General features: G+C 39.8%; 6 protein-coding genes and 1 non-coding gene across 8 annotated transcripts in view; 5 read left to right on the forward strand and 2 right to left on the reverse strand.

Annotated features, from left to right (window-relative positions):
• LOC150018380 (olfactory receptor OR51C1) overlaps positions 1-3,405 on the forward strand; it is an 11,731-nt gene extending 8,326 nt beyond the window's left edge. Inside the window, exons 2-3 of one of the 2 annotated variants that reach the window (XR_016509200.1) lie at positions 459-757; positions 2,949-3,405. The gene's annotated coding sequence lies outside the window, so the exon portion shown is untranslated. Of the gene's footprint in view, positions 1-458; positions 1,175-2,948 lie in introns of those variants that run through there. The other variant, XR_016509201.1, reaches the window with a different exon arrangement.
• A 54-nt stretch (positions 3,406-3,459) lies between these two features.
• Positions 3,460-4,626, forward strand: LOC150018381 (olfactory receptor 51E2). Its single transcript, XM_090267749.1, has one exon. It carries the CDS (start codon positions 3,520-3,522, stop codon positions 4,471-4,473), a length of 954 nt encoding a protein of 317 aa, XP_090123875.1. The 5' UTR covers positions 3,460-3,519; the 3' UTR covers positions 4,474-4,626.
• Positions 4,627-14,228: 9,602 nt separating this feature from the next.
• Positions 14,229-15,191, forward strand: LOC150018382 (olfactory receptor 51I2-like). The gene has a single exon (XM_090267301.1). It carries the CDS (start codon positions 14,229-14,231, stop codon positions 15,189-15,191), a length of 963 nt encoding a protein of 320 aa, XP_090123427.1.
• A 406-nt stretch (positions 15,192-15,597) lies between these two features.
• LOC150018383 (small nucleolar RNA SNORA51) lies at positions 15,598-15,729 on the reverse strand. The gene has a single exon (XR_016509555.1). It is a non-coding gene; the product is annotated as a small nucleolar RNA SNORA51 (small nucleolar RNA).
• Positions 15,730-22,511: 6,782 nt separating this feature from the next.
• LOC150018384 (olfactory receptor 51I2-like) lies at positions 22,512-23,468 on the forward strand. Its single transcript, XM_090267751.1, has one exon. The coding sequence runs from the start codon at positions 22,512-22,514 to the stop codon at positions 23,466-23,468; it is 957 nt and encodes a 318-aa protein (XP_090123877.1).
• A 27,532-nt stretch (positions 23,469-51,000) lies between these two features.
• On the forward strand, positions 51,001-60,704 carry TRIM68 (tripartite motif containing 68). The gene is made up of 7 exons (XM_090264620.1): positions 51,001-51,067; positions 53,601-54,083; positions 55,769-55,864; positions 56,678-56,935; positions 57,252-57,274; positions 57,843-57,943; positions 58,147-60,704. The coding sequence occupies exons 2-7, from the start codon at positions 53,658-53,660 to the stop codon at positions 58,695-58,697; spliced, it is 1,455 nt and encodes a 484-aa protein (XP_090120746.1). The 5' UTR covers positions 51,001-51,067; positions 53,601-53,657; the 3' UTR covers positions 58,698-60,704.
• Positions 60,705-64,668: 3,964 nt separating this feature from the next.
• Positions 64,669-65,604, reverse strand: LOC150018386 (olfactory receptor 52I2-like). Its single transcript, XM_090267302.1, has one exon. It carries the CDS (start codon positions 65,602-65,604, stop codon positions 64,669-64,671), a length of 936 nt encoding a protein of 311 aa, XP_090123428.1.
• Positions 65,605-68,080: the final 2,476 nt, after the last annotated feature.

Consider the following 68,080-nt stretch of genomic DNA (forward strand, 5'->3'; position numbering starts at 1 on the left):
AAATGGCTTTTCTCAAATGTCTCCGTAAACTTATTTCTTACTCCCTTCATTCTTCTCCTCAAATGTCTCCCTTATATAAGGCCTTCCCTGGCAACTTCATTTAAAATTTCAGTTGCCCCCGTTGATAACTATCTGTTCCCATCTTCCCTTTATTTATTTTTTTATCCTTAAGACTACTAACATCCTATTTGGTTTTTCATATCAACTCCGTTTTTTGTCTGTCCCTGTCACTAGGATGTATACAACATGAAGATGGGAGGGTTTTGCTTTGTTTTGTTTTGAGGGGGTGGGCGACTGTTTATTTTTCTTTTTACACTGTAAGCCCTTGATAAGTAAGTGTTGGATGTGAATTAATAAACAGTCAGAAAAACTGGTTCTCCAATCAATATTATCACTAATTAACTGTGTAACCTAACACAAAGAGCTTTTATTTCATCTAATTTTTCTCTGTAACACAGATAGAATAAAGATTGACTTCTGTACATTGAGGTCTGTTTCTTCGACTGAAAGAAAAGATGGAAAAAGAAAATCTGAAGAAGTGCATGCCCTTATTTTGAATGACCAGACTTCATTTTTTGTGCCATCTTGGTTTTTAACGAAGATTTGAACTTCTAGAGTCCAAGGACAAAACTAATAAACATATCTTGGCTGCTGTGTTTGGCCAAGTGGCTAATGAGGAAAAGCACTGACCGTGCCTGACTGTGGGAGTTTGAATTACCTGCAAAAGTGGAGAGAGATTGTCGAGAGCCCTGTATCTGTAAGTGTGGGAGTGAGGGCAGAGGCAGTGGGCCCTTTGTGATTTCCCCTCCCCCTGAGACCGAAACAGTGTGAAGCCTGTGAGAGTGACACACAAAAGGACATAGAATATTGTACCCTGTCTGCCATTACCCTGGAGCCTCAGTCCTTTCTACCACAGCCTGTTCCCATGGGCCTCTTGGGTAACATTATAAATAAGCCTGTGCCAGAAGGGGCTAGCCAGCTCCAGCTCTTCTCTCTCAGTAAGACTGCATCCTCACCTGGGGTTAGGCAGCCCAAATCCTGCCATCCTAAGGGACCTTGAAGACCCCACAAACTGCCTCATGGCAGGGTAGGAGAAGTCCTTGTGTGCCATACTACACCTTCATGGGACAAGAAGGAATGTCTCAGAGCATTAGCTGACCATCCAGTAAGGCAAGTGAGTATGAATGCAACAGCCACATTTGGACCCAAAGAGAAGTGGAAATTGGGTCTAGTCAAGGGTCACCTTAGGCAGAAGGTCAGACAACGTGGGAGGGAGACATGAAGTTTTCTGGAATAGGTAACTGGAGAAACAAAGTGATGGCCCAAAGTCTTAGACTGCTACCAGAAAGACAGAAAATATGCCCTGTAGAGAGAGTGGTCAGGACAATACCTGACTCTGTGGCCAACAGAGAACCTTATATCTATGAGTGCTGCATGCAGTAGCACAGGCAGGAGGCCTCAAGAAAAGGGAAATATGTTACTATGCTCCCCTTGCTACCTTCCATGCCTACCTTTTTTTTTCACCTGGGTCCCATTTCTCCTGGACACAGAGGTTCAGTGATCTGGCCTCCCTCCAGAGAAGTTACCTTAGCATTACCACATACTCTTCAGCCTGATTTGTTTGGATTTCTGAATCTCCTTCCCCAAGCTACCTATGACAAATACATAGATGGCTGGTTGGATGGATACAAGCTATAAGCTACATTTTATCTCACTGAAGGATGCAGTCACCTGCTTCTGAAAAGGGTGTTTTGTTCTCTGACAGCAGTTAGGGTCCAAAGTTGGAATCTGTACATGTCAAGGAAAATAGCTATTATGTCTTTATATAAGTTCTGAAGATGGAGAAGAGCAAATAGCGGTCAGAAGTGTGGATTTTATAACCTTTAAACCCTGGATCTGTTCTTACTGGCTTATCCATGATAAGGATAATCCAAGTCAAATCTTTTAGTTTTCATATTATCATATTTATTTTAAGGCCACTGGTTTCCAAACTGTCTACTAAGGTCAAATGGAAGAGCATCTCCCAGTTGCAGTAAGGACCCAGCTTAGGAGTGAAGAAGAATCCTAGGGAGGTGAACAGGTTAACCTGAACACCACTAATGGAGGCTTCTGCAGACTTTATTCCCAAGATTCAGAGGTTCTTCTTGAAGCCAAGCCCTTGGCTCTGTAGAGAAAATTAGCTCTAAAAACCAGAGCACTATGGGGCCTAGTAGGGAAAACATTTAATGAAGTCAGAGCACATGTTTTTAGGATTAGGTAGGTGGTAGGGAAGAAAAACAGTGAATTTCCAAAAAGCAAATGTTGACCCTAACATGAATGACTTGTTGGCCGTGTTCCAGGAGAGACAATGCTCTAGGGGTGTCTGGACTCAACCCTAGTTCCTCTTGAGGCAATGAGAGTGGCCTCGGAGGCAGCTCTCAGATGTGTAGGAACCCATCAGCCAGGAGCAGAGAGAAGAATCTTCACAGGGACCATGCCAGACAGCTAGGATCTGCTGGAGACCACATGACCTACCAGCACCTCTGTCTTCAGTGAAGTCATAGGAGAGAGCTACTGCCTTGCATTTGACGACCCCAGATGAGTTTCCTTTTTATCTTAGTAGATTGATTTTTTTCTTTTTTTGCTTTGTGGTTTTCCTTTTAACTAAAAAAATGCTGTTGTTTCTTTCCCCCTCTCACTGACCTTATACCTGGGGACCTGGAATCCTGAAAATCTGAGGAGAAAAAAACCCTCTTCAGTCTCAGTGGCTTAATATACCTATAGCCTTTGTTCCCTTCTCTGTCTGTTTGAGTTCTATTCATGTTTTAAGACTGAACAGAGAAATCATCTTTTTCAGGAAGGTTCCTCTGATCATGCCTCTCCCCTGCCCATGTATTAAATGCATATCATATGCTAACACTTATACCAAAACTCTAATAATTTTGTTGTCTGTCTGTCTTCCACCCTAGGCATCTGAAGGGCAAAAGGTGTCTTTCACCTCTGTGTCAGCAACATCCAGCAAATAACCTTGTACATAGTAGGTCATATAAGTCAATGCTTATGGAATGAATGAATAATTTAAGAGAAGGAAAAGAAAGGACAGAGTGGAAAGGGGAGAGGAGAAGAAAGAAGAGTGGTCACAGCCCTATCTTGAAGGGATTCCCAATAGGATATATCTCTTAATACTTATCTGAGTAAAGGACACCCAGTATCCAGGCATTGAAGGTATGGGCCAGAAGAAGGAGTCTGAGGAGACCTAAGAAGGATACATTTTTGGATAAGCATTGTTCTTCCCAAGTTCCCTTTTAAGTATGTAAATGGACCTTGAGAATAGTGATCAATAAATGCATTTGAACTGTCACTTTCCCCTTTGGAAGAGGACTTTATGGCTTGGAAGAGGGAGGAGAGAATAAGGGAAGGAGAGCTGATGTACATTCAGTCCCCAGGTTCCCAGGGTTGGCCTCTCTGATTGTGCTCCATGTCCTACCAGGCTGCCAGTGTGATCTGACCCTCTCCAGTGACCCCTTCTCTGAGCCAGCTATGAGTTCCTGCAACTTCACACATGCCACCTTTGTGCTTATTGGCTTCCCAGGACTGGAAGAAACCCACTTCTGGATGGGCTTCCCCCTGCTTTCAATGTATGCTGTGGCAGTATTTGGAAATTGTATTGTGGTCTTTATTGTAAGAATGGAGCGCAGCCTTCACACTCCCATGTACCTCTTCCTCTGCATGCTGGCAGCCATTGACCTGGCCTTGTCCACATCCACCATGCCCAAGATCCTTGCCCTCTTCTGGTTTGATTCCCAGGAGATTACTTTTGATGCCTGCATTGCCCAGATGTTCTTTATTCACACTCTTTCAGCCATTGAGTCCACCATCCTGCTGGCCATGGCCTTTGACCGTTACATAGCCATCTGCCACCCATTGCGCCATGCTGCAGTGCTCAACAATACAGTAACAGTCCAGATTGGCATGGTAGCCGTGGTCCGTGGATCTCTCTTCTTTATCCCACTGCCTCTGCTCATCAAGCGGCTTGCCTTCTGCCACTCCAATGTGCTCTCACACTCCTATTGTCTACACCAAGATGTTATGAAGTTGGCCTACACAGACACGTTGCCTAATGTGGTCTATGGTCTTACTGCCATTTTGCTGATTATGGGCGTGGACGTCCTGTTCATCACCTTGTCCTATTTTTTGATTATAAGAACAGTTCTACAACTGCCCTCCAAGTCAGAGCGGGCCAAGGCCTTTGGAAACTGTGTGTCACACATCAGTGTGGTATTGGCCTTCTATGTGCCTCTCATTGGCCTCTCAGTGGTGCACCGTTTTGGAAACAGCCTTCCCCCCATTGTGCATGTTCTCATGGGTGATGTCTATCTACTTCTCCCTCCTGTGATCAATCCCATCATCTATGGTGCCAAAACCAAAGAGATCAGAACTCGGGTTCTGGCTATGTTCAAGATCAGCTGTAACAAGAATCTTCAGGTTGTGTGATGCAGGTGACCCTTACCACTCCATTTTCCCTTCTCCTTAATGGTTTGATATAATGACTTACTGATGTTAGCATAATTTCAATTGCCTATAAGTGTATCAATGCTTTTCTCTGGTTTGATCTCTAAATTCTGTCTCAGCTCAGAGTGATTTCGGGGTAAATGTCATAATTTTCTTCCATAGATCAAAATGTTAATGACAACTTTATTATATAAAAATTTTTTAATTAGAAAATCTACTTATGTCTCATTAAGTATTAAAAATGCATAAAAAGGAGTGACAAAAATGCAATTGGCTTTGAAACAAGGGAAAAACTACTCTATATGATGAGTAATCTAAAGCAGCATTTGAGCCTATCAAATTAGTAGTTTTTATTAATGAAAATTCACAATGGAAAAGAGATTGTATTAAAGTATATATCCTTGAACATCACAGCTGATGGTATAATTGGCAGCATGCAGCAAGAACTTTTTAAAAGTTATAGGCTTTAATGTTGAAATCTCACTTTTGAAAATGTATTCTAACAAAGTATTTCTGAGTGCAGGAAATAATTTTTTCAAAAAATATATTAGTTATGTTGCAAGATTTGAGATTGCATTTGCTGATCAAATATAGTTACTTAATTTCCATGTTATATTGCTTCCTGTTTAACATCTGCCATTTATTTCCTCCGCCTGTTCAATCCTCTGCTTTCTCTCTGCTGTGTGCTTTATGAGACGAATGACTGTGTTTTCAGACGTAGCACTGCCTTTGTTGTGTGCAACAAGTCCAGATTCCTCTTCATGTTTTACAACCACCTTTCATAGTCTACATTCTGCTTCTTTCCATATTAAGGAAAAATAATATTTTTGTAGATTTATCACTATACCTTCTCCATCATGTCTCCCTTTTTCAGTGTATTCTGTATCTGTCAAACATTTCAAATTCTGGGTTTTAACTTAACTCTGAGATATAATAAAATTTTATTTTAAATTTTTCTAAGTGTTATACCTATTGCTTTCATATTTATAGAATACTCTAAACTCAGATTTGAAGATATGAGGGGTTCCCTAGTCTTCTTTCCCACCAGCGGAGGAATCTAAAGAGGTATCATTTGTACTACTGTAAAGATGCTAATGTATCTTTTCTGAGGATCTGATGAAAAGCTGAAATCTGACTACAATCATTGGACCTATGTTTTCCCTCAGTAGCTTCACTGAACACACTTGGGTAGGGGACTTGGGTGGATAAACCATGGAGGAGACTCCAACCTGTGGCTCTTGTTTAAGAGGAAGGAACCTCAAAGCATCCAATATGACTATCTGCTCAGAGCAGTAAAGTGACCTCCAAAGTCATGCAGTTAACCCATGTAGATAGAACAGGGCTGAGAGAAAGAGAGAGAATGGTCCCTACAGAAACAAAGCGGTGCCCACACTTTATAAAAGTGGAGACTCGGGTATTTGGCCTCTCTCCAAATAATGAGGTCAAGAGCCTCATTTTATGTGTCTCTCCCAACCTACATCTGCTTCTTTCTTCCTGTGCATTACTGTATCTTAATGATACCCGCCTGCCTACTCTCATGTGCTTAAGAGCATGGCCAGATTGACAATTTAATAAAGTGTGTATCTCTTGCTCCCAAATTCCTCACTGTATTCCACCACAGTTCAATTTACTCACATTCTATATGTCTTCCCTATCCTTCCCTTTGACCTAAGATTTTTATTTTTAATAAGTCCTTCAAATACTTGTATGCCAATATTCATAGAAGCACTATTCACAATAGGAAAAAAGGTGGAAATAACCCAAGTGTTCATCAACATATGAATGAATAAACAGAATTTGGGTTATATGTACAATGGTATATTGTCCATCCATAAAAAGGAACAAAATTCTAATACATTCTACAACATAAATGAACCCTGAGAATATTATGCTAAGTGAAATAAGCTAGACACAAAAGGACAAATATTACATGACTCCACTTATGTAAAGTACCTAAAATCAGCAAATTCATAGAGATAGAAAGTAGACTAGGGGTTACCAGGGGCTGTGAGGAGGGGAGGATGAAGAGTTATTTTTTAATGAGTACAGGATCTCAGTTTGGAATGATGAAAAGATTCTAGAAATGGATAATAGTGATAGTTCACAACAATCTGAATATACTTAATCCCACTGAATTATACACATAACGAAATTTTAAATGATAAATTTAATGTAAATTATTTCCTTATCAATTTTATATATCAAGAATATGTTGAAATTATTGTATTTTTGATATATTGGATTAAAGAAAATATATTTTTAAGTTTTTTTTTAACTTTAACACAATGATATTTAATCCCCTGCTTTAAGAGGGGACAGAGCCCTGGGATGAGATTTGGAAGCTCTGAGCTATTGTTTCTGTTCTTCCACTAGTTGGGTAACATTGTCTAGGTAACATAATCTTTTTGAACTAACTCTATTAAAAAATGGCAATTAAGTCAGATAACTTCTAAATTCCATACGCATTCTAAATATAGTGTGCTCTGAGCATTAAGAGGCATGAACAATTCCAAAGGGCCTGAAAGTCTGAAATTCTCCAGGGATCCCTTTCCTGAAGCTACACCTGCTGTTTGCCCAAACACAGCACCAACGTGATCTCCTACCCCCTGAATCTTCCATTTAGGGCTCTTTGCAAAAACCAAAACTGTCCTCAAAGGTCAGGGATTGTCCACTCCAAGAGATATTCATGGCTCTCTAAAAGGAAGCCCATTCCAATAGGAAGATCAAACAATAGAGTGGCTTGTGAAGTCAATATACTCCCTGTGAGGCTTGTTATCTTCATCTGTTTATTAGGGGTGATAACAGTATCTAACTGTCAGCGTTTTTGTGAGAATTGTATGCAATCATTAATGTATGGTAGTTAAGAGAGTATCTAGTACATGGTATGAAGTCAGTAAGTATGCATTATTATTACTTCCATGGAGAAGGCAGATAATCTTTGCTTGGCAGGGATATTGAAGGGATAAAAATGTGTTTTTCTGCCTGTGACAAGCAAGCCACAAAGATTTTAAAAAAAAAAAATTCCTTGAGTCACGTTAGCCTGAGAGCTTGGAGCTTAAAAACAGGACTTCTTTTCTCCCCTGTCTCTCTCTTACACAAGTACCAGGACTAAGATTGGAGACGGGGGGAAAAGGGAGGGAGTGTGGTGGATGGGGGAGGTGGGATTTAAATGGGATTCAGATGGGATTGAAATGACTAATCTTATGCACTAAAGGAGGAAGACCAACAAAAAGATCACTGTTTTCAAAGCTTTTCCAGGAAAATGTGGTTGCATTCTAGAAGGTGAAAAACTAAAGGGAGGGTATGGCCATTGATTATCCCTCTCCCTAGGAACAAGGGTCCTGGTATCATGTTTGCCTTCTGGTTTCCATTGACCCAGAAGAGCTTCCAGGAGGATGCTGTCTGAGTAGTTGAGGATCTGGGTTAACTCACAGAGGTGGCCCCAGGCATTCGCTACTGTGAGAGACCTCTGGGTCTCAGGCAACTGCCAACTGCTGTGAGCATATCTTTCCCAGTGAAAAAGTGTCTCCAGGGACTGAAGACCATAAAAACTCTGTTCTGTTCCCAGCCATGTTTATGTTGGCCTGGACAGTAGAAGGCACCAGTTTTAGGTAGCCAATTCCCCTTGAGAGCCAGAGTCTGATATTTCCCCACAAGCAGAACAGTCCATCCACTAGTAATTTCATTTAGGCCCTGTCTCTGAGCACCACATTATTTATCCCAAACTGGATTGATAAAAAATAAGAACAGAACACAAATTTGTTTGTTTGTGGTAAGAGAGGTGTGCCCAGCCTTTTTTATAATCAGAAGGCAAGATTTAGTCTCAGTACATATTTATGACCAGAGATTACCAGCATCACATATTTGAGACTCTTTCCAACGATGATCACCATCAATTCTCCAGCTGGTCCAAAAGGCATGCCCAATGGTCATTTCTTTGATGTTATTCAATGTTAAGCATTTAAAATCATTTTAATGTACCACACCCTATAAAAGGCAAAGAGAATACAAAAATAAACAATAGTAGATATTATAGTGTGTGTCAGATACCATCCAAGAGACAAGAGATAACAAGGGTTGGTGAAGATGTGGAGAAAAGAGATCCCTCAACACTGTTGGTGAGAATGTAATTGGTACAGCCACTGTGGAAAACAGTATGGAGTGTCCTCAAAAAATTGAAAATACCTTATGACCCAGAAATCTCAGTTTTGACTGGTTATATGTCCAAAGAAAACAAAATCACTATCTCAAAGAAATATCTGTACTCCCATAGTCAGTGAAGCATTATTCACAATAGCCAAGATATGGAAACAACTTAAGAGTCTGATGAATAAATGGATAAAGAAAATATAATATAATATTATATATATATCAGCCTTAAAAAAGAAGGAAATCCTGCCATTTGTAACAAAATGAGTGACCCTGGAAGGCATTGTGCTAATTGAAATATACCGGACAAAGAAAGATAAATACTAGATGGTATCACTGACTTGTGGAATCAGGAAGCAAAAAAGTCAAACTCACAGAAACAGAGATGAGAATGTTGGTTGACAGAGATTGGGGAGGTAGGGGAATAGAGAAAGGTTGAAAGAAGATGCAAACTTTCACTTATAAGATGAATAAGTACAGAGGACCTAATGTATAATATGGTGACAATAGGTAATAATACAATATTGTATAATTGAAATTTGCTGAGAGTAAAACTTATGTGTTCTCAGAAAAAAATATGTAAGGTGATGGATGTGTTATTAACTCAATGGTGCTAATCCTTTCACAATGTATACATATATCAAATCATTACATTGTACACTTTAAATATAATTGTATTTGTTAATTGTACCTCAATACATACAAAAATTAATTCAAAATTGAATACTGACCTAAATTTTTAAAAAATTAATGTAAGTATAAATCTAAAACTTTGAGGCAAACATGGGAGAAAATTTTCAGGACCTAGGGCAAAGCTGTCTTAGCCTTGACATTAAAGGCACGATTTATTTAATAAAAATTCATAAATTAGGGTTCATTAAGATTAAAAATGGTTGTGTCAAAGACTTAATTAAGAAGATGAAAAGACAATCTACATAGTGGGAGAATATACATGTAAATTACATATCCAACAAAGGTCTGGTATCTAGAATATATAAAGAACTCTGAAAATTAAACTAGAAAAAAAAAACAATTTAATGATAAATAGGCAAAGACATGAAGAGACATTTCATTAGAAAAAAGATAGTCATATGGCAATTAAACACATGAAATGATGTTCAAAATTATTAGCTAGTAGGGAATAAAAATTAAAATCATAATGGGATATCACTACACATCTAACAGAATAGCTAAATATTTTTTAAAGGTAAAAAATCAAATGTTGGTAAGGACGTGAGGAAATTAGCTCACACATGTATTGCTGGCTGAAATGTAAAACGGTACAGCCAGTCACTCTGGAAAACTTTATTTGCAGTTTCTAAAAATACTAAACATGCAACTAACATATGACTGAGCATTTGCATTCCTGGGTATTTATCCTAGAAAAATAAAGAGTTATGTTCACCAAAAACTTACACATATATGTTTATATTAGCTTTAGTCATAATAGTCAAAAACTTGTAACAACACAGATTTTCTTCAATAAATAAATGGTTAAACAAACTGTGATATGGCCATGGCCTATAATATTACTCAGAATTATAAAGGCACAAACTATTAAATGAAATGAAATAAGCTTGATAAATCTCCAGAGACATATGCTGAGTTAAAAACAATCTCAAAAGATTACATACAATATGATTTCACTTATATAACATTTTTGAATTGACAAAATTATACCTATATAGGACACATTAGTGATTGTCCAAGATTATAAAGGAAATGGGGAAAGGAGGAGATTGGAATTGGCTTTAAAAGGACACCATGAAAGAGACTTGTGGTGACGGACATGTTCTGCATCCTGACTGTGACAATGTCGGTATTTCTTATGTTGATCTTGTATATTCTTTTGCAAGATGTCACCATCGGGAGAATTGGGTAACAGGTACATGGAATCAAAATTAAAAGCTTTTTTATATATAAACAAAATCTTAAAACATCTTAGGTTCCATGCTATAGGATTTAGAGAATTTTTTGTTTGTTTGTTTGTTTGTTTGCTTGTTTTCTCTAAGTGATAAGCAGCCAACAAATAAGTGGTTAAAAGGATGGAGAAAAAATTGACATGAAGCTCCAAGTGCCTTAGAGTGGTCTCTCTGGCCGGGTGTGGATGTACAAGTGGAAGTGGGTAAGACAGCAGGTGGGTTAGGCACACTTGATGGCTTCCATTTCCTGTATGAAGTTAGGAGCAATATCAAATCACCCACCGAGAGCAGAGATGACAGGTTGGATAGAGAGCTTGAGAAGAATAGTGACAATTTAAGAACTGAAAGGAATACAACAAGGCTGCCAGCCGGTTAAACCAAGCACGCCGTTGTCCGGGGACAGCCAACTGACCTGGAATCTGCACGATCCTTCCCCATGTGGGAAGGCCCCCCTCCCCACCACACCCCCATTCTTATTAGGGATTTCTGGACCCAAGGGTAGGTAGGACGATGACCATGTCCAGCTTGAAGCAGCTAGAGGAGCATGAGACCTTTGCCCATTGTCCTTTATAAGATTATAAATAGTCTTAAGTCTGAGAGGGGGGATTTTTTTTTATTGCTAAAATAATTATTTATTTATTTATTTATTTATTTATTTAAAAAAAAAAGAAAAAGAATATAGGAAAGAGTGAAGCCAGAGAACTTGTATGTACAACCCATGGGCATGGACTGGGGATGGTGGTGGGGGGGGAGTTGCTTGGGGAGGAGTGGTGCTGGGCAGAGGGGAGCAAAGGGGAAAAAGTTGGAACTGTTGTAACAATATAATCAATAAAATATACTTAAAAATAAAAGTTAAAAATTAAATTAAATTTTAAAAAAAGAACTGAAAGGAAAAGATTGTGAAGTAATGTCAATGTCTCAGCTCAGGTTAATTATCATGAATTCAGTTTGAGATAAGATTTCAAAGTTATATGATTATTCCCTAAGTCTACTTATTACCTCAGGGGGAGAAAGGTAGACAGGGTAAATCCAGTTCAGCTGGGAGAGTGCAACCAAATCAAAGAGGAGAGAAGTAAATGGGTCCATAGAAAGCGGCTCCAGGTCAATGACCTTGGTCCAAATTGATGTATGAGACATCTGAGGCCAAAGCTATTTAGGGGTGGAGGTCTCCACAGAAAGTGAGAAAGAACAGAGACAGATGACCTTGTATGTGGTGAGAAACAGAGCAAGAATTAGAACCCATGTCTGTCTAGTCCTACAGTTAATATTCTTTTCACTGTCCAAGTTCCCTCTCCTTTTGCTTCTGTTTGGCACAATCTTTGCCAGTCCCAGTCTGAAGCTACAACCTGAGTCCTGGTGTTTGTCCTAGAATGAGAGCTGAATTTTTAGAACAGGTAGAGCAGGGTCTGTGGGACATTCAGAAGTCTGCTCTATCTCCATCCCCTCAAGGAAGCCTTCCCAGATGCCCTCAGACTAGGTAAGACAAACAATTCTAGGCTTCCAACACATCACTCTATACCCCTACCCTCTGCAAAAACTGGAGCTCCTATAGGACTTATCTTGGAGCCTCACTAGGAATATTGTCCTGGAAGGAATTCAGATGCAGGGGGACTGTTAAAGCTGATAATTTCTGAATGTAACAATTTCAACTTCAGGGGATATTGTAGAGTCTCTGATTCTGTCTCTCTTTCCTCCTTAGTGTTTAGTTCTTCTAAACACTTCCTCTGATTCCAAAAGCAGCCCCAACATTTTTATTCCCCAGGAACCTGAGTGGAGTGATTTCTCTGTGACCCAAACATTGCCTTCCCTGGAGATGAGCACTGCTGCTAAGGCGTCTCTGTGCAATGGGATAAAACTCAATTCCTCTGCCACAAAGACATCCTGGGTTCCTGCATGACATGGAACAGCAGAGCAGCCTGGGACAACACCCAGGGTGAGTAACCTGGGGCCCAACACACCTGCTTCTCCACTTTCCAGATGGGCAACTACCAGCATCTCAGCTGCTGATGGAGATATTAGTGGGAAGGGTCTGGAAATAATGCAGAGAAGGAGAAATAATCAGTCTTGGACAATGAAAGAGACGGTAGTCTCACCCTCTGCTTGAAAAAGAGGGCCTGAGAAGTCTGTGTTCCTAAGGTTCTGGGAGTTACAGCTCAGAGATGAACCAGAATCTCAGACCCCATTTCTGGGGAGAGATGTCCCCTGTAGTCTCTCAAGAGAGGAAGTGGATGAGAGGATGTATCAAGTCATCTTCCAGCATTCTCATCAGCCTTTTTTTATTATCAACTCATTTTTATACTTTAATATCAAGATGTTTCAGTTTGGTTCATGATCTCTTAAATTTATTTAGGAAAAGTTTTGTATAGAATTTTTTCTCTTTCCTGAATAACTCCTGACCTCCAAGAGTATTTTTTACATATCTGTAACTTATTCTGTCAGTTTGAATTCTTACAAAATACAACTGCTCAAATTCTATGTTGGACTTTCTCTGTTTTTTACTCATCTTTGAATGGGGTGAGCTTCACCAGAGCTTCCTATTTGCTCAAAATAGTATCTGAGAGAGAAAGAATGGTGGGTGACAGAACTGGCACTATCAGCAACTTTATTTCCTTTTAAAATCTTGTACCAGAATATGCACAATCCTCTGCTCTAAAGGGACACAGACACCGAAAAGGAAAAACAAAGGTCATTCTTACCTTCAGAGCAAGCCCATTACATTGGCTAAATATAGCATAAAAGTACAGCCCAGCATTCAGACTAAAAATTCTGAGCTCACAGGCTTATTTTGGTGGTTTTTAAAATCTCTGCTAAGAGATACTTGGGTGGCTTATTTCCCTTATCTTATTTCACTAACCTACTTTTAAAGTATTATTGTTTGTTTATTTACTTCTTTGTTTGTATTGAGATATAAAGCAAATCTTAGAAAAACAAAGATAATAAAACCATACTGTCAACCTTTCAGGCTTCTACAGTACATTATCAATTCTTTTCCCAGGAGGTCACTCTTTGTTGATTAAAATATGGTAGTTTGGATGAGATGCTCTAGAATCATCTCATACTTTTTTAAAATCATTGTTTTCTTCAATATGTGAAGAGATCAGTTTTCACATATGAAATGATATTTTTTAGTGAACAGATTTAAAATATTGTAATTCTCTAGTTTGCTTTTAGATGCAGTGCTTTTCATATTAAATTTATTGGGATGACATTGGTTAATAACATTACATAAATTTCAGGTGTACACCTTTATAATACAATATCAGCATATTATATTATGTGCTCACCACCCGGAGTGTACTGTCCTTCCTTCAGCTTATATTTGACCCACTTTACCCTCTTTGTCTCCTGCCACAGCCCACTTCCCTTCAGGTAACCACCATTCTGTTGTCTGTATCTATGAGTCTGTTTGCTGGCTGTTTGTTTGTTCATTTGTTGCTTTATGTTTTATAGCCCACATATGGGGGGGCAATAAGAATCATATGATTGCAGTATATTTTTTAATCTTTACATTTAATATAAAGTAGGAACTGAGAAACAAGAAATAATTAGTTTAAAATCCTATACAGCATAAATAAATGTTTTCTTAATGACAGGTGTCTTGTCAGTGTCTTTTGTCTGCCCCAATTGAAGAGGTCGCATCCTTCTGGAGATTTCTACCTTCCAAGAATGCTCCCTTCCCAGGCCTATGTCAACATCTCCTTCTTCCAGCCACCTGCTTTCCTGATGATTGGCATCCCAGGGCTGGAGGCCTTTCATGGCTGGATCTCCATTCCTTTCTCCTGCATGTACATTGCGGCCCTCACTGGAAACTGCCTCATCCTCCTGGCCGTGAGGAGGACTCCCAGTCTGCACCAGCCCATGTACTACTTCCTGTCCATGCTGGCCCTCACCGATGTGGGCCTCACCTTGTCCACACTGCCCACCACCCTGGCTGTGCTCTGGTTTGACCATAGTCTCATCGCCTTCAATGCCTGCCTGGTCCAGATGTTCTTTCTCCACTCCTTCTCTATGGTGGAGTCCTCAGTGCTCTTGGCCATGTCATTTGACCGCTTTGTGGCCATCTCCAACCCCCTGCGCTATGCAGCTGTCCTCACAAATACTGTCATCCTCAGGATTGGACTGGTCATTGTGGCTAGAGCCACTGTGTCCCTCTTCCCATTACCCTTCTTACTAAAGAGACTGAACTTTTGCCCTGGCAAGATCCTCCTGTCGCACTCATTCTGTTTCCATGCAGACGTCATGAAAAAGGCCTGTGCAGACATTACCATCAACATCCTTTATGGGCTGTATGTAGTTCTGTCTACAGTGGGTGTAGACTCCTTGCTTATTGTCCTATCTTATACCCTTATTTTTCATACAGTGTTGGGTCTGGCCTCTCACAGAGAGCGCCTCCGGGCTCTCAACACTTGTGTTTCTCATATCTTAGCTGTTTTGGTTTTCTACATCCCAGTCATAGGTGTGTCCATGATCCACCGTTTTGGAAGGCATCTGCCTCACATTGTACCTGCTCTTTTTGCCTATGTGTACCTGGTGGTGCCCCCTTTGCTCAACCCCATCATCTATAGTGTGAAATCCAAACCTATCAGGAAGGCCATGCTCAGAGTACTGAAGAGGAAGTGGCAAGACTGATGAAATCAAGAAACAACCACAGAGGCAGAGGGAAAACATGACTGAACACTCATATCTTAGTCCAGAAAGTCCTTATTTAAAGCCTTGACCCAGACACATAATCAAGAGTATGACAAGCAAATGGAAACATTCAGACTGATGGGTGAAGAGCAACCTTGATTCTTTCCTGCACCCATTAATTTCAGCTATTTTATTCAGTGTTTATTTGTGTAAGAATCTGTGCTCATTACTAGAGAATTTAAAGTGAACGATGCAGGATCTTTTTCCTCCTTTGGAGGACAGAGGTTTATAAATATACAATTTTAACCAAGTGTAATGAGACTGTTCTAGGTACACACTAAGTGCTCAGGGATTTATTTATTTATTTATTTATTTATTTATTTATTTATTTATTTATTTATTTACTCCATGTCCCCCCATTCACTATACAGACCAGGCAAAGGGCCTGAGCTGAGGTGTATATGGGGTGGGTTTACTCTACCTCCTCTTTCTGTACAGTCAGTGTAAAAACACAGCCTGTGGTAAGCACTGGGAGGCTAAGTGCTCAGGAATTTAGAAGAGGATTTATTGTCTTATCAAGAGGAAATTAGAAAGGAGTCAGGTAAGGAGGCCGAAATGTGAGAGTCAGGCAGAAAAGGTTGGCAAGGGGAAGGCACACCTAATAAAGGAAAACAATGGAAAATTGAGGTGTGGAGTTATTTGCTTTGCTTCTGGAAAGGTGAGTAGTCATATGTGGCTCAGAATTTGTGTGTGTCTTAGAGGATGAGCAGTGGTGAGACTTCTTGGGATGTTTCAGAGCTGATTGAAACATTAGGCCTTTGTTCTCTGTTTGATAGTAAGCCATGGAAAGTCTGTTGTATTGTAAAATGTTGCACTGGCTTAACTGTGTATATCAGATTGAAAAGGTGAAAGTAGAGGAGATAACGAACGAAAGGAAACCACTTAGGATGTTGTTGTTGAAAGGGTCTAGAAAAAAGCAAATGGAAGTAAAATTAAATCAGTGTCACCAGTAAGGGAAAAAAATGTAGAGTTTTTTTTAAACTTATATCTCTACATTTTCTTCTCTGTCCTCCGAAAGTCCTTAGATGCAATGACACCAGTAGCAATGAACAGAGCTAGCACCCACCTACTGGTTTCTAAATACCATTTTCCACTACAAAACCTGGAACACTTGGAGAAATTGCTAATCTGGGCATGAAACACAGAGAACATAAGGAGATATGTGCATGAAAGCAATAAAGAACACAAAAACAATAGGATAATGTAAAAAATGAACAAGCACAGCAACTCATTTGGAGGAGATAGCAGTGACCAAAGGTAGGTCAACTAGAACATTAAAAATAGACAAAGGGGAAAGAAATAAAAGAATAAAACTCTTCTATATAAAAGAATGATATGTAATAAATGCAAAAGTATTGATATATTTAGAAAATTACCTTTTTGCAGTTTTTAATGTAATTTAGAATAATTTAAAAATACCTAAAAGATATTGAAAAAGAGTATTCAGAGTTTCAAAGTATCACTGCATAGCTTAGTTACTAAATACAATAGGATAAATGTCCCTTTACTATAAAGAGATTAACAATTACTACCTTAAGCAAGTGGTAAAACCTAACCAATAATGGGATCATTAGACTTTAGTCTTCTGTTATGAATGCTAAGGACACCACATATGCAAAATTCCTACCAAAAATGTTCAACCTGAATCTCACCAAGAGGAAATAATAAGAAAAATCTTGACTATGGAAAACAACACACACACACACACACACACACACACACACACCTCTAGCCTGGAATTTATTTAAAATGCAATATTACAAAAATTATGTCCAGGAAATTAATCTAAATTAAAAGAGATTAAAGGGGAGAACCATAACCATTAACAAAGTATTACTAGGACAATTGAGAAATTTAGATATGTATTGTATATTTATGATATTATTACCTTAGTATAATCTGTTTACTTTTGAAAATGGTGTTGCAGTTATATAGGAGAATCTACTTTTAGGATATTTATGCTTAATTATTTATTGAGACAGGTTGTAATGTCTACAATTTTCTTTCAAGTAAACCAGTGAAAATTACAAGTGTGTGTGTGTATGTGCATGGATGTGAATATATGAGTGGAAAGAGGGGGAAAAAGGGATGGAGAGATAGAGAGAGAAAACAATATGAAAACAATGTTATCAGTCGAGGTGATGGGAATACAAGTGTTTATTATGATAGTCCTTCAATTTTTTCATAGTTTAAAATTTATAAAAACTAAAAAGTGTGAGGAAATACACATGCATATTCCAAAATATATATGTATATGTATATTTATACATGCACACACACACACACACACACACATATATATATATATACACAAGGCATTTTCAACCTACGATGAGTTTATCAGAACCTAATTCCATAGGAAGTCAAGGAGCCTTTGTATATAACCAATTATCATATGTGCAAGGTTCTCCTATATTTTAAGAGAGACAGGAAAGAGCTTGAATGAAATGATATATTGGTATTAAAAGTACAGAATTAAAATGCAGAGAAAGCAAGGAAGCAAAATAATTATACTTTCTCTTTATTAAAATGTGATTTCCATTAAGACTCCAGAATTGGAATTTTGCTTACTTTCACCCCAAGCCAACTCAGGGGTTTCAACAGTGATCCCTGAGCACCCCATGCTTCCTTCAATCGTAGTGTTTAACACACTATATTGTAATTATAAATAATTGTATATGAGACTGAAATCCTTGAGACTAGGGATCAGGGGCTACATTTTAGTTATCTCTGTGTTCTCAATGCTTAACTTGGGCCTGGCACATAAAAGCTCACCACTCAATAAGGGATGTTTTAATGGATGAATGAGTGAAGACAGTGGAAGAATGTAGCATAAGGTGGCAGCAGAGTGCTGCTCAGCCCTGAGGAGTGAATCTGCCTGCATTCTCTGCTGCTATAGTACTACTCCCTACTATTTTTTCCCTCTTAAGTAAAAAATTCTTGTCTTTTCCAGGAGGAGATAAAAGGTTCTGTCCTCTGTGTCCTGTTCCTTGATCTTCTCTTTTCTGTTCCCTTTGTTGGTTGTATACACCTTTTTTAGAGCACTTATCAGTTGTTATTGAAATTACCTTTCGTTCTGATCTCCTATTCTAGTTCTTCAAAGACAGCATGGATTCCTGATTCACAATGAATGCCTTCATTACTTGGCTAAGGGAATGGCCCAGAGGTAGCTTCGAAACATTACTTTAATAAACCTATTTATGAATCATAATCCCTAAATAAAAATCCTAAAGTTTATTTATTCACTTACTTAACAATTAGTTACTAAATTCACACCACATTTCAAGCAATGGTAGCTATAGATATAGCTTTTCACATCTACAGCACAAATGGGCCTCCCTTGCTCCAAAAAGGCACCGTCAAGACCAGCCTTTCTCGGGTATTCCACTGTTGTCTGAAATTATAATATTAATGACTCTAGGCTTTAGTTATATGTCACTCTCTTCACCTCACATTTTAAAATTCAGTGTCCTGGAGATTGGGATGCCCCTCGTTCCACAGTTATCCCAAAGGGGACACTCAGGAAGCCACTTTGCTCAGTAGCAGGGACACTGGCAAAAAAAACTGGGGAATAAGTAAGTTGAAAGCAGGATTTAGAGGCCAATGTTTGGAAACATAAATGTTTACTTAAGATGTTTCTGCAGATCTCTCTTCAAGAGTCTGATATCAATTCTGTTGGGTATAAATCCAGAAGTGGAATTGAGTAATCATAATGCAGTTGTATTTTTAATTTTCCATAGTGGCTATACAAACTTACATCACTGCCAAGAGTGCACAGGGGTTCTAATTTTCCCACTGCACAGAAAGTAATAAACAGAGTCTCCTTTGTGACCCGTGGCCTGGACATCACTAGGGAACAGCAACTCACAAAGGCGTCCAGCCAGTACTATGTAACACTTAGTTGCAGAGTTTTCCTGGGCTTGTTCAGGATATGAAGAGGTAGAGAAGGTTGTGACAAGCAGAGTGAGTAACTTGTGTCCCAGACATAATCCCATCTACACTACTTAGAAGAATGGGGGCCCTGTTGGTGAGTCTGACATCCCCTCTCTGTCAGCTGCTACCAGATAGAAGAGCTAGTGGGATGGAAGATGAGCAGATGTCAAAAGCAGGAAGAAAAGTAAGGAGGCCTGGACTTCCATAGATAGCAAGTCTGTGGTCTTAAAGAAGGGATAAGAAGTTAAGAGAGCTACTTTCCTGAAGCACAGAGATTTCCCAAATCAGGTAACTATTCAGAAACACAGGGTCTGTCCTTTTGTTTCACTAAGTAGGGCCTTAGTATGAAGTATCTTAAGATTCCACCCCAGATAACATCCTACTGGTGATCTGAATGCTTGGGGTATTAACTGTCACATAAGATTGTCTTCATGTTCTTTCTCTTCTTTTTAAATTATTTTTTTCATTTCTTTTATTTTATTGTTCAGTTCAATTAAGAAGAGTTTCTTAGGAAAGCATTTGGTTTATGTATATATTCAAAATAATTACTGCCATAGCAATAGATAACACCTCCATCACATCACATAATTACCATTTCCTTTTCGTGGAAAAATAAAAAGAAAGCAAAATACTCAACTTTGGGGTAAAGAAACCATCGTGGATTCCACCTTTTGTTTCTAGGCAACTTGACTTTCCCCGGTGCACCAGTCACAAGTTAATAGAATTCTGGAGAGCTAAAATGGAAATGATTTAATTCCTCAGGGGAAAGCTACAATTCTTAAATATCTTTGACCCTGTAGTGTCCTGGAGATAATAATAGAAAGCCAAATGTAATCTGATTTCCAGGTTTAAGTAATTTCTTTTGGACTTCATGGGAATCAGAAAACGTGGCAATGCAACTGCTCTACTAAAATGGGCATTTTAGTAAACACACACACACACACACAAAACCTGTCCTTTCACTACACAGAATACCTTCCCAATGTCAGACCCTTCATAACATTGTAATAGTCATGAAACATAAAAAGGGAACAAGCACTATCCAGATACAAGTGAAAAATTGACTTGTGTAAGAGTTGCCCCTAATTTTTGACAATTTGTCTTAAATGGTACCCAATAATTTAACCCTTGTGAACTCTAAGGTTCTTATAATATTCAGCCTAATTTAGGATTGGGATCTTTCCACCACAGCCAAGAGCAATAGATCACACAAATACCCAGAAGTGCATAGGACCTACATATCAACCTGGAGACAAAGATTAAGTTCCAACATAAGGGATTGAGGACTTATTAATTACTCAATAATAAATAAATAAATGCAGGATAAAAGAAAAAGAATTGTGACATTCATCCCAGGTAAAATTAATCCTTAAACTCCTGCAAATTATATACAAAGATCTCTATTCTGACTTAAACTACCAATGACAAGGAATATTTCTTGCATCAATCCTATGAAAACCCAAATAAGATTAGATAAAAATAAATATCAATTGTATTAGTCTGAAGGAGCCACTGGTGTTTACTATGTACAAAGTATGGAGTATAAATTGTGAATGAACATATGTACGCATCTAGGAGGTGCTGTACTAAGGGCTGGGGTGGAAGGAAATTAGATTAAAAATTAAGAAGTTTTCATACAGTCATTCATTCATTCATTCATTCATTGTACCTGAAAAAAAAAACAAAAAACTAAGGACAGAAATTCAAAGTCATCAAAATCAGAACAATAAGATTGAATGAGGTTTCTGAAGAAATGTGATTTGCATTAGTGAAATGAAAAGTAAGAATGAGGAGATAATTAGCACAATGAATGGCTCTGTAAGAAGAACCCAAAGGATTGCGATGAGGGGTAAACAGAAAATTTTTGGAAAAGTAGGAAGGGGTTTTATTTGTAGGGCCCCAAATCATGTCACTGTGGAAGATCAGAAGAAAACAATCCCTTCCAGATCATCTGACCCAAGCAGCCTGCACTTCACAAATCTCCAGCACCTAGTACTTCCCATTGGCCAATACAGGAGGCATAAGACTGTTGAAAGTGTTTAAGGTAAATAGACCTGAATTTGAATTTTGAATTTTCAAACAAACAAAATAGTGAGAAATCTAATATCTGGAACACAAGAGATATTCAATGATTGATAATTTAGTAAATTTATTTGCCAAGCATCAAACACGAAAATTAGAACAGCCTGCACTGAACACTAAAGGAGCCAAATTTATGTCTTTGAGTCATGTTTTCCATTGGTGTCTGTAGGATTTCTAATTTTGGGTCCTTGGCCACTGCAGCTGTGGCCCTCCCAGCTGGAGCAGATGTCCGTGCTGAGTAATTTACAAGGAGACATATTCAAGGGCAAATCAAGGCCTCAAGAGGGGTATGCTAAGGGGCTGAACAAAATGTTTAGTTGGTATTCTGACAGTTGTAGGGAATGTTAAATGAATGAAGTAAGGGGATGATTCCTGAAAAGCAATCTGTAGCCTGTTACTCTGGCATCCAGTGACCCTGACTGATATTCTCTGGGCAAAGCATAGATGGACCCCATATATTTAAGGGTCCTCAGTGACCTAAGTAGGAATTAATTATCTCTTCATTTCCCAAAACTTTCCTAGTATTGATTTGCATCTCAGCCTCGGACTTTATTATTACTGGGACTTGATTAAAAGAGAATGTCTTAGGATTTGTACTCAAACTTCTCAAACACAAAAAAGAGCTGAAGTTCTAATAACTGGTCCAGGGGAAAGCTGTGCTTTTCCTGAGGTGAACTTAAGAATTTCTCTCCTTTCACATTAGCTAAAATATTTTCCTTCTCTGTCTCTCAGCAAGGTAATTATGAGACAATTATGTGAAAGCACTTAGAAATACTGCAAAATGCAGTATCAGTGGAATAATAGTAATGACCTGCACAAAGACAATGATGATGATAAAGATGATGGTGATGATTATCATTTAGAGAGTGCTTTACATATTGAAGTGTGTTAACAAACATCAGGTCATTTAATGAAGACTCTGCATGATAAGGTGAAAAGAGTATAGAATTTACATTAGAAACAATTAAATTCTAAATCCATTTCAGTCATTTATTATCTGGTAATCATGAAGAAGTTAAACTATCTTCTACATTCTGCATTTATTTTGAGAACATATCAGCTAATGTATGCACATTCTTAGAACTATTAATAATACTAAGTAGAAACTGAGAAACAAGAAATAGTTAATTTAAAATCCTATACAGCATAAATAAATGTTTTCTTAATGACAGGTGTCTTGTCAATGTCTTTTGTCTGCCCCAATTGAAGAGGTCACATCCTTCTGGAGACTTCTGCCTTCCAGGGATGCTCCCTTCCCAGGCCTATGTCAACCTCTCCTTCTTCCAGCCACCTGCTTTCCTGATGATTGGCATCCCAGGGCTGGAGGCCTTTCATGGCTGGATCTCCATTCCTTTCTCCTGCATGTACATTGCGGCCCTCACTGGAAACTGCCTCATCCTCCTGGCCGTGAGGAGGACTCCCAGCCTGCACCAGCCCATGTACTACTTCCTGTCCATGCTGGCCCTCACCGATGTGGGCCTCACCTTGTCCACACTGCCCACCACCCTGGCTGTGCTCTGGTTTGACCATAGTCTCATCGCCTTCAATGCCTGCCTGGTCCAGATGTTCTTTCTCCACTCCTTCTCTATGGTGGAGTCCTCAGTGCTCTTGGCCATGTCATTTGACCACTTTGTGGCCATCTCCAACCCCCTGCGCTATGCAGCTGTCCTCACAAATACTGTCATCATCAAGATTGGACTGGCTGTTGTGGTCCGTGCTATGCTCTCTCTCTTCCCAGTGCCATTCCTGCTTAAACGTTTGAACTTCTGCTCTAACAAGATCCTCTTATCCCAATCATTCTGTTTCCATCCTGATGTAATGAGAAGAGCCTGTGCTGATATCACCATAAACATCTCCTATGGACTCTATGTGGTCGTGTCCACTGGGGGCATAGACTCCCTGTTCATTGTTCTGTCCTACTCTCTCATCCTGCGCACAGTCCTGGGGCTGGCCTCTCCCCAGGAGCGTGTCCGAGCCCTCAACACCTGTGTCTCCCATATCCTGGCCATCTTTGTCTTCTTCATCCCAGGCATTACCATGTCCATAATTCACCGTTTTGGAAGGCACCTGTCCCCCATTGTCCATGCACTGGTTGCCTATGTGTACCTGGTGGTGCCCCCTGTGCTCAATCCCATCATCTACAGTGTGAAATCCAAGCCCATCAGGGAGGCCATGTTCAGAGTGCTGTGGGAGAAGGGCTAAGGCTGATAAAACTATGAAATATAACAGGGTTTGGGTACCATAAAAGAGACTTGTTGTACTCTCGCAGAAACCTGCTACCCTCAGCAAGCACTGAAAATTCCTAGTCTATGCTAATACAGGGGAAAGTCAATCTGGTTTATTCCTGTTACAAATTTACGTTCATCAGTACTGAGGATAAAAGACTGCAAAATATATAAAACATGGTACTTTCCAGAAACACAATTTTTTGCAAGGATAAAGGCATGTATATACACAACTAGAATACAGACTTAAACTAGTATCATAATAAAGTCATTTGCAAGAGTTTACTAGAGACTGCAAATTGATAGTTGCCAATATTTGCTTAGAAAAATTGGGCAGACCTCTACAAGGAAGAGGATGCTTTTTATTTCATCTTTTAAAAAATGCAGGGTGTGTTTTTTTCTAGGCAACATAGAAATTGGGTAAAATAGAGAAAAATCTAGAAAAAAAAGAGTAACATGGAAAAAAGACTTCGTATTTTGAAGAAGTAAATATGTTTGTGGAAAGGTGAGCATTTCTGTACTTTTTAACATCTCTACCACTTATTATACCTTTATCACTATGACTGTGGCATAGGGTTTGAAGAGGGAGTGGTAGGGGATGAAGTCAAAAAGGTAGACTATACAGGACTGTACATACTATACTATGTAGTTTGGTTTGTACCTACTATATACAAATCATTTAATTAGTATTTTCACTATAAAATAAGTTAGGAGGTGAATTGCAGATTAGAAGTATGTTAGATGTATGAACAATACTGGAACCTAACACACCATCAGTTTTTATCTAATCTCAGGGTCTTCCCAGACACCATTTACTTTGCTACAACATTCTCATCACCCCACTTACCTACACGGCATTCCTAGCTACCTTTCTCATTTGTCAAGAATAAGACTAATTTCTCAGAAAATCCTAATTAATTCTTTTTCTACATTATACATTGAACTGTGTTTGTCTCTTGCACATATATAATAATCTGTCACTCAGCAATACTGTAACTCCAAAGGTGCCAAAATATATTCAATGTCTAGTGGTGTTCATGGAATAGTAGCAGCTCAATATTCTTTTGAATATAGAAGTAAATTTGAGTACCTAGTGGATTAATTCATTTAAGAGGTAACTTTGAGATTTTACCTCCAGGCAGCCTCTGACCTTTCAGAAAAAATGAATACATATAAATAATTACAAAAGTTTGTGAGAAGTTTTTTTGATGAACTTAGATAGCTGATATGAAGGTGGGAGAAGTAAAACACAAGTGATTGACTGAATTAAGACCTCTGACCTAGTGAAGGTTTCCTGCTTTTTCACTTTAGGAGATCTCCCCTGCCATTTTCCCAAAATTGATGTCCTTCGTACCTCAGTGGAATACTCTGGCTTCATGAAGAGTTTTATAGAAAAAAATCACTATACTAAGATTTGCCATTATATTTCTGCTGAGTGTACCTTCTTACAAAGTGCTATAAGGGCATGTGTGTCTTTCTTCTTACCATCAACATTCCTCCTGAAAGTGTGAGGTTCAATATTACAAGATTGTGTACAGTGTCTGCACTGGGCAAGTAGTATCGAATGTTGTAGTGGTTAAGAATACAAACTTTAGAATCAGGGAAACAAATCTTAAATTCTATCAAACCTGCTTCTTATACTTACCAACTATCAAACTTGGAGCAATTCACCATTTATGTATTAACAAACAGGTTCTTTTGTTGTTTGTTTGGTTTTTTTAGTGATCCCTATGTGCCAAGTACCCTACTAGGTGATGAGAATACAATGGTACCAAAACCAACCTTATTCTTATGCAATAAGTACAAATTAATTAAATATCTATGATTTATTTTAGCACCAGATGCAGAGCCCTCTTCTTTTAAGGACTCATAATTAGATCAAGCCTACCTAGATACAAACTACCTATTTTAAGGCCAACTGTGTCACAGAACATATCATAATCATGGGAGAGATATTTCACCATATTCAAAGGCTATGAAAACTCAAACAGTACATTTTTGCAGGGCATTTTAGAATTCTGCCTCATACACTGACTAAATAAGTGGATTAATTAATGGACATTTCTGTGAAAGCACACAATAAGGGTATCTGACCTATTTGAAAGAGTCAGGAATGGCTTTTCTCAAAAAATGACAATTACTGTCTGATTATTGAAGATAAATTAGCTAGAACAAGGGAGGAGTGGGTGTTTAGGGGAAGGTATTTTAGGCAAAGAAAAATATGTCTCCAAAGAGTTTGTAGGAGGAGGAATATGGTGGGTAAAGAAATGGAATGAAGGACAGAGTGACTGGAAGTCAAAGAGCAAGGACCCCATGGCTCAAGATATGTCTGAAAACATAAATGAGGATCAATCAGAAATATGGGCAACAGTTAGGGCTTTAAGCAAGGATGAGGGTTGTTTTGATATGATCTTATTTACTTTAGAAAAATTATTTTATATTGTGTGGCAGAGGAAAGATTGAATTAAAGCTATAATGCATGCAAATTCACCAGTTAGAAGGCTATTGAAATAGTGAGGAGGAGGGGAGTGGACCAACAAATAGAAAGAAACAGATGAGGCTTCCAGTCAAGTGGCAGTGTAGGAAAATGAGCTACCTGAAACATCCTACAATCACATCAAAATTATAACAAAACTTCAGAACAACCATCATTCAGAACCACCTTAAATCTAGGTGAACAGAAACCCTATAACTAAGTATATAAAAGAGAAACCGAGAATGGGATGATCCCATACCCACATGTGGTGGTTAAAAACTGGGAGAGGTGATCTCTTTTGGGGTGGTGCCCCCTGAAGAGCCAGGAATCTCAGTCCCAAATCAGAGCTCCCAGTCTGGGGTTCTAGTGCTGCGTTTAGAAGTCCCCATAATTTCTGGTTATAAAAACCAGCAGAGATTGTAGATGAGTAAGATGGAGGGCTCCTACAGTCCCAGGCATTCCTCTTAAAGGGCCCGCGCACTGACTACGTGTACTTGCTCACTCTGAGCTTCAGCACTGGAGCTGCAGTTCAGAAGGTGCAAGGGACATATTGGGAGAAACTGATTGACCAGCAAAGGCTAGAGGGGAAGCCTTCTCCCAGACAGAAGTGCTGACAGAGGCCATTGTTTATTTGATGATCCCTCTCCTTACATAACTGCCAGGTGGGCACCATATCTGAGTCCCATCAACCTGACTAACACTGTTGGCCCCACCCTGGTGGTTCCCTGAGATGCCACCCCACCTGACTTGTAAGCCCACCCAAGTCCTTTCCAGTGGCTCCTTCATACAAATGGTGTCTCTTGGCTCATGCTTCAGACTTTCTTAAAATCTCTCAAACAAGCAGCATATGGCCTCTGTGTAACCCATACCTCTTGCTAAGTGGCCTCAGGCCTGGCACTAGGGACATCCAGCCTCAGTTTGTAGCTTAGCCTCTCCTGGGATCTCTAAGACCAGCACTAGTACCAGCCATCTGCAGATCACTCTGTAGCTCATTCTGAGTGGCCCTAGGAAGGGCAGAGGCTGTGGCTGACCTCGGCCTACACCTCCATGGAGGCCCCAGAGCCAAATCATGCTGAAGATAAGCTTCATACCTCACCATATTGCAACACAACCAACTCAAGGGCCAACACACTCAAAGGGAAGATTCTGTGGACATCAAAGCCCCACTGAAATGAATCCTCCTCAGTGAGGTTAACCTTTGCACAGCAGCTCCTCCACTGTAGTTCTTTGGAGCCAATGGGCTTAGGGGTCAATCCCTCCCAGTGATATTCCAACAACAATCAAGGCTCAACCACAACAGGATGGTGCACACAGCTCACATAGGAGGGGTGCACTGGAGTGTCCAGCTCAGGTGACTGGGGAGTCTATGCCACTAAGTTCTACAGGACACCTACTGTATAAGGCCATTCTACCAAGACCAGGAGACATAGCAGCTCTAACTTATAAACAACACAGAGAAGAAGCCAAAATGAGGAGACAAAGAAACAAACCCCAAATGAAAGAAGAGAAGAAATCTCAAAAAAAAAAAAAAAAAAACTAAATGAAATTGAGGCAAGCAAACTACCAGATACAGAGTTCAAAACAATGGTTATAAGGATGCTCAAAGAACTTAGTAAGAACTTCAACAGTATAAAAAAAGGACATGAAAAGCATAAAAAAAGAACCTGTCAGAAATAAAGAATACACCAACTGAAATAAAGAATACATTAAAGGAAACCAATAGTAGAGTAGATAAAACAGAGGATCAAATCAGCAATTTGGAAATTGACGATGCAGAAAATACCCAATCAGAATAACAAAAAGAAAAAAGAATTTTAAAAAATGAGGATAGCATAAGAAGCCTCTGGGACAACTTCAAGCATATGAGCATTTGCATCATAGGGGTGCTGGAAGAAAAAGAGAGAGAGCAAGAAATTGAAAACCTATTTGAAAAAATAATGATGGAAAACTTTCTTAACCTGGTGAAAGAAATAAACATACGAGTCCATGGAGCACAAAGAGTCCCAAACAAGATGAACCAGAGGCCCACACCAAGAAACATCATAATTAAAATGGCAAAGGTTAAAGACAAAGAGAGAATCTTGAAAGCAGCAAGAGTAAAGTAGTTAGCTACCTACAACAGAGCTTTCCTAAGACCCTCAGCTGATTTCTTAAAAGAAAATCTGCAGGTCAGAAGGGATTGGCAAGCAATATTCAAGGTGATGAAAAACAAGGATCTACAATCAAGATCATTATGCCCAGCAAAGCAATCAGATAGAATCAAAGGACAGATAAAGAGCTTTCCAGACAAGAAAAAAGCTAAACAAGTTTATCACCACTAAACCAGTATTACAAGAAATGTTAAAGGGTCTCCTTAAGAAGAAGAAGAAGAAAATAAATAATATAAATAACAAAACGGCAATAAATACATATCTATCAACAATTACTTTAAATACAAATGGATTAAATGCTCCAATCAAAAGACACGTGGTGACTGAATGGATAACAAGCCACATACACTGTCTAAAAGACACACACGGAAAGTAAAAGGATAAAAAATATATTTCATAACAATAAATACAAATAAAAGCTGGGTCAGCAATATTTATATCAGACAAAGTAGACTTTAAAACAAAGGTTATAACTAGAGACAAAGAAGGATTCAGCAATTTCACTTCTGGGTATTTATCTGAAGACACCCAAAACACTAAATCAACAAGACATATACATCTATATGTTTAATGCAGCTTTATTTACAACACACAAGATATGGAAGCAACTTAAGTTTTCATTAATAGGTGAATGGATAAAGAAGAAGTGATGCATATATACAATAAGATATGACTCAACCATAAAAAAGAAGAAAATAATGCCATCTGCATTACATGGATGGACCTAGAAGGTATTGTGCTCAGTGAAATAAGTCACACAAAGAAAGGTAAATGCCAGATTATTTCACTTATATGTGGAATCTAAATAAGTAAGTAAATTAAATAAACAAACAAGCAGAATAGAAATAGACTCATAGATACAGAGAACATTTTGATGGTTTCCAGGTGGGAGAAGAGTTGAAAGGATGGGTGAAAAAAGTGAAGGGATTTAGAAGTACAAATTGGTAGTTACAGAATAGTCACAGGGATGTAAAATATAGTCTCTAATATTGTAATAAATATACCTGTATATTGTGTCAAATGGGTACTAGAGTTATAAGGGTGATCACTACATAAGTTATATAATGTCTAATCACAGAGTTGTACACCTTAAGCTAATAATATTATATATCAACTGTAATTTAAAAATAAATTATTTTAATTTTTAAAGAAAAAAGAAACATTTGGGTTCAATGTTATAGACGAAGTGGAAATTTTATAACTTTATTTTAGATTGAACATAAAGACTAAAAGAAGAAAGGTCAAGAATAACTGCTAGATTTTGTGCTTATATTTCAGGGTAAATGGTGGTGTAATTCAATGAAATATGAAAATTAATAGAACATAGTTGGATAGAGAATATCACAACTTTGATTATGGACATTTTGAGCCTGAACTCAAATGGCTATATTACACAAGCCATTAGATTTGTAGGCCTAGAGCACTAGACTACCTGAATAGTCTAGTCTAGAGACAAAACTTAAGTCATAAACAGTAGTTCATGTCTGCCAAAACACCAAATGTGATTGCATAACAATTAAAACTCTTATAACATGTTCTCACATCAGGCAATGTAGACTGTATATGCAAAGAAAACTGAGAAGCATTAGGGATATAAGAGAAAAACCAAGAGTGTGATGCCATGGCATCCAAGGGAAGAAAGGTATATAGAAGGAGGAAGTGGTCAACTGTGTTGAATTTTGTTGATAAGTCAGGAAAGATAAGGACTGAAAACCTCAGCACACAGAGATCCTTAACAATGATAGTAAAAGCTCCTTTGGCAGTTTGAACAAGGCCTTTGTTATATTGGAGCATTGGAAGAGCTAGATGAAGGATGCAGATGTGGAGATAAATTGCAACTAACTACTCTAAGAGATTTGTCTATGAAATGGAAGAGGTAAAAGAAGAATATAGTATCTTGGCAGGTTTATACTTGTTGTCATTATCGCTTTTAATATGGAAGAAACTTGAACATAAGAAATGCTAAGAATGATTGAGTTAGTAAGTTTTAATATCTAATAGAGAGAAGGAACCATAATGTAAGTTTCATGAAAAGGTGAGAAGGTATTGATGCTGACCACTCTGTTCTAATCCTCTGTCCTGAAATCCAGACCCATGTAACCTCCTACCTCTTCATACTTCTACTTGATAGCCTATGGGCCTCATATTTATCTTGCCCCAAAGACCGCTTCAGAATGGTACCACTCAGCCACCTAATTCATCCAGTCCCATTTAACCCCATCTTAATTTCTCTGCTCTTTCACCTTCACATGTGATTTTTTTCCAATTAATCTATTACAGACTTTTCTCTTATTTAACACACCCTCCCTCCCTCTCAACCTCATTATATCATCTGCTCTGCTCTGATTATGAAAACAGCTTCCTCACTCACCTTCCTAACTCCAAACCCAGTCTGTGTCAATTCACCTTTCATATTACTACCACCTACACAGCAAATTTGACATGTCAGGTTCCTGGTCAGCAAGTTACATATGATTCCCAAAGTCTTCAAGATAGAGTTGAAATCTCATGGTTTGCATCAAGGCCCTTCTCAGTTTGGCTCCAACCTAACTTCCCAGCCTAGTTTCTGTTACCTTCTTCATTACCAATCACCACCATCACCACATATGTATTTTTCCCTGGGCAAATGAATTGCCCTTGCCTTGTTTCTTCAGCAAAGGGTGAGAGGCTGGAACTGGGGAGTCCAAATTTTAGAATAGGTCTCACAGTAATTTAAAGAAATTCCTTTCTGGATAGGTCCCTGAACAAGGTCAGGGATTCAGGCCTCTGTAATATAAGAGGTGTAAAATCAGGCAGACCTCTCCAAGCGACCAGGCTGTCTGAGCAAAGCCCAGGCTTTCTCAGCAATGTCTTCTCCCCTCCAGGTCTCTGTGATAAGTGCCCCCTCATTTCCCCTCCCTGTGCTGAACCTGGGGAACTCACCTACAATACCTCTGTCCAAGGCCACCACCCATATATATGTTTTCTGTGGCACTAGGGAGTGTGAGGGATGATGAAGAGTGGATTACTTTGGGCTCCCTGGGAGCAACGTTCTGCTCAGACGCCCCATGAAAGCTGATCCTTGACTCCTACCCAAAGGGACTGCACTCTTACTATTCCAAGGCCAGCTCAGGAGATTAAAGGGAAGGCAAGTGCCTTCCGGTGGAAAGAAGAGACATGACCCATGCTGGAAGAAAGCAGCTACTGGAATGGAGGCATGGGCACGCACTGGAAAGCACACAAACCTGTATATGCATATTCATATTCCTGCTCACCTTCAGAATGCATCATCGAAGACTATCCAGAGGTGTGTTCAGGCAGCTTCTGGCTTCTTGATACTTCCCTCTTGTGGTCGTCTGGGGGATTTGCAGCCCAGTGGCTGATTGGGCCATAGATCTAATAATAAGTCAGCTCCTTTCACAGCACTATGCTGCCCCATAGCTCCCCCTTCTTCTCAAGACAACCTTTACATCCCTGAACCATTAATCATAGTTCTGCTCTCCTCCAAAGGCGACAGTGTAGCGTCGTTGTTTTTATATGTAGGACTCTGAGGAAACAGACTTGTGTCCAAATCCAAGTCCAGCCACTTACGAGTGGTTTGACCACCCTTAGCCTCAGTTTGAAGTGAAAAATAAAAGGAGATAATAGCAACTCTCCGGTGAATGTTTTTGTTTATATTCAAAACAACTGGAAGAGCCACTTATGTAGAAGGATATCCAGTTGAAATAGTGCTACAAGAGCCAGAGGAAGAAAATACATTGGAAAGGTAGAGTAGACAGCACTGCAGCAGGCTGCTGAGAGATCAAGCAGTATATAGACTGAAAACAGAAGCTCACTGGTTGCCTTATGAAGAACTATTGAGATGAGCTGATAGGAATAGAATCTTGAATGAAGTAGAGCGAAGAGTGTATTGGGAAGATATGGAGAAAGTCAATGTATACAACTCTTTTATTAAGTTTGTATCTGAAGAGAATCAATGAAATGAGAAATATGTGAAGAATTGATAGGTCCTAGGAGAGCTTTTAAATGTGTATTTTGGAGCTAAGAGAGACTGAACACAAATGTCAACAGAACGGAGTTAGTTGAGAGGCTCTCTGTCCTTTACTTCTCATATTACTAGTGGAGTTCTTCAAGGCTATGACCCTGATCAACTCTCTGTCCTTCCCCCTCTACATGGTAACCATGAGTCAGTGGGAACAATATCACCTGCTCCCACAGCTTCTAGCTCCCAAACAGTCCACAATATCCTGAACTCAAGACATGGCAATGACTATAAAACATCACCATTTAGGTGTCCCTAGGGCCCCTCAAATTCAGTACCTCCAACTAAGTTCATTATCTCAGGTCCCCAGTCTGTGCTCCAAACCTGTTTTCCATTTCTTGTCACAGAAATGACTCTTTTGCCCAAGCCAGAAATCTAGAAGCCATCGTCTCTGCCTTTCCCCACTCTTTCTCACACTTCCCACTCCAAACACTTCCAATCAATCACCAAATCCTCTTCATACAGGTGGCCAATAGACATATGAAAAGATGCTCAATGTCACTAATCATGAGAGAAATGAAATTAAAACCACAACGAGATATCACCTCACATCTGCCAGAATGCTTATCATTAATAAAACAACAAACTACAAGTATTGGCGAGGATGTGGAGCAAAGGGAACCCTCATGTGCTGTTGGTGGGAATGCAGATTGGTGCAGTCACTATGGAAAACAGTATGGAAGTTCTCAAAAAGTTAGAAATGGAACTGCCTTATGACCCAACACATCCACCTCTAGGGATTTATCTGAAGAAATCTAAAATACTAATTTGAAAGAGTATATGCACCTTTATATTTATTGCAGCATTATTTACCATAGCCAAGTGCCCACCAATAGATGAGTGAATAAAAAAGCTATGATACATATATACAATGGAAAATTACTTAGCCATAAAAAATGAAATCTTACCATTTGCAATATCAACTGCTCCCATAGCTTCTAGCTCCTAAACAATCCACAACAATATCCTGAACTCAAGACATCGCAATGGCTGTAAAACATCACCATTTAGGTGTCCCTAGGGCCCCTCAAATTCAGCACCTCCAACTAAGTTCATTATCTCCGGTCCCCAGTCTGTGCTCCAAAGCTGTGGTACATATATACAATGGAATATTACTCAACCATAAAAAACTAAATCTCACCATTTGCAACAGCATGGATGGAACTAAAAGGTATTATGCTTAGTGAAATAAGTCAGAGAAAGACAAATGCCATATTATTTCACTTATATGTGGAATCTAAACAAAAAATAAACAAACAAACAAATTGAAACAGACTCATAGACACAAAGAAGTACTGATGGTTGCCAGAGGGGAGAGTCTGTTGGGGGACTAAGTGAAAGATGTGAATGGATTAAGAAGTACAAATTGGTAGTTGTAAAATAGTCACAGGGTTGTAAAGCACAACATAGGGAATATAGTCAATAATATTCTAAAAATTATGTATGGTGCCAAGCAGTACTGGAAATATCTGAGGGAGCACTTGGTGAAGTATATGATTGTCTAACCACACCTGAAACCAATAAAAAACAATATTGAAATTAAACTGTAATTGTAAATAGAAAAAATCACCAAGTCTTCTTTATTTTCCTCCTGGATATCTCATGAATTAGATTACTTTTTCCATCTCCTTTGCCTTTATTCCAGTTAAGTCAAGAAAATCTTTTGCCTAGATCATCAAAACAGCTTGTTCACTGGTCAGCCTTACTGAAGATTTTTCATACCAATTCACTGTCCACACTGTGGCCAGCATGATCTTCAAAACACAAATCAGTCTGTAGTATCTTCCCAGTGACATTAGAATGAAAGGTTGAAGTTCATACTTCCTAACCCAGCTCATAAGGCCCCCATGAGGCATCTCAGTGTATCTCTATAACTCTATCTCCAGCAAGTCTACCTCCCTTTTTTCATACCAAGTCCCAAACATACCAAAATTATCCATGGCTACAATGTGCTATGCCTTATCTCACTTTTCAGCTTTCACGTATTTTTTTTTACAAGGAAGGATACTCATTCTACTCCCTTTTCTGATTAATTCTTAACCTTCACGTGTCTGTTTAAACATCCTTGCTTAGGAAGATCTGTCCTGACTCCTAATTTTGATGGAGCCACTTTACTCTTTTCCCTCTGTTTAACTTAAAGCATTTAACATTATGAAATTAGTTATTTTTCATACTTCTAAGATCTTATCTCTTTTTTTGGTAAGAGGGATGGACACTGATGTGCATAGTTAAAAGAGGAAGTTTATGGAATCCTCTTTGATATGCTCTCAATGTAGAAATTATTGATCCTCTCATTGCTGTTCACTCATAACTCACATTTCTATTACTTGAATTGAGACATTTTTAATGAGAAGTTCCCTTAAGTTTTTGGTATCAACATCAAACACCAAGCTGGTTCAATTTTTAAATGACTATTTTTCACAGGAACTTTTCAACCAGTTTTTCACTTGTTATAGTAATAATATTGAGTAAGGTAGATCATGGTATAGCTTTTAATTCATATTATATCTCCATTTTTTTTTCAATATTTACACAAGAAAAAATGTTTTTAAAAATCAATCAACATAAACAAAATGTTAAAAGGTCCAAGCAAGAATGGAAAACTCTGGCTGAGATTATGCTCAAATTGTTGGCTTAGGAAGCCCTGAATGATATGAATTTGCTAATACTAATTCTCCAGTATCATCTCATGACACCTCAACTATCCCTCAATATGGTCCTGTGCTGGTATTCTGCCAGTTCCTTCAATGCAAGTTTTTTTTTTTCCCCCTTACATGTACTTTTAAGCATTTGTTCTAACTCTGGCTTTGTCTGGAATGGTTGACCTCTTTGTTTACCTCCTATACATACTAACCATTCTTAGATTCCATTTTAGCTATGCTTCTACAAGGAACTCCATCCTTTAAGAAAATGTTCACTTGTTTCCAAGGATATCCAAATTCCATTTGCAGATGAGTAATGCCATAGTTTCTTATTAGGAGATACTAATGGATATGTCAATACTTTAAAGCCACAAATACGATCAGTGAAAAGAATATAGTTTACCTGAAGAAAGAAGTGATTCCTTGTGTTGATAACTTGTAATAAGGCGAGAAAAATAAACATATGATAAAGAAGTTAGACAAAGAAAATTATATAATCATTACTTGTGGATCAGTGATTTTATTTGTAGAAAAATGCAAAAAAAATCCATTGAGAAATAGTTTGAATTAATAAGTAAATATATAAAGGTTGCTGGATAAAAAACCAATGTACAGCACTTCCAGCCAAGATGGAGTCCTAGATAGACACACTGCATCTCCCTCCACAACTAAGAAGGAATACAACTATCTCAAAATTAGAGACAACCATAAGTTCTGGAAAATCGAGCTGCATGGAAGTTCAACAACAAAGATATAAAGAAGATATACTCATGCAGACAGGTAGGAGGGGTGGAGCTGGGGCGGAGAGGACGCGGTGTGGTGGTGGCAGGAGTGGTGGCAGCGGCAGGCCCGCGGAAAGCGCAGTCACATGTTTTAAAAAGTAGGGAGGGACACCTGGGGAGCACTCCTAGCACCTGCACCAGCACCAGCACTGACCAGACAGCACAGCTCACGGTCTCAGAGCTGAGGAAAATAAAGCCTCATTGCTTTCGAACGTGCAAACCAGTGGAGTAGAGGCAGAGGAAGAAACTGTCGTTTCTCAGCAGAGTCTACTGTTTAAAGGGTCCCCATGGTCCTAGAACGTACGCAGATCCACCCATTCTGAAAATGACAACCAGGGCAGCAGCTAGAGAGCCGCCAGTCCCATATGAAGTGGGAGAAGTGCCTGAAACAGGGTCGAGTGCTGAGCAAGTGGCATTGTTCCCTCCCAGACCCCTGCCACACACACCGCGACAAAACGTGGTGAAATGGATCTCCCTATACTGATAAATACCTAAGGCTCATCCCCTTCAATGTAACAGGAGTGACAGTTCAGACTAAAACACAGAGGCAAAAAAATACAGGAGCCTATCAAAATGAGAAGACAGAGAAGTATGGCCCAAAAGACAGAATAGATCAGGGTTCCAGTGGAAGAACTAAGCAACGAGGAGATAGCCAACCTAACAAACGAGGAGATAATCAGCCTAACAGATGAAGACTTCAAAACACTGGTGATAAAGATGCTCCCAGGCTTGACAGATATGCTTCAGTACGGCAAATGCATAAGAGATGAAGTGAAGGCAACGTGAAATGAAATGAAGAAAAATCCACATGGTGAAGAGAAGGAAATCAGGATTCAAATCAATGATTTGGAACATAAGGAAGAAAAAAGAGTCAACCAGTACAGAATGAGGAAACAAGAATTGAAAAAAATAAGGAGAGGCTTTGGAACCTCTGGGACAACTTTAAACCTGCCAACATCGAAACCATAGGGGTGCCAGAAGGAGAAGAGGAAAAGCAAGAAATTGAAAACTAATGTGAGAAAATAATGAAGGAAAACTCCCCAAATTTGGCAAAGGAATTAGACAGACAAGTCCAGGAAGCACAGAGAGTCCCAAACATGCTAGACCCAAAAAGGATCATACTGAGACACATCATCATTAAAATGCCAATGTTTAAAGATAGAGAATCTTAAAAGCATCAAGAGTAAAGCAGAGTTACCTACAAAGGGGTGCCTATAAGACTATCAACTGACTTCTCAAAAGAAACTTTGAAGGCAAGAAGAGACTGGCAAGAAGTATTCAAGATAATGAAAAGCAAGGACTTACAACCAAGATTACTCTATCCAGCAAAGCTATCATTTAGAATGGAAGGGCATATAAAGTGCTTCCCAGACAAGGTAAGGCTAAAGGAGTTCATCATCACCAAGCTATTATTATATAAAATGTCAAAGGGACTTAATTAAGAAAAAAAAGATCAAAATTATGAACATTAAAATGACAACAAACACACAACTATCAATATCTGAATCTAAAAAATAAAAACAAAATCCAACGAAGCAAACCAGAATAGGAACAGAATCATAGGTATGGAGATCATTTGGAGGGTTATCAGCTGTAGGGGAAATGGGGAGATATAGGGAAATGGTGCAGGGACTAAGAAGCATGATTGGCTGGTACAAAATAGACAGGGGAAGTTAAGAATAATATAGGAAAGGATGAAGCCAAAGAACTTATATGCACGACCAATGGACATGAACTAAGGGGGGTGGGATTGCTGGAGGGAATGGGGGTACTGGGCAGAGGGGAGGCAAAGGGGAAAAAATTGGGACTACTGTAACAACATAATCAATAAAATATACTTTTTTAAAAAGCCAATGTACAAAATTCCACTATATTTTTTATAACAATAGATATATTTTTAAAAAACAGCATTTACAATAGTATAAAACTCACATATCTAAAATTAAATCTAATAAAGGATAGAGGACCTTCTACACAGAAAACCAGAAGTTATCCTTAAGAGAAACTAAAGAAGACCTATATAAATGGGAAAAAAAAAACAAAACAAAACTTTGTTCTTTTATTGGAAAACTCAATGGTATGAAAATCTTAATTACTTCCCCCAAATTTTTGTACAGGTTCTACATAATCCCAAAAATACTCTAACAGATCACTTTGTAGAACTTGACATGCCTAATTAAAATTTTATATAAAAATGTAAATTACTGGAAATAGTCACGGTACTCTTGAAGAATAGGACCAAAGTGCAATGACTTATATCAAATATCAAGACTTATTATAGCCCTGGCTGGGTGGCTTAGTTGGTTGGAGCAACATTCCATGCACCAAAAAGGTTGTGGGTTCGATCCATGGTCAGAGAATTTACCCATGTTGTAGGTTTGATCCTCAGTCAGGGTATGTACAGGAAGCAAAAGAGCAAATGATCTCTCTCTCTCTCTCTCTCTCTCTCTCTCTCTCTCTCTCTCTCTCTCTCGTTCTCTCTCTCTCTCTCTCCTCTCTCTCTCTCTCTCTCTCTCGTTCTCTCTCTCTCTCTCTCTCTCTCTCTCTCGTTCTCTCTCTCTCTCTCTCTCTCTCTCTCGTTCTCTCTCTCTCTCTCTCTCTCTCTCTCTCTCTCTCATTGATATAATATACCCTAGGGTGATAAATTTTTTAAAAGACATTAGAAAACTATAGTAATTACAAAATATGATAGTGGTACAAGGTAGACAATTGGGCCAATGAAGAGAAATAAAAGACCAGAAGCACACCCACTCATATGTGGCCAGTTGTTAAATGACAAAGGTAGCACTACAAAGCAATGAACAAGGAGTATATTTCTAAATACTAGTACAGGAACAACTGAATATCAATGTGGAAAAAAGTAAAATTTGAAGCCTAAACTCTACTCACAGGTATCAATTCTTTATGGGTTGTAGATATAACTATATAATTCAACACAATGAAGTCTGTATATGATAAGCCCACAGCTAATATTATACTCAATGATGAAAAGATAAAAGCCTTTCCTCTAAGATCAGGAACAAGGAAAAGATGTCCACTATCACCACTCCTATTCACCATAGTTTTGGAAAGACTAACCACAGCAATCAGACAAGAAAAATAAATAAATGGCATCCTAATCAGAAAGGAAGTAAAACTTTACTTGCAGATGACATGATACCATATATAGAAAACCCTAGCTCTGCTGCACCACACCCAAAAGGGGCAGCTGCAGACCAGCTCATTAGCTGGGACTTGCTTAGAAACTTCCCCCTGCCATAGGCGCTAGGACCAGCAAAGTCCCGGAGGGAGTCATCGAGAAGGTTTTGTTGAAACAGCCAAAGATGTGGGAAGACAGTGAACAGCCCGGAATGTGAGAAACTGTATGAACTGAGTCTAAGTGGGGACTCCCTGGGCTGGCAACTCTGCACCCAGGGCAGGCACTCGCATCATGGATCCACCAAACAAAAAAACGGAACTGAGTCATGGAGAGGGGCCCATACAGGAAAGCTGCAGCAGAAATGCAGACTCCGTAGAAACCCCAGACAAGCAAGCGGTACTTATGGGCACACAATAAGGTGCTGCCAGCCAGGGACGCAGGCCAGTGCTGGAGGCGACACAGAGACTTTTTTGGAGGAGTGGAGAAAGGACCCAAGGCTGGGCAGGGACTAAGGGCTTGCACACGGGCTTGACAGCAGAACAGCATTGCTAGACAAGCCTGAGGCTTGCTGAAGTGTGCCACAGGACAAGTGGGGAGAGACCCAACTCAGTGCAGCTCAGAGCAGGGAGTGGTGGCAGGCTCACAAGTGAGACTACAGCAGCCCCAGAATCCAGCTAGATCCCCTCACAGCCAGCCAGCCAGAAAACAAGATTTGAAACCCATGGAATTTTGACCAGTGGTGGATCCAGAAAAAGAAGGACAGTGCCCAAAGGATGTACTGGAGAAAAAATCTTTCATTAATATGTTTCTTACCTTCTCTCCTTCCTATTCTTCTTCTTTAATTTTTTTGTTTGTTTTTCTGTTTTGTTTATCCTCCCTCTCACACTAAATATATAGCATGTAACTGTTATATAAACTTAATACTATACACCTCTACTTTCTCACTTCATTCTGCATTCTTCCCTCCCTTTTTCAACATACAATGTAAATACTACTTACTGTCTCACATAACCTTGACCCTACTTGCTACTACTATTATTCTACCATCTTCTCTCTCAAAACTCATCTCTCTATCAGTTAAAACAACTCTTATCAGTTTTTCATATAGTGTAATAGTCTTAACCTCTTTACATCTATGATAATACTGCCTCATTTGCTAATGATAGTGTGATTATGGGTGGGGGATATTTTTGATAATGTGGGTTTCTTGCCTGGGTTGTGTCTTTATGTTTTAACAGCATCTCCACAAAAGAACTCAAGACAAGGTGGGCAGAGTGACTCTCAATCAACTAGCCAGAGGGAAGGATCCACCAAAGAGTAACTGAAATATAACCAGACAGCTTAAATAAACGACATAAAGGGCATCCCAAGAGCATCAAACTCAGGACATCAAAGGGACTGCACCACTGAATCCCCCAGGTCTCCTATACAGAATCTCATACCACACAAGTGGAAAATCAAAGCAGACAAATCCAAGAAACTAAAACAAACAAGAAGCATACAACATGGGGAGACACAGAAACAACCTCCCAATGAAAGGAAAAGAGGAATCCCCAGAAAGAGAGATAGATGGAAAAGACATAAGCCAACTACCAGTCATTCAAAAGAATGGTTATAAGAAAACTCAATGAACTTGACAAACTCAGAGAAAACTACAATGAACTCCAGGGGAATTATAAAGAACTCCAGGGAAACTACAAAGAACTCACGGGAAGCTACAAGGAACTTACAGAGAACTACACCAGCATAAAAAAGGACATAGAAACTATCCATAAGAACCAGGAAGAAATGAAGGATACAATTTCTGAACTGAAGAACACAGTAGAATCAATCAAAAGCAGGCTAAACAAAGCAGAGGATCGGATAAGTGAGTTAGAGGACAATGTAGAAAAAAATTCCCAGACAATACAACAAAATGAAAAAAAATTTAAAATGAATGAAGAGGGTTTAAGAGAACTGCAGAACAACATGATACGAAACATTAGAATCATAGGGATACAAGAAAGAGAACAAGAGGAGCAAGGGATAGAAAACCTGATTGAAAAATTAATAACAAAAAAATGTTCCTAACTTGATGAGAGAAAAAGTCATGCAAGTCCAGGAAGCACAGAAGATCCCAATGAAGAAGAACACAAAAAGGCCCACTCCAAGGCACATCATAATTAAAATAGCAACATTCAAAGACAATGAGAGAATCCTAAAAGCAGCAAGAGAAAAACGGCAAATAACATACAAGGGAGCTCCAATAAAGCTCTCAACTGATTTCTCAGTGGAAACACTACAAGCAAGAAGGGAATGGCAAAAAATATTCCAAGCAATGAAAAACAAAGAACCACTACCAAGACTACTCTACCCAGCAACGTTCTCATTCAAAATGGAAAGTGAAATAAGGAGTTTCCTAGACAAAGAAAGACTAAAAGAATACACCTCCACCAAACCAGCACTGCAAGAGATGCTAAAGGGAATGCTGTAAAAAAAGAAGAAAAAGAGAGAGGGAGAGGAACACAGGTACAAAAGAAAGTGAATAAATACCAGTCAATAATAACCTTAAATGTAAGTGGATTAAATGCTCCAATCAAAAGACATAGGGTAGTGAAATGGATATGAAAACATGACCCACATATATGCTGTCTACAAGAGACACACCTCAAAACAAAAAATTTACATAGACTGAAAGTGAAAGGATGGAAAAAAGTATTTCAAGCAAATGGACGTGAAAAAAAACTGGGGTAGCAATACTTATATCAGACAAAACAGATTTCACAGCAAAGGCCATAAAAAGAGACAAAGAAGGACATTCCCTAATACTTAAGGGAACAATCCATCAAGAAGATATAACCCTTGTAAACATATATGCACCCAACTTAGGAGCACCCAAATATGTAAGGAAAATTTTGAAAGACTTCAGGAAGGACATAGACAGCAACACACTCATAGTAGGGGACTTTAACACCCCATTGTCAACAATGGGCAGGTCTTCAAAGCAAAGAAACACCAAAGATATTGAGGCATTGAACAACACTCTAGATCAAATGGACTTAGTCGATATATATAGAACTTTTCACCCCAAAAAAGCAAAATATACATTCTTTTCAAGTGCACATGGGACATTTTCAAAGATAGACCACATGGTAGGACACCAAACAAGCCTCAACAAATTCAAGAAAATTGAAATTATGTCAAGCATCTTCTCAGATCATGATGGCTTAAAATTGGAAATCAACCTCAAGGAAAAAACTCAAAGACATTCAAACTCATGGAGAATGAATAACAAGCTATTAAATAATGAATGGGTTAACAATGACATCAAGGAAGAAATCAAAAAGTTTCTGGAAACAAATGATAATGAACACACAACAACCCAAAACCTATGGGATAGAAAGCAGTCCTGAAAGGAAAGTTCATAGCAATACAGGCCTACCTAAAAAAGCTAGAAGAATCTCTAATAAAAAATTTAACCCTACGGCTACAAGAACTAGAGGAAGAACAACAAACAAAGCCCAGAACGAGTAGAAGGAAGGAAATCATCAAGATCAGAGCAGAATTAAATGACATAGACTAAACAAACAATTCAAAATATCAACAAAAGTAGAAGCTGGTTCTTTGAAAAGATAAACAAAATTGACAAGTCTTTAACCAGGTTCATCAAGAAAAAAAGAGAGAGGACCTAAATATATAAAATCAGAAAAGAAAGAGGAGAAATCACAACCGATATCACAGAAATACAAAGGATTGTAAGAAATTATTACGAACAACTGTATGGCAAGAAATTTGACAACCTAGAGGAAATGGACAAATTTCTGGAAACATAATCTTCCAAAACTGAATCAAGAAATAGGAAGCCTGAACAGGCCAATAACAACCAGTGAAATTGAAGCAGTAATAAAAAAAGCTCTGGGCACACAAAAGCCCTGGGCCAGATGGCTTCACAGGTGAATTTTACAAAACATTTAGGAAAGAACTAACCCCTTTCCTCCTCAGATTATTCCAAAGAATCAAAGAAGAGGGAAGACTCCCAAACTCGTTCTATGAAGCCAGTATAACCCCAATTCAAAAACCATATTAAGACACAACAAAGAAAAAAAACTACAGGCCAATATCATTGATGAACATAGATGCTAAAATCCTCAACAAAATACTGGCAAACTGGATCCAGCAACACATTAGAAAGATCATACATCACGATCAAGTGGGATTCATCCCAGGGATGCAAAGATGGTTTAATGTTTGCAAATCAATAAACGTAATACACCACATAAACAAAATGAAAGACAAAAACCACATGACCATATCAATAGATGCATAAAAGGCACTTGATAAAGTACAACACCCATTTATGATGAAAACTCTCAGCAAAATGGGAATAGAGGGAGCATATCTCAACATAATAAAGGCAATATACAAGAAACCTGAAGCCAACATCATACTCAATGGGCAAAAACTGAGAGCATTCCCGCTGAAGTCAGTAACAAGACAAGGATGTCCACTCTCCCCTCTCCTATTCAACATAGTCTTGGAGGTTCTAGTCACAACAATCGGACAAGAAAGAGAAATAAAAGGCATCCAAATTGGAAAAGAGGAAGTAAAACTGTCATTATTTGCAGATGACATGATAGTGTACATAGAAAACCCTATAGACTCCACAAAAAAACTACTCGACCTAATAAGTGAAATCGGCAAAACAGCAGAATACAAAGCCAATATTCAGAAATTGAAGGCATTTCTGTACACCAGCAATAAAATTTCAGAGATAGAAACTAAAAGAAAAATCCCATTTACTACAGCAACAAGAAAAATAAAGTATCTAGGAATAAACTTAACCAAAGAGGTAAAAGACCTGTACTTGGAAAACTACATAACACTGAAGAAAGAAATTAAGGAAGATACAAATAAATGGAAGCATATACCATGTTCATGGATGGGAAGAATCAACATCATTAAAATGTCCATACTACCCAAAGCAATTTATAGATTCAATGCAATCCCTATTAAAATACCAATGACATATTTCACAGACCTAGAACAAATACTTCAAAAATTTTTATGGAACCAAAAAAGACCCGAATAGCCACAGCAATCTTGAGGAAGAAGAACACAGTAGGAGGAATCACAATACCAGACATCAAACTATACTACAAAGCCACTGTGATCAAGACAGTCTGGTACTGGCATAAGAACAGACATATAGATCAATGGAACAGAATAGAGAGCCCAGAAATAAACCTAGGTCTATATGGTCAACTAATAATTGACAAAGGGGGAAGGAACATAAAATGGAATGAGAAGAGCCTCTTCAACAAATAGTGCTGGGAGAACTGGACAAGGACGTGCAAAAAAATGAAACTAGACCACCAACTTGCACCACACACAAGAATAAACTCAAGATGGATCAAAGACTTAAATGTAAGATGTGACACCATAAAAGTCTTAGAGGAAAGCATAGGCAGAAAAATTTCAGATATCCCACATAGCAATATTTTCACTGATATATCTCCTAAGGCAAGGGAAATAAAGGAAACAATAAACAAATGGGACTACATCAAACTAAAGAGTTTCTGCTCAGCAGAAGAAAACATCAGCAAGATGAAAAGGGAACAAACCGAATGGGAAAATATATTTGTCAGTGATACCTCAGACAAGGGATTGATCTCTAAAATATATAAAGACTTACACATCTCAACACCAAGAAGACAAACAGCCCAATTAAAAAGGGCAAAGGACCTCAACAAACACTTCTCCAAGGAGGATACATGAAGGGTCCATAGACATATGAAAAAATGCTCAGCATCACTAGCCATCAGAGAGCTGCAAATAAAAACCACAATGAGATACCTTTACACCAGTCGGAATGGCCATCATCAACAAATCAACAAACAACAAGTGCTGGCGAGGATGCAGAGAAATGGGAACCCTGGTGCATTGCTGGTCGGAATGCAGACTGGTGCAGCCACTATGGAAAACAGTATGGAATTTCCTCAAAAAACTAAAAATGGAACTGCCTTTTGAACCAGCAATTCCATTGCTAGGATTATATTTGAAAAATCCTGAGACACCAATTCAAAAGAAGCTATGCATCCCTGTGTTCATAGTAGCACTGTTTACAATAGCCAAGTGCTGGAAAGAGCCTAAGTGCCCATCTGTAGATTAGTGGATCAAGAAACTGTGGTATATTTACACAATGGAATACTATGCAGCAGAGAGAAAGAAGGAACTCCTGCCATTTGCGACAACATGGATGGAACTAGAGAGAATTATGCTTAGCGAAATAAGCCAGGCAATGAAAGAAAAATACCATATGATATCACCTAATATGGGAGACTAATGAACAACACAAACAAATGAACAAAATTGAACGAAGAACAGAAAAAACAGTTACCAGGAGGGTGGGAGGAGAAAAGGGGTAAATAGGGAAAGGGTCTAGTAAAGGAACTAGTATAAATAACCCATGAACATGGACAATGGGGTGGGGAATGACTGTGGGAGAAGGGGGGTGCTGGGTGAGGGGGAGAAATGGGGGAAAAATGGAAAAACTGTAATAGAAAAACGATAAAATTAAATTAAAAAAAAAAGATAATCACAGACATAGAAATGTCAAACTCAAAGTAAATACATGAAACCAAATGAGCAAAAGAAAGCAAAATACTAAAGGTTCCTGGAACAATCCATCAAAGCTGTTTATTAAAGAAGTATATTTAAAGAAAAGAAAAAAGAAAAGAAAACCCTAAAGATTTTACTAAAAGAAAAACTATTAGAACTAATAAGTTCAGCTAAGTTGCAGGATAAAGAATTAATATACAAAACCTGTTTTCTATACATCTATAATAAATAACTAGGAGGAATTAAAAAAACAATCCCACTTACAATTGCCTCAAAAGTATAAATACCTAAGAATAAATTTAACCAAGGAGGTAAAAAACCTACACTCTGAAACCTATAAGACATTGAAGGAAGAAATGTAAGAATATACAAATAAATGGAACAATATACCTCACTCATGGGTTGGAAGGATTAATTTTGTTAAAATGCCTTTATTACATACAGCAAAATATAGCTTCAATGCAATCCCTATTAAAATACCAATGGTATTCTTCTCAGAATTAAAACAACTAATACTAAAATTTATATGGAACCACAAGGACCCCAAATAGCCTAAAATTTTTGAGAAAGAATAAAGTGGAAGGTATCATACTCCTTGATATTAAATTATACTACAAAGCTACAATAATCAAAACAGTGTGGCATTGGCATAAAAACAGATATATAGATCAATGAAATAGAATAGAGCCCAGAAATAAATTCTCACTTATATGGTCAATTGACCTATGACAAAGGAGGCAAGGATATACAATGGGATAAAAACAGTCTCTTCAGTTAATGGTGTTAGAAAAAAACTGGACAGATACATGCAAAAAAGTGAAACTGGACCACTTTCTTATGTCATATACAAAAATAAACTCAAAATGGATTAAAGAATTAAATAAAACCATCAAAATCCTAGAACACAGCATAAGCAATACACTCTTTGACATTGCTCTTAACAATATGTCTTTGGATATGTCTCCTTGGGCAAGATCAATTTAAAAAATAAACAAATGGGACTATATTCAAAGGTTTTTACACAGTGAAGGAAACCATCAACAAAATGAAAAGATAACCTACTGAATGAGAGAAGACATTCACAAATGCTACATCCAATAAGGGGTTAATTTCCAAAATATATAAGAAACTCATACAATTTAATACCAAAATAATAATAACAATAATCCAATTAACAATGAGCAGAGGACCTAAATAGATATTTCTTGAAAGAGCACATACTGATGGCCAACAGATGTATGAAAATAAGCTCAACATAACTAATCATCAAGAAAATGCAAATTAATAAAACTAATAAGACCAGCTGTTAATAGAGGTTTTGTTGACCATGACTTTGACTGGAATGTCATGCCTAAAGGAGACATTCTTAGGCAGTGGTTGTTACCATAAAGCCCTAAGGAACTGGGATTGGCTTTCAAAGGTAATAAAAGCCCACAAGAAAAAAGGCCTGGTACCTTGGTTGGTTGTGTGGTCCATGGCGATCTTTCCAGGGAAGGAATGAAGGTTGCTTTCCTGAAAGATGGCTAGAAAGGACCTTAAGGTACAACTGAAAACCCGAAGGACTTGGAAAAAACAGGTGTTTACAGACAAGGCTAGATGGCAGGTATGTGGCTCAGCTTCTGTGCCCTGAAGGGCAGACTGAAAGTCACCCTGGAGGTTCCTTGTGTAAGTTCCAGCAAAGTAGATGTAAAGATCATATGTGATCATTTGCTGCTCTTGTTGTGTTTATGCAAATGAACAGGATAAATTAAAACTGGACTTAATGCAATCCCTTTAATGACAAAGAGAGTAATCTTAAGGAGAAAAATCACAATTCAAGGAAAACCACAATGCTCAGTGGTAGACTATAAAGTAGTGCAGCTAACCATCTTTAAAGTTTCTTTTCATGTAAAGCTTGTTTTCATTTGAAAGTTAAACTATGTCTGTGACATCATCAAAGATGCTTAATTTACCGGCAAGAAGAATGTCAAATGCCTTGCAACTGGATCTTTCCAATAAGAGAGTCTTGCAGATATAGAGACTGGTTTGTGGGTTATATTGTGTAAATTAATATGTGTGTTCTGTTTTTATAGGGCATAAGCCTATGATCTCATTACCTAAGTGATTGTCCATAGGTATAGGCCTCACTTAATCCCGTCTTCATTGCTGCCTCCGGAGATTCAACAGTTTGGCTGAACTAGGTGGCTGGGTTGGTGAAGCATGGGGTGGTCTGTGGGCTTCACTTTGAGGCTGGTTTCTCTTTTCTATCCTAGAGGCTTGGGCAGAAAGGGCCCAGAGGTCTGAGAGAGGGGAAACCTGGAATCTCCCCCTCAACCCGAACTAAGTATAGTGGGCAAAAGGGTTTTAGACAGGTGTGACATGCTTTGCACACCTTCCTCCAAGGAGCCTTTTTTTTTCTCCCTAATATGGGGCATTGAAAAATTAATCCTTGCCTTTTGTCATCTAGTGGTTATGGATTCAATGATGCCTTTTAACTTTGTTACCAAATCTGTTGCCCCTAGAATACAACAAGGATGCCAGCCTGTTAAACCAAGCATGCCGTGGTCTGGGGACAGCCAACTGACCTGGAGTCTGCACGATCCTTCCCCATGTGGGAAGGCCACCCTCCCCTCCACACCCCTACTCTTATTAGGGATTTCTGGACCCAAGGGTAGGTAGGACAATGACCATGTCCAGCTTGAAGCAGTAAGGGAGCACAGGACCTTCGCCCATTGTCCTTTATAAGATTATAAAGGGTCTTAAGTCTGAGAGGGGGTAATTGTTATTTTTTATTGTTATAAAAAGTTAATTAATTATTTTTAGAAAAGAAGAAAATGTAAATTAAAACCACAATGAGATATCACTTCACACCGGTCAAAATGGCTATCATCAATGAATCAACAAAGAACAAGTGCTGGGAAGATGTAGAGGAAAACAGAACCTTCAGACATTGTTAGTAGGAATGTAAATAGGTGTAGCCACTATTGGAGATTTCTCAAAAAAATTAAAAATAGAGCTTCCATACAATCCAGCAATTCTACCTCTGGGTATTTAACTGAAGGAAAAAAAAAAACCCACGGATTTGAAAAGACATATGCACCCCTATCTTTATGCAGCATTTCTAGTAATAGCCAAGAGATGGAAGCAAACTAGAAGTTCATCAGTAAATGAATGGATAAAGAAGATGTGACATATACTCATATTTATACACATAGTTATATATTTACTCAGAAATAAAAAAGAATGAAATCTTCCCATTTGTAACAACATGAATGGAATTTAAGACTATTATTATGCTAAGTCAGACAGGATAAAACAAATAAAGTATGATTTCACTTATATGTAGAATCTAAAAAAATAAAACCAACAAGTTAACAAAACAGAAACAGACCCATAGATGTAAGAACAAGCTGATAGTCACCAAGAGGAAGGGGATGGGGAGATGGGGTCAAGGGGGGCGGGGGGAGCATCTATGTATAAGCAGAGGAATGTGTTAAGGTATTTAGCAAAAAATGTGTGAAATAGAAATTTTTTTAAAGGCACTATACACACTATAAGGAGGGAAGATGGAATCATATAGAAACCATATAACATTGTTTGGGATAGAATTTAGTAAAAAGCAACCTCAAAGAGAATGAGTCAATTCTCTATACATGTTCAGTTCTCTGTTCAGTTCACTGTTTCAGAAATTAGTGTTAATTACTCACAGTTATAATAGTTTCTCTAGAGATGTCTTATTTACTGAGTAGTAGTTAGATAAATAAATGTTTTTAAAATATGAAAAATAAAATCAGGTCTAAGATTGTATGAAACTTAGTGAGGCTGTGGCTCATACAGAGGCAGGGGGAGGAGGAAGGAAAGTGAGAAACCAATTGGGTGGTCTCTCAACAAGGCAGATTTTATGACATGTAATGTGGTCAGTTTCTAGTCTCCTTCCACAAATTCACGTCCCAGGGTTTTGTACCAGCTCCCTACCCTTTCCTTAGCCCAGCTTCCTCAATGCCTGCACCTCCTTCTTGCCACTCCTCTCCTCAAGTACAGATAGACATCATCTGACAGCCACTGAACTTGTTGTCCTGATCTTTCTTGATTTAGGCAGAGGGTTGAGAGTTGAGGTCTGTAGTTGCAGCCGAAGGATTGTATCAAAGACAGAGCATAACCTGGACACACCTGTCTGCCACTCACAGCAAACAAGCACCCTGAGGGAGGCCGGGAAGGAGAGCTTCTGTGCCTAGGTGGTGGACTCATCTGTCTTCAAAAGCTCTCTGTCCAGCCTTCCTTTCCCCTTCTGTGAACACAAGCCTCCACCCCCAGAAACCCTAAGGTGACCTTTTTGTCAGGGCTTTCAGCAAATGGGTATTGAGGGTTATGGTAATGAATAATTTCAAGTTACAAATGAAAAAGATCTCCACATTAACTGTTTTAACTTAACAGAACTCCAGAGAAGTACAACCAATTCTATCTTGAGCTACTTAGGAGCAGAGATTGTGTGACCCATCACTGTAATCTCAGCATCCACCACAAAATGTTGCAAAAAGTTGATGCTCAATAAATGTTTAAAGCTGCTTGTTTCAATTACCCACTCGCTATTCTGTCAGGCAGGGCAGCCATTTCCCCAGATCAGATGAGACAGAGGGTCCAGCTCAGACCTCAGTTACATGTTTTTTGCTCATGGCCCCATTTGTTTCAGAAATTTTCTGGGTCTCACCCTTCAGAATTCAACTATATCTTAGGCCCTGACATTGGCCTGAGGGCACAAAGGGTTTAAATCCAAACAATGGAAATGAGTTTCAATGGAGGATTTCTTTGTTATTTTCCATGTGGACAGGATGTGCCTTCATTTGCTTATTTAGTAACCATCTAAATATCAAGAAAAGGAGAAGTTGCAAGGAGTCCAAGAAAAACCTAAATCATTTTAAGCAGCAGTATGTGTGTATACGTGTTCTGTGTTTGGGCAAGGAAGAAGTACAAGTTGTTTTAAAAGAATTCTTTAAATTTTTTTAATGACAGTTTGTGACCAGAAATTTAATCCAGTTTCACTCCACCAGCTTCCCAGTATCTGCTTCTAACTTTAAGGTGGGTTGTGGAAATAGTGATGAGAATGTGCCTGCTGAAATACTCAAGAAGGGCTTTTTATAAGAACCCAGTATCTGCAGCATAGAGCCAGGACAGATCGCTCATCTTGCTGGGAACTGCAAAGCCCACAGCGTATATGTGCCCAGCCCTCTGCGCTAAATTGGGTCACAGAGCCAGACATGGCTGCTCTCACATACTGATGAGTTCACCGTGGGAAATCGGCAAGTGAGCAGCACTAGGTGCCGTCAACCGGAAAGAACAAGGTTCGCTCAGAAGAGCCACTGGTCAGCCAGAGCTGAAGCGTGAGACGTAAAAACGGTTCCTTGGACCCAGAGCCAGCTGGGCCTCTGCTAAAGCAGAGCCTGAGAGGTCTCATCCGGGATTCCCACCCGGACCCGTCCGGGGACTGATTCCTGGGCCCTTTTACAGTTTTAAGCAGCTCTGAGCTGAGGAAAGGGCCAGAAAAACCAAGATAGCAGAGAAAAAATGCCGGCAAGCCCGGAGGTGTGCAGAGGACCCGTCCCCTCCTCCGATTGGCTAGAGTTGTCTTCATCCCTGTCTTTGATTGGCTGCTCCCACAAAGATGCCACTGATGCGCCGGATCCTACCCGCCGCTTATTGGCTTCGGTCCTGTGGGCGGGCCTGAGAGCCCTACGGGAAACGGAGGAGCGGCCGCTGCTGGGACCTTCTCCGGGCGGGAGGTTAAGTGCTGCGGTAAGACCCCTGCTTCTGACCTACCGTCTCCGACTTTGCGGACAGTAGGCAGTGGGATCCTGGTACTTCTGCTTTCGGCTTTCGCTACGGGGTGTTAGTCCGGGCTGAGGAGGGAGGTGGTTAGGCAGCTGTTCCTGCGCTCACCATACTCTGCCCCCCACGCTCCCGCTGCCCTAGGGCCCTGCCTCGCGCCTGGTGGCCAAAAGGTTGCCATCGCCCTGTGCTCCCGGACCCGGGAGGTCACCGCCTCCACCCGCCACTCTCCCCACTCCGGGCCCTCCTCGCGAGTCTTTAACAGGCTCCGCCCCCTCCCTTCAAATGTCTTTCCCAGACTGACTCCCCACCCTGCGAAAGGCAATTTCGAAGCAATTGAACGTTTAATAATTAAAGTTTTGTCGAAGTAATTTATGTATAATAAAGAACGCCACGAAACAGGTTTTATGTCGTAAGACCTATTGCTACCCACCCCTACATCCGTTTTGCAGAGGCCCTGCTTTTAATATTTTCATGTTTAGGTCTTTATATGATCCTACTAAATTTAAATCATATGCTTACACCGCATTTCTTGATTTATCATTTTTGAGATTTCTTTACCTCATTTACCTACTCCCACCAATATTCTATTTCCATTTTTATTCTTTTGTTGATCTTTGTAGCTTTCAGTCATGGATATCAACATGTATCCTGTCAGCTTTAGTTGGTAGCTCTTGGTGCCCCTCTGTGTTACATGAGGATATTGACATTTCTTCCACTTGCAAACTACAATCAGCTGGACCTCAACAGTTACATTTAATTCTCATATGTCAAAAAAATATTGGAGGCCCTGTTCTTGGGCATGAGGTCATAGTAGTGAACGAAATTGATGAAGTCGCTCTCCTCATGAAACATCTAGTGTGGGAAGTAAGACAATAAATGCATACATGTCAAGTGATGTTAAGATCAAGATTATAGAGAAGTCATTTCAAGCTGAGAACAGCAGGAACTCAGGTGGGGTAGAATAAACACATGAGGTCTGTAGGGAAATGTGGAAGTTTCTCTTTTTGCTTGACTGGACATGGGCACTTTTTCAAAGATGAAGAGCAAGAGCTTCTTTCTTATTGAACAGGATGCTGGGAAAACAGGATCGGCTCTTCAGTGGGTTAGTGATTTCATAAAACTAGGTTTTAGGATACTGGATCCCACAGCTTGGTAGGGATAGTGGGAGTGTGAGCAAAGAAGGAGGCAGGGAGGGCCTCCTGCTAGCCTTTAACAGAGAGCCCTACAAAATCTACTTACTGCTTCATTGCCTCTGGGAAGACTTACTGGACTACCTGAAGTGACAGTGATTTCTCTCTCTTGAATTTTTATTATACCTTGAAGCTGGAGAGGTTAGTAATTTGCCCAAGATTGAATGGAGGGGCACAGGACCAAGCATCTGTAAAATGAGAACAGTAAGGCTGTGAAATAAACTGAGCTAATCACATAAAATGCTGAGAATACTGTCTGACATGTAGCATAAGTGTTCAAGGAGTGATTGCTGTTATTATTAGTATATGTTATTGATTAACAAATTATAAAAGCATTTTGAATTTAGGAACTGTTTCCTATGTGTAGCTGGCATATTTATTTGAGAAATATTTATTCAGCAATAACTGCATTTCAGGCAGTGTTTAGGTGCTAAGGATACAGCAGTGAGACCAACATGCCTCTTTCCTTTACAGACTCCAGCTACTAACACAAACTTGCAAAGTGAACAAGTAAATATTGATAACTGTGCCAAGGGCCTACCATTGACCAAGTGAGTTCCAAACACATGTGGCCCTGGCAAAAATCTCAGGTTTCTTGCTAGGGTAGTGACTTCATCACAGGTTTGATTAGCATCAGATGACCTTTGTCTTTATCTGCCAAGGAGTGTTGTTTCATCTCTGCTTCTAACATATCACTGAAGGCTGAGGAGAGTGTCAGCATCTCAGTGAACACTGGTGCTGGAGAAGGAGCAGGGGTTGGGGAAAGGACAGCTTGTTCTCTTCTACTTTACACTTTAGTGTGCAGTGCAAGAAAACCAATTGAGCATATAGGCAATGGGTTTCTGGCATATTACCTTTCTGCCCCTTGCAGTATATAAGAATACATGTAAACATACCAGAGAGAGACTGGGGGAAATTCTGGCCTTATTCTGGATACTGAAACACCCCACTTTATGTGACCTTATTCAAGTTCAAGAGAAATAATGCTGATTTGGAAAGTGTGATTGAGGTGGAGTGGGAATGGTCAGGTGAATGAACCCAAAGGAGGGTCAGAGATGACCGAATGAATAAAAACTGAGAACTCCCAACATTCACCTGCTTTGGCATCCCCAAGTGTCCCTTTGTGGTGTGAGTCATATGACCCAGTCAGAACTTCTGTTGGGAAGCCCAGTACTTAGTAAACAGGGTCAATGGAGGATCGAAAGGAGAAACTTGTTTTTTTTTCACTCATTAATAATCCCTTGTACTGATCCCTCTGCTCTTTTGTTACCTTTCCCTCTCATTTGTTTTTCTTTTCTTCTTCTCAGCCTTTATGACCTCTGCCTGGTTTTGTTCATGTTCTGAGGAGGCTGTGAAAAGGAGCCATGGATCCTGCAGCATTGGTAGAAGCCGTGGTCGAAGAAGTGGCCTGTCCCATCTGCATGACCTACCTGAGGGAGCCTGTGAGCATTGACTGTGGCCACAGCTTCTGCCACAGCTGTCTCTCTGGACTCTGGGAGGTCCCAGGGGAATCCCAGAACTGGGGTTACACATGTCCCCTCTGCCGGGCTCCTGTCCAGCCAAGGAACCTGAGGCCCAATTGGCAGCTGGCCAGTGTGGTAGAAAAAGTCCGTCTGCTAGGGCTGCACCCAGGAATGGCGCTGAAGGGTAATGTGTGTGAGCTGCATGGAGAACAGCTAAAGATGTTCTGCAAAGAGGATGGCCTGATCACATGTGAGGCTTGCAGCCAGTCCCCTGAGCATGAAGCCCACAGTGTTGTGCCCATGGAGGATGTCGCCTGGGAATATAAGGTGGGAGACAAAGGCTTGCTACCCCAATCTCTCCCATGCCTCTCACTTGGCTATCTCTATATTAAGGACTTGGCCAGAGGCCTCAGAGATAAAATGAGAACTGATTCCTTTGGTCCTCAAGCCCACAGAGCCTTGGGACCTGAAACAATGAACCACATCTCTCATTACATTTATGACCTTCTTTGACTTCTTTCCCTCCCATTTCCATGCCCCATCCCCAATCCCAAAATGGATTAATGCCTAACCCAAAGATGCTTCCTCGCTGAGAATGTGAAGAAGACCAGTCTGGTGGAGCTGGGGTTCTTGGAGCCTCAGATGAATTCATGTATGAGATAGGGCTGCACCTATCAGAACCTGCAAACCCCTACCAATGCTATAAATAGTCATTTGACATTGTATGGGTCACTTTAACTTCCTTGTTTTATAGACAAAACTGAGGCTTAGAAACTTGAGATCATGATAATTGGTTTTAGAGCTGGAAGAGACTATGACTGAGTTATTTAGGATTGACTTTAGGTTAAGTTAGTCAAAAGTTAGTTAAAGGAAGATCAAAGGATACAACTCAGCTCTTCTTGCTTTTTGGCCAGTATTCTTTCTCCTCTACCAAGACTTATTGCAGAGGAGGAGGGGACGGGGTGTCATCTCTGAACACACTTGCTACCCCTTTTGTATACTTACCTCATCGCTTTCAGTTTCTTATACTTTTCTCAGCTATATATGCTGACATATCTTGACTAGAATTATGTAATGATTCTGTGATCCAGTGATACAATATTGGTCTTAATTCTATTTCCAGAAGTTGAAACGAGAATGTAAGAGTATAAGACAAATCCCCAGAACTGTCTGTTTTTCTGTATGAGAAGAATTTCTAAAAAACTAAGAGTATTAACTTACTCTTTTTGCTTTGAGAGAGCTAGAATAAGGAGGTGGTATCACATAGGCATCGGAGTTACACAGCAGTCTTAAATCCCAGCCCAAATCATTGACTAGCTGAATGACTTTGAGTATGTCTCTAAACCTCAGTTTTCTTATCTATACAATGAGGATAATACCAGTCTCAAGGGATTGTGAGTATTGAATGTATGTTTAATACCAAGTGCCATGTGTGGCACTTGATAACTCTGTAACAAAATGGTTAATATTATCATCAGAACACTTTATGCTTTCCAGTAGTAATCTCTTGTACTGGTACAGTATTCCGGGATAGTGCTGCTTATCTTTAACGGGCATTTGAACCACCCAAAGTTATTGCTAAAATTCAGATTCTAACTCAGGAGGTCTGGGGTGGGGCTCGAGACTCCACATTTCTAACAAGCTCCCGGATGGTGCTGGTGCTGCCAACTCACTTGGACCACACTTTGAATACAAAGGGTTTATGTAAGGATAAAAAGAGGGATGGATAGGAAGTTCAAGGTGGTTTTCTGGCAAGCTTGGAAACAGATATTTTCTTCTACTATACAGAAACTTAGAGATCCTGGGAGTTGAAGTGATTCTCAGATCAAAAGCTACTTTGGATGTCATGTAGGCAGGAGTCCACTCCCTCTTTGGCATCCCTTTGCTCCCAGCATTTAATCTTGCTCATCACCTGAGGGACACTTATTTTTCCCATGACCTACCAGTGCTAGGGAGCCTTGGTATCAACCCCGCTTCCCAAGATGGCCTCATGAGGTGTTTATCTCTTTTAGTGGAAACTCCATGAGGCTCTGGAACATCTGAGGAAAGAGCAAGAAGAGGCCTGGAAGCTGGAAGTTGGTGAGAGGAAACGAACTGCCACCTGGAAGGCAGGTTGCCACCTGGGGAAGGAGTTTGGGTGGTCCCGGTGTTGTCCTGGAGCTGGCTTATGGTAGCTTCCTCATCTCTGTGAAGCAGAATGTGGGATTTGAAGTCAGAAAGCCAGGAATGCTCATACCAGCTTTCTCTACCAGGTCCGCAGCCTTAGGCAGGCCATGTACTTCTGCTCCCAGTTTCTTGATTGTGATGTAGGGATTACCTCTGACCTAAGATCCTCATATGTCCTCATATACACCTCAATTATGTGTCAGCTCACAGTGGTGTGATTTGTGTAATGCTTAGTAAAACATAGGTTCTGTTTCACTTTCCCCAGTTAGAGCATACTTACTAAAAACTAAGTCATTAAAATCCTGGAAAGTTATCTCTGAAGTAAATTCAAAGGCCATAACTACCAAACTATCAGAACCTTCGGTCAATGGAACGTAATACTTAACCAGTCAAAAACAACATATTGAACTGATCTAATACCAGCAAGGAGCAAAAGCATCAAACAGTGTAGTTATTACACTACCTTAGAGGCTTAAGTGTAATGCTCTGGTCATTGTTCTGAAAATTGGCAATAGTTAGAGCATATAGTACCAAGATAATGTCCTGGGCCTACTGGAGTCAGTAAGAATAAGGAATAGGGACCCAGGAACATGTACAGAAGCATGTGGGAACAGAGTAGGAAAAAATAGTATCCTTTATCTTAGCCTCTACAGTGCCTGATGCACAGTTGGTACCAAAATATTCCAGGTATCCTCAGTCCCAGGTGGCCCTTACATGAACAATATCAGTGCTTATTTCTGACCTTGGCTGTGTAGATACAGGTGGAAACTCGAAAGCAGAGTATCATGTGGGAGTTTGAGAAGTATCAGCGATTACTAAAGAAAAAGCCACTAGGTCAGCAGCTGGAGGTAGACGCAGCCACAGCTCTCACCAGCCTGGAGCAGGAAGAGGGGGAAACCAGACAGAAACTGGAGTTGAATCACAACACACTCATCCAGCAGAGCCGGGTCCTGTGCAGGTTGATTGCAGAGCTGGAAGAGAGGTCTCACAGGCCTGTCCGATGGATGCTGCAGGTGAGAGGATCTCGTTTCCATCCCCCTACTCCGCCATCCCCACTAATGCCTGCTCTTTTCCTACCCCTGGGTGGTTGGACAACCTGAGCCATTGTAGGCACATAGGTGGGGTGGTGTCCAGGCAGCTCTAGCATCATACCACCCCTGGAGTCGGTCAGTCCAGCTCAGCCTGCCCTCCTCCCTTCCTGTAGGGTTCTCCCCTCTGCCTCTGCACACCTTCTCTCTAGCCTTGCTTTCTGCCTTTCCTACCCTTAGGAAAACCCCCGCCCAGGAAGAGCACATACTCATGTGTTGCATTTTTTTTTTCTCCTTCTAGGGTATTCGTGATGTCTTAAACAGGTAATGTTCCCGTCCTTGGAGCTCCTAGGCAGACCTTGGAGGGATAGTGGGGCCTGGCCAGAAATGGGAGGAACTGACACTCAGTACTGTAGAAGAGCAGGGGCTGCTCCAAAACCTTCTCCCTCTTTCCTTGTATTGGCCAAAGAAGCTTTGTTCGTCCTTCTTTTTTCTTCTTTGTGTTGGGTCAGATTCATTTCAAGTATTACCAGTAAGAATTTCAGGAAAGTTATAAAATATGTATTTTCAAGTAGGTCTCCCAAGGAGGGAAAAACACCACAGATGCATCCATTAGTGCTCTAAGCCGAGGGTAGCTTTTCTCTTCTGTGGCATACCTGTTCTTCTCCCCATGTAAGGTGCACACCTCACCCTTCTCCCAGCATTAGAACGCAAATGTTCTCTCTGTGCCACAAATGATTCATCTCAGTCAAATAAGCATCACATCTCTGTTTTGCCCAGTGATGCTAGAGAGGGGCACCTGCTTTCCAAGCCCCTCTTCCCAGTACTAAGGGAAGGTCCATGTGGCAGAGGTAAGACTTCTTACCTTCAAGGCTTAACCCTCTTCTACTAGGAGCCAGTCTTGGAACCTGCAGCGGCCAGAACCAGTCTCCCTGGAGCTGAAAACAGTTTGCTGTGTACCAGGCCTAAGAGAGATCCTGAAGACGTACGCAGGTAACAAGTGCTGGGGGAGGCTGTGATGGGCAGTGGGAGGAACTCCTCCCAGAGAAATAAAATTGTTCGGCACCCTCTGGATGCCCCCAGCTAGCCCCACTCCCACCCTTCACTGAGAAATCTGTGGCTATATTTACCAGACAGACCTCTCCCATGCCTCCTCGCTCTGTACCAGCATTGCCAACCAGGATCTTTTTCCCTAGCTGATGTGCGCCTTGATCCAGACACTGCTTATTCCCGCCTCATCGTGTCTGAGGACAGAAAATGCGTGCGCTATGGAGACACAAAGCAGAAACTGCCCGACAATCCAGAGAGATTCTACCGCTATAATATCGTCCTGGGCAGCCAGTGCATCTCCTCAGGCCAGCACTACTGGGAGGTGGAGGTGGGAGACAGGTCTGAATGGGGCCTGGGAGTGTGTAAGGAAGATGTCGACCGGAAGGAGGTAGTCTATTTATCCCCCTACTATGGATTCTGGGTGATAAGGCTGAGGAAAGGCAATGAGTACCGGGCAGGCACCGATGAATATCCGCTCCTGTCCTTGCCAGTCCCTCCCCGACGGGTGGGCGTCTTCCTGGATTATGAGGCCCATGATATCTCCTTCTACAACGTGACTGACAATGGCTCCCACATTTTTACTTTTCCCCACTATCCCTTCTCTGGGCGCCTCCTGCCCTATTTTAGTCCTTGCTACAGCATTGGTGCCAACAACACCGCTCCTCTGGCCATCTGCTCCTTGGATGGGGAGGACTAAGATAGCCGCCATCCCAGGCAAAGGCCTTGGAATTTCACCTGTGCCACAGGGGTCTTGAAGAGCCCTGCCCCTGACTAAGGCCCCCTTAAACTGAGTTGAGCCTAGAATCGGGGATTCTTCTGCGTTGCCCAGTGGTCTGCTGTCCCTGCGCCAGAGTCTCTCACTAAGCCACTCACATGAAAGTGGTGAGGCTTAGTCAAATGAGCATTGTCCCCTGTGAGGGAAGCATGACAGGGCTCATGGTGAGGATCAGAGTGGCTCTAACAATGAGGACTTGTCCTTTCTGTAGCTCAGGCCCCTCTTTTTCTGGCCCTGTTGTTGCCATAATTAAGTCAGTGAGAGCGATGAAGTAGATCCAGCCTTCTGGAAACCTGTTAGATAGGGTTTACCAACAAGCCAGAAGGACACTGCTCATATCCAGAACTGGCTGCTGTGCTGAGGCCAGTTGGAGGGGACCTCACCTGAGGTTTGCTGCGAATGAGCAAATGTTTAACCCCAGCTCTCTGATCTCTAAACTATAGAAATGAATTGCAGATTGGCCAGACACTCCAGTGGTCATCCCCCTCTGAGCAGGAGCTGGACTCCCCACTGTGTGTCAGACTCTAAGGAGACTTGTGTCCTGGTCCTCCCCTTCTGGGTGGCAGGATAGGAAAACCTGTAAGCCTTGTTTTTATTTTCACTTTATGGATGAGAAAACTGAAATGGCCTTAATAGAGCAAGTTATCGCTCATAAAGCTGTTAAAAGAAGATTGTATATTATAAAGTATTTCTCACATTTAAATGAAACAAGATTGAGACTCACTTCTCAGGCCACATGTCATTCATTACATTTGGGTCTGAAACTTCCCACTTGTTTGAAAGATGTTTTGTCCTACATGGAAAAATGGGTAGAGGGGCCACATACTCTCCTACCTCACAGGGTGGTTGTGAGGATCTCAGATCCATCCCATACTTGTGCTCCTTTCTCATGGACAGAGAAAGGCCAGCCATGGACATTGCCTGTGTAACCTTCCTATCTCACCCTCTCAGCCAGCACCTTACAGCAGGGCCTTTGTGTCGCAGGGCCTCTCCTGACAGTCTAGAGCAGCGGTTCTCAACCTGTGGGTTGCGACCCCTTTGGGGGTCAAATGACCCTTTCACAGGGGCCGCCTAAGACCATTGGAAAACACATATATAATTACATATTGTTTTTGCGACTAATCACTATGCTTTAGTTATGGTTGGGGGTCACCACAACATGAGGAACTGTATTAAAGGGTTGCGGCATTAGGAAGGTTGAGAACCACTGGTCTAGAGCCTTTTAGACAGTACGTGGCCACGCCAGGGGCAAACTCTGGGTCCAAGGTAATATATTGTGAATCTATTTTTTGTATGTTTGTCTTCTTCAGATTAGAGTCAGAACTGTTACCACAGGTTAGAGAATGAAGATAATTTTTAAAAGGAAAGAAAAAAAACAGAAAGGAAGACTTACCCACAAACTAGTTGGACTGAAGTTTGGATCTTTTTGTGTCATCAAGGGAATTTGCATGGTTCTGGTAACTAACATTCTCCCTGCCTTTGTCTTCTCAAAAGCTATGACAGAAGGAGAAATGGGGGAAGGAAGTATGAGGGGAAAAGAACAGGCACAAGAAGCCAGTTTTGGAGCCATATATTTTAATGGAGGGGAAATTAAGACCATATATCTGTGCTGTTGACCTAAAAGTGATTGCTGTATGTGGCAAAAATAATTCACTGCAAGCCTTAAGGGTACGATGTGGGAATAATTGTGTCTGGAAACAAAGTGCAGGACTAGCATATGAGAATTAATGGCTTTGCCTATTGTGAGAGACTACAATATGTACATCACATATTGTCACCATGACTGTATGACACCACTTCTGATGTAGTTTAGATGTGATAGTAGTGACTGTTTGGGTTGGATTGAGCAGCCAAGAATATACTGGGTGATGTATAGACAGAAGCAAAGTAATTCCTGTTAATAAACAATAGTAAAAATTGTCTTTCTAATTTAATTGTATTGGCCGTTAGCATATGAAGGAGGAGCCCTGGCTGGGTGGCTCAGTTGGTTGGAGCATCCCATACACCAAAAGGGTGTGGGTTCAATTCCCAGTTAGGGCACATACATAGGCTGCAGGTTTGATCCCTGGTCAGGGCAAGTATGGGAGGCAACCAATCCATGTTTCTTATATCAATGTTTCTCTCTCTCTTTCTCTTCCCTGCCCCCTTTCTCTAAACATATCCTCAGGTGAGGATTAAAAAAAAAAAAAAAGGAAGTAAAACAGGCCAAAAGGTTGAAATAAACTCATTCTGCCCACTGTGCTTCCAAGTCACTTAAGCATCAGCAGTAAAAGGGGAATGAACTAGTAAGTCACAGACCTGGTCTTGACAAAGGGCTGAGCTGACCTACAGTAAAGGGACTGCCTTTCAGTGGGAGAGACACTCAGAGTGGTCCATGTGGGTAAGAGGCAGGTAGGCAAGTAGCCATGTGGAGGGTGGAGTGCCTGGGGATTTGTGTATAGACTTGAGAAACAGATCTTCTCATAACCTGTCCATAGACAGCAAAAGAGGCTAGGGACAAATCAGTATTGTTCTTTTCTATGGTTTTATTAGGATAATCCTTAGAAGGGTCAAGACAAAAGATTATTAGATGATAAATTCATTCAAACCTAGAATGAATTGAGGAGTGGAATGGCTTCATTTGTAATGTACTACTTTGGGGCTTTGGGTTTTGGGGTTTTTTTTCCAATTGTATGCTAATTGGGGAGCTACGATTGCTTGTTAGAAGAATTACTAAGTTAAATGATGTCACACTGTTTATTTCATATTTTCTGATTTTTAAGACCAGACAAGAGGGTTGAAGTTCTTAAGTATATGAAAACTTTTTTAGGGTACTTACATATACTTCTCTTCTAAGAACCCCATGAAGTCAAGACCTCATTCATCTGGTTCACCACTGTACCCTCAGTCTAGCACTGCGTGTGTGTGTGTGCGCGCGCACATGTTGATAAATAAGTGAAGGAATTTTAAATCTTATTCTTAGAATCAAAACAAAAATAAGCTCTACTTGCCTTAAAGGGGCATGAAAGACTAGATAATACTTAATTATAATCCTATTCAAAAACTAATTTGATGAATAATTACCCATCCAGACCACCGAGATGGGAAGGGGCAAGTAGGATGGAGGGTAGGGTGCCTGCACATTCCCTGAAATAACTATTGTGGCACCTCCAGCTTCATAATTATTCACTACAAGGCAGGAGTCAGGAACAAGCTTTGCCTATTTGTTTCACTAGCAGAGGAACTAAGGGGTGCAGTGCCTGAGCCTTGAGGGGAAAGGTTACTAAAAGTGTGAAATACAGTATTCCCTCACTTATCGCGGGTATTACATTCTAGACCCTCCCCCACCCCCACCCGTGATAGGTGAAAATCTGCGAAGAACCTTACATTTATTTTAGTATTTATATATATTTTAAGGCTTTATAAACCCTTCCCACACACTTATAAACCATTCCCAGTCCCTTATTAACCTTTTCCACTCTGTTATTAACCTTTTTCACACTTTTATAAACACTACTTATTTTCTTAAACATATTCTACGCTCTTAAACCTACGTAACTTTAACAACATATGTATACAATACCACAAAATCCCGCGATATAGGGAGAAATCAGCAATAAATAATTAAATATAATAGTTTTTAAAATCCCGCGATAAGTGAACCGCGATTTACAGAGGGACTACTGTACTTGAATCCTACCAAAGGAAGAAATGGAGGGCAATTCTTGGCTTAAGAACCCACAGGAAATTTTGTCTGCCTTTTTTTTCAAGCAGGATTTGTTCTAATGTCTTAAAAGCAAACATTGAGCATCTATTGGGGGCCACAGGCACTGGGTTAAAGGAGCACACATTGCTTCGTGTGATAGGGTAGGGGTTGGATCTGAATTTATTGGGAAAAGAATAGGATTTTCTGTTTGAGGTTGGCCATGGAAGGGAACCAGTCCACTAAATATTTGAGTATTAGCAGGGTCCCAGCTAGTTTTAGGGAATACTAACGTGAATGAAACACAAAGCTGGCAGGGCAGACTTCTAATGGAAATGCTGTGAAATTTTTTCTCATTTGGGTGCAAGCTGGTCTATGCCTTTGTTGCTTTCCAGCATATATAGTCTATTCTTTGGTTTGCTTATTCAGAAAGAATAGTGTGACTTTTCAAAACAAATCTTATCAAATATGCTTAGCCATCTCATTTTGATCTGTTTTTATGTTATGGGGTTGCAAGAAGAGAATTTATTTTTACTACTCCGGACGCTCAGTCCATTATCAGATTTTTATAGGCTGATTTCTGCTCCACTGGTATCCAGAGCAGAATCTATTCTGGTACATAAACAAGTCCAGTGTTAACAAAAGCTATGGATGCAGCAGAGTTGTTTGGAAGAATTATCACATGAATGATAATTACAGGACTGTAGTTCTAATAAGGCCGAAAACTACGTTTTAAATTATGGAATTAGAAATCTATTATGTAGCCCTGGCTAGGTAGCTCTTGGTTAGAGCATCATCCTGATACCCCAGGGTTGTGGGTTCAATCCCTAGTCAGGGCACAAACAGAATACAACAACCAACCTATGAATGCACAAGTAAATGGAACAACAGAGTGATCTCTCTCCCTCTCTCCCTCTTTTCCTCCCTCCATCCCTCCCTTCCTCTCTAAAATCAAGAAATAAAATCTTTTAAAAAAGAAATCTATTGAGTATATTCTTTAGGTATGTACAATATGTTGATCTTCTATTAATGTGCTTTCCTTATTTTATTTGATTTTCATTACCCTCTATAAATTATTGTTTCTTCCATCAGTAGGAAGGAGATATTAAGACTCAGATACAATAACTTGTTATCAACACTATTAGGAAATTATCTTTTATTAAGATATTCAAATGTACCAGAGTCAAATGTATGTATCTCTTACATATGAAATTTTTTCTTTTAGCATATACTGATCATCATTTTAAGACTTTCTAAAAGGAGGAAAAAGATTTTTTTTTTTAAAGAATCTGCTAACATTTTAGCTTCATCAATGATACTGTTCTCTATTAACCTTTTCATCCCAGCACATACCTCCTTAGCGGTGTTCAAAGAAGACAGACCTGTTATATTTGATTCTTCTCCTTCGTGTCTTACAGTTAAGTAAAAGAACTAGGAAGAAATGCAAAAGATGTCCAAAATCGAACTTACGTTGCTTTGACCTCTGTTCCTTAAAAGCAAAAAGCTGGTGGTGATTAGTACACTGATTCCAACTAGCTTAACAATAGCAGATATAGTAAAAGGATATAGAGGTTTCTTACAGAACTTAATAATAGGGGTATATCAAAGTATCCAAAATGAATTGAAAATAAAGAACCAGAGACTCAGTTCCTTTATTTCATCTTACTAATCTGCTTCTCTTGCTATAGAATAGATTTCTCTTTCCAAGTTCATGTGTTAGGAAATGGCCATCGGTGATCCAAAATTTACATCTCAGAAAAACAAATCCTTTGGGGGGGGGGGGCGGAGACTCTGGTCCAGGTGCGAGCATGTGACCCAAGTTGAATGGAGTCATCAATGGGCCAGAGGGCAGTCATATATTAATAGCTGCTTCCGTAAATCACATGAGGAAATGAGCAATTCTGATAAAATCAGCCAGGTGTGGGGAGGCCAAAACAGTTGGTTTCTTTTGCAGAGGGACTGGTATGATATTAAGTTGGAAATACAGGTTAGAAGCCAAGGAGAGAAAAACCCCAAATCTGTATTCTCTGTCCAAACATGTCTAATCCGGATACTAGTTAATTGAAATTTAAAATGTCAGAAAATTAAACATTTTATTCACATTCTTGATAGAAATTGAAGTTATGCAAAGATATTTTCTTTACAGCTTCATCTTAGAACTCGTATGGCACCAGGTGAACCAAACCATCTCCAGAGATCTCAAAGCCATATTTAAAGTAGACTGGTCAAAGAGCGCATCAGCAAGCTCCATATTCGCTCTCGTATTTGTTTGGTCCTCAGACCATAGATAATGGGGTTTAAAGCAGGTGGGATGACCAGATATAAGTCAGCTAGCAGCACTTGCGTGTGCAAAGGCACTATGTCCTGCCCTAGCCAGGCCACATAGATGGATGCCATCCCAGGTAGGTAGTACAGAGCCATAACCCCTACATGGGAGCAACATGTACTTAATGCTTTCAATCGAGCATTCTTTGAGGAGAGACCAAAGACTGCCTGGAGAATCAGATTATAAGAAGTAGCAATGAAGGCTACATCAGACCCCACAATAATGGAAGAACCAATCAAACTATACAAACTACTGGGCATGGGGTCTGTACATGCCAGCTTGGCCACAGCTATGTGCTCACAGTAAGAATGAAGAACCACGTTGGAGCCACAGAAATGTAGATGACTCACCATCCAACTTAATGGAGTCATGAATATGATGGCTCTGATGATGATGGTCACACTCATTCCCAGCATCACTTGAGGTGTGAGAATCCTCTTGTAGTGTAGGGGCTTACAGATGGCTACATAGCGATCAAAAGCCATGGCTAGCAGGAGCCCTGTCTCCATAGCTGTGGCAACATGGGCAAAATACATCTGAGTGAAACAAGCATTAAAGCTGATGGAACTGCCTCCTGAGGAGAAGATGCTCACCATCTTGGGCACTACAGAGGATGCCATGACAATGTCCACAGCAGCCAGAACACACAGGAAGCAGTACATGGGCTCTTGTAGAGTGGAATCCATCCAAATCACAGTCACTATGAGGACGTTTCCTAACAGGGCTATGGTATACATGCCACTCAGTGAGACAGCCAGCCAAAGAGGTGGAGACTGCAAACCTGGGATACCCACAAGGAAGAAGTTGGCAGGGTTTTCCATTGTGTGGTTGTAGAGTGGGCTCAGCAGCATAAATGAGATTGCTTTCCTGTTAAGGCATAAAAAAAAGTGTAAGAAAATGATGCAATCCTGTGAGACGGATTCCCAGCTGTGGTATTAGGAGTGCCTGGTGAAATTTTCAGCTCAGGACTAGAAAATTAACATCTGACAGTTATCCTTCCCTACCTTCCATCCCCCTCATTATTCTTTGCCTTATTATTCCTTGTTCAAAAACCAGCTTATGGGTTACCTCCTTTGGAAGTGTTCTCAGCTCTATCCCCTTCCCCATCTCATATCAAAGCTAAATGAGGTACCTTCTGAACCTTTCATGGCATCTCTGATGATGACCTCTAAGGGACTTAAATTAGTGATTCCAATATTCTACCTATGACTTTACTGTATTCAATCATGTGTGTCTTGGTCATGGACTTATGCCAAGTTTGTGACACATAGCTGTGGTGCACAAGTCCATTATAAGAAGATACGTGTGCTCATTATAGCAAACAGTTGAGTGAATTAATAAGTTAATGAGAAATTGGAGGAAAGAGTTACTTTTATTTTGTATGGTCAGTTCCTAATATTTAATATTTGGTGAGTGAAACAATGAACTTCCTGATATTAAAAATGTCATATTTTGTATCCCCAGTATAGTGCCAGACAAAAGATGAATGAAGCACCCTTCTGGTTGAAGAGATGGATTAGCAGATTTACAAAAATAAACTCATCAGAGAACAAAATTAAAAATTAATATAGGAAGCTGCTACCCATTTCAAGAGTGGCCAATAACTATCTCAGAGGGGCAATGCTTTTGAACCTGGCCATAACAAGAACTGAATAAAGTGTCTACCCCAAAGTCAAATGTCAGAAGTAAATATAATTTTATAAAGAAAGTGTAAAATAAAATATTTTTTTAATAGGAGATAGTAAACTAACTGGAAATAATAATAATCCCTACCTTTTCTTTATTTCAGCCTGAATTCCTGTTGAGCTAGTTTCAATTAATAGATTAAATAGCTGCAAATAAAACTATAGGGCTCCTTGTATGAAGGGGGATCCCAAAACTCCCCAAGATTATCCTCTGGAGGGTGGGCCCTTGTCATAAAGACTTCCCTGCTAGGTGAGTATTCTAAGAACCCATCGGTACCAGTGTATCAGCTGGCATTGTTGTGAGATGCTATATTCAGCTTCAGTGAAATTATTTTTGAAGACTCAATACATTTGCCCATTTCATGATGACTGATTTACAAGCACACCTGCCCACACCGTGCTGTGCTCATCAGTTTTTAACTGAAAACAGTATGACCCCTCTCTGTGCCCCCCACCTTCCATATTCACCCACTCACACCCTGAGCAAATTTTTTTGTTTGCTTCCCTGGGTGAAAAATGTCCTCAAATGGAAATGTTTTGCTGATGTGGAAGAGGTAAAACAAAAAAAACAAAAAAAAAATGGCAAAAGCACTAAAGGCATCAAAACTGACGAGTTCCAAAACTGTTTTGAGCACTGGAATAAAACATCTCAATAAGTGTATTGCATCAAATGGAGAGTACTTTGAAGATGACAGGTTAAACATATATGAATAAATACACAATTTTTACAAATTCCTTTTGGGGAGTACCCCCTTGCAGGTGAATCCCCCAATGTGTTTCTATGATTCTTCAATATGGGTAATTTTTTTCATGATAAGCTACCAAGACATTCCAAATGACAATGAAGCTTTATCTTTAAAATTTTAGAGAGATAATTGCAAGCTGTGGTCTTTATTGAACTGGGCAAACTACCACCACCACCAACAAATCCTAAATGTAAGAAATGCCTTATAATGGAACAGACTGAATAAAATAATAAGCTCTGCTTCAGGTTCAGATTAAAAGAACTTTTCTGTGTATAGTCACTGGAGGAGACATCTCCAGTGACAGATCCTGAGAAAAAAAGGGAAAGCTTTCTGATATAGAATGGAAGTGAAGAGCTATCAGGTTATCAGAAGTAATGCAGGTTATCCTTAGATTTCTATGTATTTCTGGATGCCACAAACTCAGAGTTGAGCATCATTGCTTAAGGAGCTAAAGGAAAGCCTGAGGGACCAGAACACCCTCTCCCCCAACTTTCCTCTGATCCAGGACCTCCCTCTCCTGGTTGGCTGCGCTGTAGAATCGACCTTTCTTCTGAGGGACCCAGGTGTGCACTGTGCATCCCTTCACTCTTTGCCCTGGCAGCTTCTAGCTGGCCAGATTTTTCATTCCCTTCAGGATTTATTTTCCTCATTTCTGTTTCTTCCTAATTAGTACTGCTAGAGGTTTATATATTTTATTAGTCTTTTTAAATGATGGGGCATTTGGCTTGGATGGTCTTTTTTTTCACTTTTCAATTTATTGCTACTGAAAATTTTCTTGCTAAGATCAATAGTGATCTCCATCAACGACCTGTTGCCAATCCAGTTATTTCTTCTCATTTTTTATTTTATCTGACTTATCCAAAACA

This window comes from Furipterus horrens, unplaced genomic scaffold, assembly GCF_987537825.1.
Source record: "Furipterus horrens unplaced genomic scaffold, mFurHor1.1.pri manual_scaffold_2, whole genome shotgun sequence".
Lineage (NCBI taxonomy): Eukaryota > Metazoa > Chordata > Mammalia > Chiroptera > Furipteridae > Furipterus > Furipterus horrens.

Bases quoted from the DNA above. Each gene is read 5' to 3' on its own strand.
- LOC150018382 (XM_090267301.1), top strand. From the start codon at position 14,229: ATGCTCCCTTCCCAGGCCTATGTCAACATCTCCTTCTTCCAGCCACCT.
- TRIM68 (XM_090264620.1), top strand. From the start codon at position 53,658: ATGGATCCTGCAGCATTGGTAGAAGCCGTGGTCGAAGAAGTGGCCTGT. The intron at 55,865-56,677 runs GCAGGTTGCCAC...TTGGCTGTGTAG, and splicing joins AACGAACTGCCACCTGGAAG to ATACAGGTGGAAACTCGAAA. The intron at 57,944-58,146 runs GTAACAAGTGCT...CTTTTTCCCTAG, and splicing joins GATCCTGAAGACGTACGCAG to CTGATGTGCGCCTTGATCCA.
- LOC150018384 (XM_090267751.1), top strand. From the start codon at position 22,512: ATGCTCCCTTCCCAGGCCTATGTCAACCTCTCCTTCTTCCAGCCACCT.
- LOC150018381 (XM_090267749.1), top strand. From the start codon at position 3,520: ATGAGTTCCTGCAACTTCACACATGCCACCTTTGTGCTTATTGGCTTC.
- LOC150018386 (XM_090267302.1), bottom strand. From the start codon at position 65,604: ATGGAAAACCCTGCCAACTTCTTCCTTGTGGGTATCCCAGGTTTGCAG.